Here is a 72,089-nt window from a genome sequence, read left to right on the forward strand (position 1 = left end):
AGGAGAAAGACTGAAGGAGGGGAGGCAGTATAGGCTAAGAAAGTTGAAGGCTTCAGAAAAGGAAAAGAAAAGGAATAAGCATTTATTAAGTGCCTATTGTATACTAGGTACTATACTAAAAATACTATCTCATTTAACCCTTATATCAACTTTCTAAGGTAGGTTTAAAAGACACTATTACTTGTAAGAGTGGATTGGAGGGACAGATGGAGATAGAATAATAAGAATTTGTCAATTTATTGGAAGTTAAGTTAAAGGAAAGAGAAATGTCAGAAATGACTGGAGTTTTGAGCCTGGTTTACTCGGAGAATTGAAGCATGCTCCACCAAAAATAAGAAAATTGGAAAGAGGAAGGATTAGGAAGAAAAATAGGTCAGTTTTGACATGTTGAGTCTAAGATGCCAATGGAATATTTCAACAGACAGTATCATCAGGCAGTGAGAGTTATGAAGATCAGGGGAGAAACTAAGATTATGTGTATCAATTTAGATAGATAGGTAGGTTTCCAGGAGTTTCCTAAAATACATAATAGCCCGGTAAAGTTGCACAGCCAGTGATAACCAATTTGTTGAATTCTTGAAACTCAATTGGTCTGAAGTGGATGCTCCTGAAATAGATTGAGTGAAACATAATGTGGCTGAATGAGAATCTCAGTAACATACTATTCAAGAGTCACAGTCTTACATTACCACCTATGTGACCTTGCACAAACTAAAATATCTCTGGAGTTAAATTTCCTTAGAAGCAAAATGAATGATTTCAAAAGTCCTTTCCAGTTCTAGATGGATGATCTTATAATTGCTCTTATTCCATCATAATATAATAGGTTTTTAACTGTCCAGCTGCTTTTTTTGTTATAAAAACTAGTATATTTGATCTTTTCAATATCAGAGATCTAAGAGTTAATATAATAAGTGATCAAAAAATGGACAGTTTTCAAAAGAACTATGAGGTAAAAGGACTATATGAAAACACTAAGAGTAGGAATTAACAAATCTAATCACTCTGAGGATTGACTTGAGACCATTCAAATTACCATAGATAATAAAAACTGGAAAATTGTTGAGGAGGGAGACACTTCAAAGGAAACATCTAATAAAGGTGCAATTTTACTGGAAGACTGTCTATGCTGGAGAAGCTATTGGAAGAGAAGGACACTGTTAGTGCAGTTCTGAATTGATACAAGGACTATGGGTAACAATTGGAATTACATAACAAAAATTCCTAAGCTCTTCATATGCTTGACCCATGGATCCCACTATTGGGATATATTCCAAGAAGGACAAAGACAAAAATATAAGTTTAGTATATACCAAAATATTAATAGGAGTAATTTTGTGGTGTAAAGAATTGGAAACAAAGTGAGTGAGTGCCCTTGACCTGGGAGTAGTTGAACAAAATGTGGCACATTAACATCAAGGAATATGATTGTATAGGAAGAATTGATGGATGGGAAAAGCAGGGCAAGAGTCACATGAATTGAAAGAGTTAAATAAGTGGAGCCAGATAAATGATGCACATGATGAAAACAATGTACATTAGAAGAGAAGTCAGGCAATGCTGAATTCTGTTGCAGGTAATTTTCAGAAGGAAAAAAATACAAGCTAGAAATATCTCTATTGAAAAGAACTCTAAATCATTTATAATTAGAGAACTGTAAATTAAAATAATTCTAAGGTATCACCTTGCATCCATTATACTGATGATGGTGAAAAAACAAATACAACAAATGTTGGAGTGGTTGTCGGGAGATGATGTCTGTATTTGCTGAAACTGGATGATTCAACAATAATCAGATCAGATAATAACATATCTTATCTCTGCCTCCTAGCTTCTCTAGCTTCTTGTTCTACCTCAATTTCAACTTTCTATTGAAAGTCTTTCCTAAGTCCTCTTTAACGTTGATGTTTTGATAGGGTGGAGCCAAGCTAGAAAGATGGTGGAGGTAGGAATTCCCAGAAACTCTCCCCTAAACCACTCTAAATACCTTAAAATTATGACTTTGAACAAATTCTAGAGTGGTGAAACCTACAGAAAGACTGAGTGAAACAATTTTCTGATGAAGACAACTTGGAAAATATGTAGAAAGGTCTGATCCACTGGGGTTGGAAAAGGCCACAGCACAGCCTGGGCCAGATTGACCAGGGGAACAAATCAGCTCCAGCCATCCAGGAACAACTAGTGGGGTACCTGGGTCCCTAGGAGCACTTGGGTCCATGGCAGTGGGCAGTTTTCAGACCTCTCAGTCAGGGATTGCCAAGGACAACTTGGAAGGTCAATGGGAAAACAGCTGCACCAGAGTGAGCTCAGAGTTCAGCGCCGGGAACCTGTGGGGTTACCCAACAGTTGCTTCCAGGATGCTCAGCTCATGGATGGTAAGGGGGTCAGGGGAGAGTACAGAGGACACTCCACTATTCCTGGGGCAGGTCTCTATTGCTTTGCCCATACTCAGATCAAGGACACAGTCTGGAGTAGGGACTCTCCTCACAGCTCCTGGGCAGAGGGGCATGTTTATAGTCATCCACAGACCAGAACACAGACCAAGAGAGCAGTAGAGCTTCTCATAAGACCTTGAAAGAATTGAAATCCCTTGGGGTGGGGTATCCCCAAAACCCTCAAAAAATTGGGAAAGTATTGTTGATGTTTTTCTTTGATGATTATCTCCAATTTATCCTGTCTATAGCTTTTTCACACATAATCATTTGCATCTTTTCTGTCTCATTAGACAATGAATTCCTCGAGGACTTTCATTGTGTCTCCAGCTCTTAGCCAGGTGCCTAGAATATTCTTATTGTTCAGTTTCTAATTGGGTCCAACTCTTCATGACCTCTTTTGGGATTTTCTTGGTAGAGATTCTGGGGTGGTTTGCTCATTTTAGCCCATTTTCCATGAAGCAAATAGAGTTGAGAGTCATACAGTCAGTATCTGAAACCAGATTTGAACTCCAGAAGAGGAATCTGCATGACTCCAGGCCCAGCACATTATGCACTTTACCTCCTAGATTCCCATCCTAGAATATAGTAAAGTACTTAAGAAATGCTTATTGACTGACTAACTGGTCTTATTTCTTTTAGCAGTACTTAGTTAAGATATTTGATATTGTCTGATCTTGTTTATTGTTTTTCTTAGGTGTTTTCTTTGTTAATTATGACAATAGATAATATTTTAAAGTTGCAAGGTAGCTTTGCCTACATTATCTCAGCTGATCCTAATAATCCTCTAAGAGATAGAGGCTATTTTTATTCCCATCTTTACAGGTGAAGAAAAGGCTGAGTGACTTGATTCAGGTCATGCAGCAAGTAGAATGATCAAGAATCAAATTCAGGTGAGTTGGCTCACAAAAACTTCTTGGAGAAGCTGGAGAATTTCTCTACATATATTAGTACCAATAATTGCTATCGCAGTAGACAGTTTTACAGTGTTCACTTTGTAATTATCCTAGGAGACAGCTGGTGCTAGCATTACTAAGATCCACATCGGAAAAATTGGAGAAACTGAAGTTTCAGAGGGATTAAATATCAGAACTATGACTAATCCCAAACCTCACTACTTTTAGTCTGAATTCCTTTCTACTAAGTGGCATTGACTCCTGTTAGGGTCAAGGTCCTCACTACTCAATATCATTGAACACTCATACTACCCCACCCTAGCTTTGGAGGCCCTACCCAAGGCTAGTTGAGCACAAATGCACTGCTTGAAGAGATTAATGAGACCTGGAATGTAGTATTATCCCTCTCTCTATACAACATATGAGAAGAGAGGATGAAAAAAAAAGTCCTCTCAGGACCCAGAGTAGACATATGAGAAGACAACTTTACTTAGGTGGAGTTTCGGGCATGGAATATCTTATATAATTGTCAGGTCTTTTCAATATGTTGATCAGTTTTAATTATTTTCTCTCTTTTTCTTTTTAAAGAAATCTTCATTATATTGGTTGATACATGAAGTAGGAGAAAGGATTTGTCATTACTTTTGTTTAGTTGCTTTACTCATTTACAACTTTCATAATCCAAATTGGGGTTTTCCTGGCAAAGATACTGAAGTGGTTTCCTGTTTCCTTCTCCAGCTCATTTTACAGATGAGGAAACTAAGGCAAACTGACTTAGGTGACTTGCCCAGGATCACAGTTTCTAAGCATCTGAGGCCATATTTTAAGTCAGGAAGATGGCTTCCTATTTACAAGCCCAGGTCTCTAATCTAACTGCCCAGGAAAAAATGTAAATGACAATAAAACAAGACATTCATTAAAAATATTTTAAGTTGGGGTGGCTAGGTGGTACAGTGGATAGAGCACTGGCCCTGGAATCAGGAGTACCTGAGTTCAAATCCAGCCTCAAACACTTAATAATTACCTAGCTGTGTGGCCTTGGGCAAGCCACCTAACCCCATTGCCTTGCAAATATATATATATATATATATATACATATATATATATATATGTATATATATATATATACATATATATATGTATATATATATGTATATATGTATATCTATGCAGAGGCCCTAAACTCCTTTTGCACACTTTATCTCCTAAAGAAATCGAGGCAGAAATTAATTTCTGGTGCCTAGGGAAAGCAGAAACCAACCTCAAAGGAGGCACCATAGACCAGAGATATTTTAGGAGGAAATGGTGGGATATAGAAAAACTAAGAAGATTTAGAGCTGGCAGGAGACTTAAAACACTGATGACAGAGCTACAAGTATGATTTTTTTTCACATATAGTAAAATGAAGCACTTCAAAGAAGACCTCAAATACAGGTACAATTTTACTGGAAGATTGTTCTTGTAGGAGAAAGCTACTCTATGAAAGGGACATCACGGAATTAAGCCCTTGTGTACCACCACCAGAATTGGAACCCCTATGGAGAAAGAAACATGCTCAAATACTAGTACTTGAGGTAAAGCCCCATTCACATCTCTGATGATTATTAAAGGTTGTGATATAACATTCAAACCAGAAAGACCTTATATATAAGGTCTTTGATATATCAAAGAATCATAGAATAGCCTTGGGTCTGGAGGGCACCTAACAGACTATCTAGTGCTAATCCAACCTCATCAGAAATCCTAGACTCAGAGAAGAATAAAATCTTGCCCAACATTACATGGTAAATAATAGAATCAGGGCATGAACCCCATCACCCATGACTCCATTTCTAGTGTTCTTCTCACCACCTTTTTGTTCCCATTAAAAAGCAATGGATAAGGGCGGCTAGGTGGCACAGTGGAGAAAGCATGGGCCCTGGAGTCAGGAGTACCTGGGTTCAAATCTGGTCTCAGACACTTAATAATGACCTAGCTGTGTGGCCTTGGGCAAGCCACTTAACCCCGTTTGCCTTGCAAAAACCTAAAAAAAAGGAAGGAAGAGAAAAGAAATCACACAAAACTGAAAAAATACATTGAAAAAATCTGATTATATATGAAATGTAGCCTTCCTATTCTGAGAGAAATGAAGGAAGAGAGATGTCATTCTTCTTTTAGACGTGCATGAGTTCTTTTAATCCTTCCCACCCAATATCTCCTTTTTTACTTAAATCTATTATGAAAAAGTGGCCATAATTACACCAACACAAATCCTTCAACATATAACTATGATCTCTCCTCTCTTTTCTAACAGATTTCTCTCATTCTCATTCTCTAATATTCTATCTCTCCCTATCTACTGATTACTCTCATGCTATGTACAAATATCCCTAAGTCTCCTTATCCTTAGATAGAGGGTAAGGATGTGAATTGAATGATGGGATGATATCGAAAAAAAATAAAATTAAGGAGTGAGAAAGAGGAATGTATTAGGAGAAGGGGAAAAGGAGATGTAGAACAGGATAAATCATGTCTCAGAAAATAAGCACAAAAGAGTGTTTACAGTGAAGGGACAGATAGGAGAGGGGACAGTGTATCCGAATTGGCTATAAGAGGGAATAACATACACTCAGTATGGAAATCTATAAGAAAGAGGAATAAGAAAGAAGGGAGACTGATAAAAGGGAGGAGAGATTGGGAGAAATGGTAACCAGAAGCAAAATACTTTGAGGATGGATAGGGTGAAAGGAAAGAGAGAGAGAGAGAGAATAGGATAAAGAAGGGATACAAATAGAATGGAAGGAAATAAATAGTAATCATAACTATGAAAAAATTATAGCATTTCTTTGATAAAAACTTCATTCTCAAATATATTAAGGAATCTGAATCTAATTTGTAAAAATAAATGTCATTCCTTAATTGATAAATGGCCAAATGATTTGAATAGGCAATTTCAGCTGAAGTAATCAAATCTATCTATAGTTATTTGAAAAATATTTAGTAATTATTTATTAGAGAAATATGCATTAAAGCAACTCTGAGCTATCACGCCACATCTATATAAGATTGATTAATATGACAGAAAAGTAAAATAACAAATTTTGAAGGAATATGGGAAAATTATTCATCCACTCTGAACAACTATTTTGAACTATGCCCAAAGGGCTATAAAAGCCCTGTATAACTTTTTACCTAGCAATACCACTACTATCCCAAAGAATCCCAAATAAATAAAAAAAACTAAAGGAAAAAGGGCCTTTCAGTTCACAAATATTTATAGCAATGTTGGCAAAGAATTGGGGAATAGACTGAACAAGTTGTAACATCAGATTGTGAGGTAGCACTATAGTACTATAAGAAATTATGAATGGGATGCTGTCAGAAAAACCTGGACTTACTTGAACTGGTGCAAAGTGAAATGAGCAGAATGAGGAGAACATTTTTCAGAGTATTAGCAATTTTATAAGGATGATCAACTATGAAAGACTTAGCTATTCTCAGCAATACAAAGGATTTATGATGAAAAATGCCATCCATCTTCAGAGAAAAAAAATAGATGGAATCTAAATGCAATCCAAGTATACTTTTTCCTTCATTTTTCTTGGGGGGTTTTTCATAACATGTCTTACATGTAAATATATTTTGCATTATTGCACATATATAACATATCAAATTGCTTGCATTTTCAATGATGAGGTGGGAGGAAGAAGGAGCAACAGAATTGGGAACTAAAAATTATTAAAAACAAATGTCAAAAATTGTTTTTACATGTAATGGGGAAAAATAAAATGTTAAATAAATAATAAAAACTTAGTTATTTTCATTCTTTCTATTGTCCTATATCTCTTATTCCTTTCTCATCTAAACTTGAAAAAGACATCTATACTTTCTCTCTATTCATTCTCTTCTAAACCCTCTGAAATATGGCTTCTGAGCTTATCATTTAACTGAAGCTATTCTCTCTAAAGTTCCTACCAACTTCTTACTTGCCAAATCTTTGTACTCTTCATCTTTCTTAATCTTTCTATAGTATTTGTCAGTCTAGGCTACCTTTTCTTCCTTCTCATGGTTTTTTCATTTCATACCAGTATGAAAATTCTTTCTCATTCTGAATCTTCAATGTGTTACACTAACTAACTATGGTTATCCACCAAGGTCTGTCTTAGGCCTTCACTTATCTCTATATACTCTCTCACATTGGTGATCTCATTAGCTGCCCTGAACTAAATTATAATGTCTATGATTATGATTAACAAATCTATTTATCACTTATCTTTTTTTCCTTGGGCTGAAGATCTGCCTATAAAATACTGTAGACTGGATGTCCATAAGCATTCCAAAGTCAATATGTTCAAATCAAAACTATTTTTTCTGCCAAACACATCCCTCTTCATAAATTTCTGATTGCCACCAAATCTATTGTTTCAACCTCCGCATAATGTGTTAAATCTCTCTCCTTTTCCCTGTTTATATGGCCTACCTTAGTCTAGTCCCCTTCATCGTCTCTTACCTGTTCTGTTTCAATAGCCTGTTGATGAATCTCTCTGACTTGTCTCCCCCTACTTCATCCCATCCTCCATACACCTGCCAAAATGATTTTCCTAAACATAAATCTGCTTATTTCGTTATTCCATTCAATAAATTCCAGGTCCTGCTTATTACCACTAGGATCAAATATAAACCTCCTCTGATTGGCATCCATAATTCTTTATATCCCATTTCTTTTCTATCTTCCTAGTATTTTTATACATTACTCTCCTCTACTTTATGGTCTAGCCATTTGGCTACTCCTCACACAGAAGACTTCATCTTTTGTCTCCATGTCTTTGCACTGATTCTTTTCTCACCCTCTTCCTAATCATATTTGGAATGCTCTCTTTTTTCACTTGTTATCTCTTGGAATTCCTAGATTCTTTTAAATTTCAGTTCAACACCTTACAGAAAAGGCCTTTCTGGGGCTCTTCCCTTACCCCCAGTTGCTACTGTCTTCTCCTTGAAGGTTACCTTAGATCTCCTTAGAGGTATATTTCATGCTTCTCTGGATTCATCACATTAATCACAATAAATTCCAATATGTTCATGTACAATAATTTGTTTAACATTGCTTAGTCAATAGGCATTTACTTTATTTCCTATTCTTGCCAACACCAAGAATGTTCTTATAAATATTTTGTTTTATTTGGGGATTTTTTTTACTAATGTCCTCCTTTGGATGCAGGGTTACTCTGGGTCAAAATGCATGGACATTAAACTCATTTTAATTATACAATTACAAATTACTTTCCAAAATTATTGTACTGATTCATAGCTCCAACAACACACCAATATGACTATCTTCCCTTGATCTCTCCATCATTGACATTTTCATTTGTTTCATTTTCCAATTTGAAGTATGGGGTAAAGTTTCAGGGTTGTTTCAATTTGCTTTCTCATATTGCTAGCAATCTAGAATGTTCTTATATGCAGTTAATAGATTGCAATTTTTTTGGAACTGTTTACTCATATTCTTTGACAACTTTTCTATTAGGGAAACCTTGACTGGCTCTATTAATGAAAGCAAAAAGGAAAGCACAATTAACACTTACAGAATATATTCAATTATCTGGCAAATGACAATAGAATGATATTTGGTTGTTGTCTCATGAGGAATCAAAAGCCTGAGGAGATACTTATGGTCTTCCTTGCTTTGTAATTCTAGATATGAAATGCTAGCTCAGATTCTAGAGGGAGAGAAATAAACTTCCTAAAATACTAAGATAAGAAGATCTTATTTATTTATTTTTGTTTATTAAATATAGCTTTATAAATTGTGTCTAGGTATATATTCCACCACAAGAAATGTATTTGTATTCCTCAGAGTACATATACATATGCATATATAAATACATTCGCATATATATTATTTCATGCAACATACACAAAATAAAACTACAAATATCATCATAAACTATATCTTAAAATCTATAGAGAAAGGATTCTATGAAAGACATTGCACCATTTAAAGATATATTGATCCTATTATAGGTCTAATAAAAGACATGAAAAGCTATCCCCTTTTCTTCTTTGAAGAGGTATAGGAGACCATGTGTGTTTACTATCAGACTTGGATGATGTGCTGGTTAGGCTTTGCTGTCCTGATTTGTTATTTTTTTCTTCATTGTTATGAAGGATGACTCTCCAGGTGTATGATAGTAGAGGAATATATCTGGAAATAAGGGTTATTTAAAATAAAAACATATCAATATTAATTTTAAAATAAAAAATTGGGACACAAAAGCCCCCATTAAAAGTAACCCTAGAAAATGATTCCTCTTAGTTCCTCTTAAAAGAACCTGGCAATTCTCAAGTCTGCTTTATAAAGATGAAGAGAATGTCCTAACAAGCAAGATCCTTAACTCAAGCTTGTGGTATAGACTAGTAAACATGAAGAAGGTAAGGGTTTTGCCTCCCTCTGAGAGAACCTTATATGTTTTAATGGAGCACAAAGAATAATTGGATTAGGCAGTAATACTAACCAGCTTTTCAAAAGGACTAGAGAAGATCCATGTGCAGAGAGAAATGGGCTCTGAATCCTTGAGTCTAGTGCTTACTGTAAAAACCAATCAATTTAAGGATCAGGGCAACCAATGATAGAAGACTGTAAAAACACTAGCAACACTAACCTTTTATTGGAATAGGCCAATTTTCCTTAAATTTATATAAAGACGTCAGGTTACAATACTTTCTCAAGAAGAAGGAAATATTTGCTAGCTCTTTCATCAAATAAGCAATCAGCACCATGGCCAGAAATCATAGGAGTAAAGGAATAGCTTCCTAGTTCAGCACTGGAATATGGACAGCAGCAAAACTTCTTTGATTGTATCTGTAGGGGATGGATCAGTTTTGTCTTAAAGAGTTTTAAGTAGGTTGTCTGCCTTCTGTACCTTTAAATAATTTGAATTGTTCATAGAGAAAGAACATATAACCCTAGAAAAATCTCTGGTTTCTGTGACAGAGATAATTGTATTCTCTCCACTTCCTGAAATCCCCACCCCCCCTTAGTGTTTTTTCTCAGGTATATGTTGACTATTGTAGGTGGAAACTGAAATGGTTATAAAAACTAAGGTTCCAGTTTTTGAACATATTGATTTATTGAGAAATGCATACCAACTGCACAACAAATCAGGTGTACCAGGCCTTCCTCAGTTTGGCACTGAGTCCTGAATACAGGTGAAGACAGTTTTATGCATTGAAAGCAAACAATTAACAGGACACAAACCAAGATACAAGATTAAGTAATTTGATTTCTAATTGGAGGAAGATTAAGGGCATTCTGATTTGGGGGAAGAGGGTAAAAATAGTACAGTTCCCTCCCACCAAGGGTCTGTATTTAATCAAAGGAACAAGGAAACTATAAATGATTGACCAGTATGGGATCAGTTTTCAGATAAGACATATGGATTGCTTGATGTATTATTGTGAGAAAATTCTTTACATCAGTTTTTGAATTTGACTGAATTTCTGGTCAACATAATCTAAATTCTTACTTACGGCTCTCTAAGTAATAGTTAGAAGTGGTCCAGTTTCCCAGCCATGCAGAAATGCAATAAAATTTTCTCACAATCACTCATAATTGAATAATTGATAGAATTTGACAGAAATTAGACTTGACCCATAACTGAATAGAAAGGGAACTGAGCTAGATCCAGAACTGTGTCACAAATTGGAGTCAGTATGGATCACTCACTTTCTACAATTCCCTCGTAACCCAGAGAGAAGCAGATGGTAGTGTGTATGTGTGTATGTGTATGAATACATACAAGCATGAATACATATATACATACATATCCCACTCACTGTTTCTCCTGCTAGCATCTAGTGACTTTTGGCAGTTGGTATTATTCATAGGTCACAAGGCTTATGAGGAGAACTTTCAGAAATATATCTAATTGCTTTTCTAGAATAATTCTTCTTAAAAATGGGTAGGATCTGAAAGAGTGAAGAGAGGGGAAAAGTTAAATATGAGGAAAGTTGTAAACTTAGATGATATATAATAATGATTATAATAATTTTACACATATGTATCTATTATATTCTCTCAACAATCTTGAGAAGTAGAGATTTAGGGAATTTCAAAGAGATTGATCAGATAAGAGCAAAGACTAGGTATTGGTGAAAGTGCAAAGATTTGATGGGTGTGAAGGTAGGAGCTGGGTGAGTAGAGTAAGATTTTCAGCTATAAGGAACTTTCATGATAACTTTGTCCAACCTAATCATTTTACAAATTTTAAAAAAAAACCCATAAGATTGAGAGACCAGTACAGGTTTAAGAGCTCATCATAGTTTTCTCTCCATTTCCTACCAACTATACTGCTTTCGGACTCTTGCATTTTTCCATTATGCCCCTACACTGAGCACTCCCTCACCCCTTCCTTCCACCACCTCCCAATTAGACTGTTAGTTCCTTGAGGTCAGGGACTATCTTTGATTTCATGTCATTTACTTGAAATATGAATTCACCATATTTTAGTAGTGATGACCTGTCTGTTTCCTCTCTCTGATAATCCATCCCACCTTATGGGAGTGCATGCTTGGCCCTTCTCATGAATACTGCCTTTCTTTTTTAGACTAGCATATTTTTATCAGAAGCCTCTGAATCTCAAATCTGTGATGTTTGAGATTCCTTGGCTAAGGACACATAGCTGCCAGAGATTCAGCTGGGTAATTGGTTGATATCTGTGAAGACTTCACCATAAATATTGAGGTCTCTTGAGGAGTAGTTCAAACTGATTGGATTATGTACATCATGCCTAGAATCAATTGATAAGTAGAATTGTTGGAATGAGGTTACAGTTCATACAGAGGAAAGATACCTGAGAAGAGAATCAAGAGACCAGTATTCTAGGAGCAGATAGGTGGTGCAGTGCATAGAGCACTGGCCCTGGGGTCAGGAAGACCTAAGTTCAAATCTGACTTCAGACACTTAATAATTACCTAAGCTGTGTGACCTTGAGCAAGTCACTTTACCCCATTGCCTTGCAAAAAGCGAGTGAGAGAGAGAGAGAGAGAGAGAGAGAGAAAAGAGAAGAGAAGAGAAGAGAAGAGAAGAGAAGAGAAGAGAAGAGAAGAGAAGAGAAGAGAAGAGAAGAGAAGAGAAGAGAAGAGAAGAGAAGAGAAGAGAAGAGAAGAGAGGAGAGAGAGAGAGAGAGAGAGAGAGAGAGAGAGAGAGAGAAGAATTCTATCACTGAACCACAGAATTGGAAGAGATCCCAGGAGGATCCCACCTAAACCTAAACAGGAGTACACTCTCTAAAACCTTTCCAATTAAGCTGTCATTTAAAGATCTCTAATAAAGGGCTACTCTGAATTACTAAACCATTCCATTCCACTCACTCTCTATGTAGCCATAGGGAAATCACTTAAATTCTCTGTAACTCAGTTTCTTCCCTCTTTTAACTTTTAAGCATTGGGTTAGAATGATTCTAAGATCCCTTCTAACACTAACTTGTATTGTCCAATGATCTCTGTGCTGAGTACAAGGGACAATAAATTCTGCTACCAGAGGTAAAGAATGACTGTGGTTGGGGCAGTTAGGTGGCACAGAATCAGGAGTACCTGGGTTCAAATCCGGTCTCAGACACTTAATAATTACCTAGCTGTGTGGCCTTGGGCAAAGCACTTAACCCCATTTGCCTTGCAAAAACCTAAAAAAAAAAAAAGGAATGTCTGTGGTTCTGGAGGATTTGCCAAATGCATTCAGTCAATCCTGAAATAGGGAAGGTCCCCTATAGTATCCTGGAAACCCAGGGTGGTATGAAAAGACAAGTCCCCTACTCCCACCAAAAGCAAATAATGTCATTCAATTCAACAAAATATCTAAAATTCTAGTCACATTTTACAAAGTGTACCAAAAATGCTTTTTCTGTGTGGAAAAGATGAGGATATATGGGCTAAAAAATAATTCTGGATTCATAGATTTCAAATTGGTTGAAAAATACCCATTATTGATTTGCTACTTACTTGAACTTTGTGAAACACCCCAGGGACTGTGCTTGGCTTTGCAATGTTTAACATTTTTATCACTGGTTTAGAATAGGTCATAGTAAGTTTATCAAATTTGCATATGTCCATAAAATAGGAAGGAATAAGCAATACACTGGAGAAGAATGTTAGAAATCAAAAAACATGTTGACAAGATAGAGCACTGGATTAAAATTTTTTTTTTAGGTTTTTGCAAGGCAAATGGGGTTAAGTGGCTTGCCCAAGGCCACACAGCTAGGTAATTATTAAGTGTCTGAGACCGGATTTGCACCCAGGTACTCCTGACTCCAAGGCCGGTGCTTTATCCACTACGCCACCTAGCTGCCCCAGGATTAAAATTTTTAAATGAAGTTCAATAAAGATAAATACTGTGAATTATACTTGGGTTCCAAAACTCATCTTCACAAGTACAAGATGAAAGGGATATAACAAAAAACAGCAATTTGTCTGTGAGAGATCTGGGGTTTTTAGCTGACTCTATGTTCAACATCAGCTCCCAATGATTTGTTATTTCTATGCTGATGAATCTCATATCTATTTGTCCAGTTCTTACCTCTCTTCTGACCTTCATTCTCATATATCTGCCTTTCTAAGATGTCTAGTACACTTCTTAAATCTATTCATTTAGAATGGAATTCATTATCTTTCCTCCTAACTTCCCTTCCCTTTCTAAGCTTCACTAATACTACTGAGGGCACCATATCCTCCCACTGCCCCAGGCTTGCAACATGGATGTGTCAAAGGTGAGACTTGAACCCAGATATTTCTAAATCTGAGACCAGTTCTCTATCCATGATACAACATAACCACTCTGAGTGTGATAGTATATGAATAAGGGCCTACTTCTTGTCCCTAGTTTACATTAGGTTATCTGTTGAGCTAAGGGAAAAGCTGCCACAAGAGTCCAGGTGCCTTCCCTCTGTATGGATGGTTATTCCTACATGGTCTAGTCCAGTCACCTCAGTCTTTTGGCTTTTCTACATGCATGTACTAACAACTACTTCTCTGGATCTTCAGGTGTTAGATATCATATTTTTCTAAATGTTGAAAATTGCACTTCTGGATCTATTCGCATGGCAGGAGAGTGAGATCACGGTGAAGCATGCACACCAGGAAGTGGAATCATTGTTTGAGACTAGATCTGATCATATCAACTTATCAACTTCACTAGTAGAGCCACTGATTCCAACAGTTTGGTTCCACAAGACATGGAAACAGCATGTGATTATCATACAAATAGAGGTCAGAGGCATGTTATATTCATAAAGTTTCCTGGAAGTTACAAAAAGCTAACATGGGGGCGGCTAGGTGGTACAGTGGATAGAACACCGGCCCTGGAGTCAGGAGTACCTGCGTTCAAATCCAGCCTCAGACATTTAATAATTACCTAGCTGTGTGGCCTTGGGCAAGCCACTTAACCCAACTGCCTTGTAAAAACAAAGGAAAAAAAAGCTAACATGACCTTGGGCTATATAATGTCACTTTTTGGGGAAATGGTTTTTTTTTTTGTTTTGTCCTTCATTCTCAAAGAAGACCATGACATCAGGGAGGTGATGCCATGACAAGGAAGTGAATTGGATTTGAGTGAGAGAGTACTGTGCTAAGGCACAATCTTATTTTCTCCTCCAGAGTCATCTGGGTCCAGGAACCAGTTATGAATTAGGGTGACTGGAGATGGCCCTGGATGTGAAGCAATCAGGGATAAGTGACTTGCCCAAATTCACACAGCTAGTAAGTGTCAAGTGTCTGAGGCCAGATTTAAACCCAGGTCCTCCTGACTCCAGAACTGTTGCTCTATTCATTGCAACATCTAGCTGGGAAGTAATAATCCCATTAGCTCTGCCCTTGTCAGATTACATCTACAGTAATGCTCACAGTTCTGGGTAACAGATTTTAGGAAGGATATTGAGAAGGAAAATGTAGAAAAAAGCTCCAAGAAAGGTGAAAGACTTGGAGTTTATGTCATGTGAGGATCAAAGGAAGAATTTTGGGGGTGTTTAACATGGAGAAGGCTTAACAGGAATGTGAAATCTGTTTTCAGATGCCAATTATGTGTTGAAGCCCTTAAACTTCTAGGTGTATTATATTGTCCAATTGGCAGATGTGGAAAGGTGGGTTTAGGCTTGATATAAGGCAAAATTTCTTAATAATCAGAGCCATCCAAAAATGGGCTGAACCAAACTCTTCAAATAAGACTGAGATAACCTCATGAATATGTTATGAGAGGATTCTTTTGAGGGCAAAGTGTGATGTGAGGTCACAGCATGAAAAGTCAGTGTTTAATGGAAACAAGGAAAGAACTCCTGAACAGGTAGCATTTGAGTTGGATGTATAAGACTTCCGTCAGTTCAGAAGGGAAGAGAGGGCATTTTAAGCAAAGGGAAAGTCCTTTCAAAAGAAGAGTGATACTAATAATATAATAATAACTAGCATTCATATAACTATAAAATTTGCCACATACTTTAGAAAATTGTTTTATTTTATCCATTCTAACCTCCTAACAATCCAAAAGATATTTGTTGTTGTTATCGTCACTTTATAGCTGAGGAAACTGAGGCAGCCAGAGGTTAAATCACTTGCCAGGAATCACATATTTAGTGAGTGTCTAAGGCTACATTTGAACTTATGTCTTCCTCCAGGTCCAGTACTCTATGCACTATGCTACTACTACCGGTAAACAAATAAAACAGATAGGGATGTGGTGTGGTTTGGTGAGAAATGGAGCAGAATCATTTAGTATATTAAAAAGGAGGTATCGTCCCAAACTGTAGCAGAACTTCAATGTTAGATAAAAGAATTGAAATAGTATGAGTGATATAATAGGGAACTATAGAAGGACTTTGAAAAAAAACATAGCCAGAATATACACAAAAAGTCTGACAGCACAGAACCCTTCTCCACTCTCAAATATCATAATATGGGGTCTTGCCCCTTTACTCCTTTCTCAAACCTAAGATAGATTCTACCTCATTTTTTTTTTTTTTTTTTGGTAAAGCAATGGGCAAGGTCACACAGTGAGTAAGTATCAAGAGCCCGAAGTCAGGTTTGAATTTATCTGACTCCAGGACTGATGCTCTATTCATTGCACCACCTAGCTGCCTCTACCCCTTTCTTTTCAAATATGGAAGCAAGCTCTTTTCCACCCTCTTTTACAGGAGGATAGGTTTCCATTCTTCCCTACCAATCATATCAGGGAAGACTCAATTGCTTCTACTACTCTCCCATACCCTTTCCTTCTTATGCTTTTCAAAATAACTTTAAAGCAGACATTTTCCTCCCTAACATCCCTTTCACTGTCAATAATTTTTGTGTAATCTTTTCTAGATATTCTTCATGTCAAAAACTTCCATGGAGAACAAAGGGGCAGGGGACATTTTATACAGATTTTATACTCTCTAGTTTGTTGCTCTCGACTAGAAAACTGGGAATCTTTTGATAACACCATGAGGTGCATGGTTACCAGAACCACTTGCAAGACATAGTTCACAAGAGCTAAGAGAGAAAAATGTTTCTTTGTAGGATAAAAACAAACAGAATTCACAGTGAAATTCATGGAAAGTACTGATATCTACCAACAAGCAGCCCTTCTCTTCTCCAGAGACCAGTGAAGCCTCATCATTTACATGTTCTTTTGAATTAGAGTGCTAAGGTCCTGACAGCAGTCTGGGAGACAGCACTATTCCAGGAACTTTTGAATTTACTTTCCTGCCAATGATAGTTGATCAATGCTTGGTATAAATGGTGGTAAGGATGACAGGTCTGTTTTCTACAGAGGTTTCTCTCCTTGATGATGGCTGTGAAAACCTGGGTAAAAGCAAGACTGGTGGTCTGGGAGGGAGTGCTATTCATAGGGTTCTTAGGCACATGATTCTACACCATCTCCACTAAGTTCTGAGTGGAGATGGTTATTGATGTACTCTAGGACCTTGATAAAGCATCCAAATTTATCCTCAAATGTATCCTGGACCCTCAATTATTCTTCTGGGGACATGCAGGTGGTACCTCAATGTATTCTATTATATACCAGAGCTCCAGGCCTAAACAATGGTATCTTTGAGTAATGAGATTAGGTAAGGAATGAGGTATTTTTTAGTCATGTTTATTTTAAAATAATAATAAATTTGATTGTTTTCTTTTTTAATCAAAAGGGGAAGGGAGAAATCTAGTAGCATTCTCTTATTATGCATCATATCTATTGAATTGCTGGAAAAATTAATGTGACATACTAAGCTACTTTCATTTTGTTACTTATTCTTTAAAACTTGACATGAAATGGTTTATTGTTCAAAGATAGCAAGTTTGATTTTTCAAGAAATATGTGTTATTTATAAAGTAAAATTGAATAGAAAGCATATTGTACTCTGGTTCAGAGTAGAGAAGGGAGAAACAAGTAACGTCCCATCAAAAAATGCTTTTGAAATAAACTTTAAAGAGTTTCCTATCCAGATAATAAATAATAATAAAGCAGAATCTTATTTAAAAGATCCTATAATTACCATATAAATTTATCAGATAGGATTGTTGAATATCTTTAAACACATTAGCCTTGGGTTCAATATCCTTTCAACTCATTTCTCAAGATTGTTTCTTCTGGTAAAAAGTTAGGAATATGAGCAGAAAATCATAGTTTAAATATTGGGCCTTCGTAGGGTTAACATATTAAACACTTTTTCTATGGTAAAAAATCCATAGTCATCACTATATAGAAATATCTTGTTTTTGATTTCATTCTTTTTTTTTTTTTTGGCAAGGCAGTGGGGTTAAGTGGCTTACCCAAGGCCACACAGCTAGGTAATTATTAAGTGTCTGAGGCCGGATTTGAACTCAGGTACTCCTGACTCCAGGGCCGGTGCTCTATCTACTGTGCCACCTAGCCACCCTATTGATTTCATTCTTAACTAAATTGAGTGTTCTTATCCCTAAGGTTTGGACTGAGAGCAAAAACTGACATCAACGGGACTTGCTGCTACTGGACCCAAGCTCTGTGTTGTTCATGCTCTTCTTGTGCCTATACATAAAGGGAAGTACTATATCTCTTTAGTCTCAGTTTAGATGAAGCATTTAAAAATTTGTGATACTTCAGGGATCATATAATCCAATCCTTTTAACTTTGAACATGAAAAAGCTGTGGTATAGAGAAAATAATGTCCAAGGTCAGGAAGTGATAAATAAGTGTAATGGCAGACTGACTAAATTAGAACATCTCTTAAGAGAACTCACAGAGATTACTGATACAATGCTTGGGTGGATTTCAGAGCATGAGAAGCATTTTGGAATTGGTTCATGTTTACTAATCATACAGAAATAGCTTTTTGATTAGTTCTACAGCTGGAATTGAGGTACATTCAAACAGTATCAATGATCTTGGGCCTATAATTTTATTTGATTCCTTTCTGCCTGCCTGCTTTCTGGTGAGAGAAGAAAGACAATGTTATACAGGTAGAGCTAAGGAACCTTCCAAATTGTAATTCCAATATAAATCCTGCAAGTTTTTATCTAATTGAAGAGAGCAGAATTTTTCAAATAAGTTCAATCCTTGTTGCTTTTTTAGGTTCTTTATTCAGAAAGACCAAAGGAATGTTGAGCACAGTTGGAGAAATATATAGTTTTATTATGATGATGATGTTTATTCTTCATTCTCAAAGAAGACCATGACATCACAGGAGGTGATGCCATGACAAGCACATGAAATGGATTTGAGTGAGCTGGGTGCTGTGCTAAATCACCAGTCTCCCTTTCTTTTCCAGAGCCATCTGGTTCTAGTGACGAGATATGAATCAGGGTGGCTGGAGATTGCCCTGGATGCAAGGCAGTCAGGGTTAAATGACTTTCCCAAGGTCACAAAGCTAGTAAGTGACAAATGTCTGAAGCTGGATTTGAACTCCCATACTCCTCACTCCAAAGTCCAGAAATCCACCTAGTTGCCCTTATTATACAGCCTTGGTGGCAGAAGAGTATAGGATCAAGTCCACACATAAATCTATTTGCATAGCCCAAGTTTACTTATCAGTTTCCCAAGTTCCTAGTCCACTTCTCCCCTTTGCCCAGCATGCTCCATGTCACTATTGCCTGTACCACACCACCTGTCTGCCCCCTTGCCTGGATAGTTGTAAGGGCCTAAAACAAAGCTGGCATATACCAATCTAAGACATAAATATCATCAACTATAAACAAGGTGTGAAACTGGCAAACTGGATTCCATACCCAAATAAGGACTGAACATCCAACTTAATTATATAATCATAATCTCCTAATATAGACCTTGTCTAGTTAAGTTGGATTACTGTGATTAAGAGAAATTCATATTCCAATTCCAGCCAAATGGTTTACCTTACACATAACTAAGATCAACATATAGACTATATTATAGGTGAGTTTACCACCATTAAGCTGTCTGGATGAAATGAAACACTCAAAAGTCATTGAACAAGTTTTAATAAGGAAGTATACTTTGCACTAATACAGGAAGGATAAGAAATAAAAACATAATTGTACTTAATTTTTCTAGACAAATTCCCATTCATCTTCATATGGAAATGTGTGTCTCTAATATGGTGTATCACAGGGTTTGTGGAATCCATCTAATTAGAAAGGTTTCACCTCCACTTGGGTGGGGTTTTTTATGTTTTTAGGTGACCAGGTTGCTATAAGGGAGGCAGGATTCAGTTGAATTATAAAGACAAGATTTGTTGCCTTTTGGCATATGGTATACCATCCCTATGGTGGAAAGACCCAAGGATCTTATAGAGGACTTTCTACCATTTAGCTCTTTTAGGGCTTTTATTGGATCATTCTCCTGGACCAGTCAATACCAAGAATTATCCAAAAAAAGCGCCAAAATGTGAAGGAGGTTGAAAAATATGAAATTCTTGACTTTTACTTCCCCTCCTTACTTTGAAATGTCTGATTTCCCAATCTCAATAATCTAGTTCTTGTGCTAGATAATATCATATGTGTGCACTCCAAAGTAGGTCTTCTAAATCATTCTTTCTGAGTCATAGAAAATTCTGAGTATCCATCACTTCCAGCTAAGTATATTCTAAGAGTTACAATTCTTCAGAGTTATTAGTCTTAGGATTATAGGCAGTTTCATCCCATGGATAGCAGTCTCATGGATAAGTCATGAGTGTCCATCACTTCTGGCTAGGTATATTCTCTCTGTTAGAGTTATAATTCTCAAGAGTTAAGAGAATCTTTTTCCCATGCCAGTTCCTTTCATCTTGTTTGATAGCAGTGGGTTTTTTTAAAACCCTTTTTTTTGTTTTGTTTTGTTTTTAGGATTTTGCAAGGCAAATGGGGTTAAGTGGCTTGCCCAAGGCCACACAGCTAGGTAATTATTAAGTGTCTGAGGCCGGATTTGAACTCAGGTACTCCTGACTCCAGGGCTGGTATTCTATCCACTGCACCACCTAACCACCCCAATCCCCCCCACTTTTTTTTAACCTTTTTATGTATCTCTTGAACTTCCTGTTTGATGTTCAAATTTTCTACTTAGCTCTGGTCTTTTCATGAGGAATTTTTGGAATTATTCCATTTCATTAAATATCCATCTTTTCCCCTGAAGAAGAAGGCTCAGCTTTGTGGGAAAGTGGATTCTTGGCTGCATTCTAAACTCCCTTGCTCTTTGGAATATCTCATTCCAATCCCTTCAATCCCTTAATGTTGATGCAGCCAGGTCCTGCGTAATCCTTACTATGGCTCCTTAGTATTTAAATTGTTTCTTTCTGGCTGCTTGCAGGATTTTCTCTTTTATCTGATAGTTCTGGAATTTGGCCACAACATTCTTTGGTGTTTTCATTTTAGGATCTCTTTCTGGAGGGGATCCATGTATTCTTTCAATAACTACTTTGCCCTCTGGTTCCATGATATCAGGGCAATTTTCCATCACTAGATCCAGGCTTTTTTTTTTTTCTCTTCAATGTTTTCAGGAAGTCCAATAATTGTAAGGTTGCCCCTTCTTGATCTATTCTCAAGTTTAGTGGTTTTGCTGATGAGGTATTTTACATTTTCTTCTACTTTTTCTATCTTTTGGTTTTGTTTAACAAGCTCTTGCTGTCTCATGAAGTCATTAGTTTCCACAGACTCCATTTTTTTTTTAGAGAGGAGTTTTCTTCATTTACCTTTTGCAACTTCATTTCCAATTGGTCAATTCTATTTTTGAAAGAGCTTTCCGAGGATGGCCATAGGAAAAGATCCTCTCTTAAGTGCTCTCTCTTTCTAATATTTCCCAACTTATAAAATAAGTACTCTAACTATATCTTTGAGAGACAGAGCCAACAGAGGGATCCAGTGAGGCAATTCTCCAGCCCTAGGTAACCTGGAAAAAGAACGGAAAGGCTCCACTCCACAGGGTTAGAGGGGAGGCTGCCAGTGAAGGAATTTCAGCCTCCCGGAGGCAGCCCCAAGGCACTGGAAGCCACGGCTCACAGCAGGGGAAGTTTCCTGACATACACCCCAGGGAGCAGTGGGCACAACTTGGAAGATCAATGGGGGGACCTCTGCCAGAGCGAGCACATGAGATCCAGTCCTCAGGGCACTCAGCAAGCAGCATGGCCATGGCAGCCCAGATCCAGGAACCAGAAGCAGGCGTTGCTGGTAAGCAGCCCCCAGGCAAAGGAGCCTTGAGTGCTCAGCCTGCCAAAGGTGGGGGGGTGGGGTAGAAAGAGACTTCCAAGGTCTGTCCTCTGTATCTGGAACAGGACTCTGGGGCTCTGACCACATTCAGATCCTGATCACAGCCTAGGCCCCCCCCCGATAGAACAGCAGAGCCTCCCCCCACCTCAGCCCCATGGCAGAGGGGTGCACTTGTGGTCATGCACAGATGAGGGAAGACAGAGCCTCACACATGGAGATCCTTGTGGAGGGGTGTCCCAATAATACTCAAAAGTTCAGGAACCACTCAAGACCAGGCACAGGCTGGGAAAATGAGTAAACAGAGAAAAAAGAGGAACACCACTGAAAAATTCTTTGTCTATGATCAAAATACTCAATCTGAAGATGAGGAAGTACAAGCTCCTGCATCTAAAGACTCAAAGAAAAATGGAAATTGGGCTCAGGCTATGACAGAACTCAAAAAAGATTTTGAAAATCAAGTGAGGGAGATAGAAGAAAAATTGGGGAAAGAAATGAGAGAGATACAGGAAAAACATGAAAAAGAAGTCAGCAGCTTAGTCAGGGAGAACCAAAAAAAAAATGCTGAAGAAAATAACATGTTAAAAACCAGCATAAGTCAAATGGATAAAACAGTTCAAAAAGTTATTGAGGAGAAGAATGCTTTAAAAAGCACAATTGGGCAGATGGAAAAAGAAATAAGAAAGCTCTCTGAGGAAAACAAATCCTTCAGATGTAGAATGAAACTGAGGAAAGCTGCTGACTTTATGAGAAATCAAGACACAATACTTCAAAAGCAAAAGAATGAAAAATTAGAAGAAAATGTGAAACATTTCATTGAAAAAACAACTGATATGGAAAAGAGATTCAGGAAAGATAATTTAAAAATTATTGGGATACTTGAAAGTCATGATCAGGAAAAGAGCCTTGACATCATTTTTAAAGAATTCCTACAGGAAAATTGCCCAGATATCCTAGAAGCAGAGGGCAAAATAGAAATGGAGAGAATCCACCAATCTCTCCCCAGAAAGAGATCCAAAAAAACAACCCCCAGGAATATTATAGCCAAGTTCCAGAACTCCCAAGTCAAAGAGAAAATATTACAAGCAGCCAGAAGGACACAATTCAAATATCGTGGAACTGCATTCAGGATCACACAGGACTTAGCAGCAACTACATTAAAAGCTCATAGGGCTTGGAATATAATGGAATATTATGGAAGGCAAAAGAGCTCAGAATGCAACTGAGAATCAACTACCCAGCAAAACTGAATGTCCTCTTCCAGGGAAAAAGATGGACTTTCAATGAACCAAGGGAATTTCAAATGTTCCTGTTGAAATGGCCAGAGCTGAACAGAAAGTTTGATTTTCAAATATAGAACTCAGGTAAAGCACAGAGAATGGAGGAAATATGAATATGAGAGACTTAATGATGATGAACTACATGTATTCCTGCATAGAAAAATGATACTGATAATACTCATATGAATCTTCTCATTTAATAGAGCAGGTAGAAGGAGCTTTTATAGATGAAGCACAGGAGAAAGCTGAATTTGAAGATATATAATATGGTGTAAAAATGGAGTCAATGGCTAAAAGGGAAAAGTAAAGGGAATAAGAGAAAGGAGAGATGGAATAGGCTAAGATATTTCATATGATAAAATTTTTTATTACAATGAGCTATAGCAATGATATGGAAGGGGGAAGGCAAGGGGGAATGAGGGAACCTTCACTGTCATCAGAGGTGGCTAGGAGAGGAAATAGCATATATGCTCAATGGGGTATAGACATCTAGAGTAAGAAGGAGAGAAGGGAGACAGGGGGAAGTGGGGGGTGATGTGAGTGATGGAGGAGAGGATGGACCGTGGGGGGAGAATGGTCAAATATAACACATTTTCTTTTTTACTTCATGCAAGGGGCTAGGATTGGATGGCCTGTCTAGAACCACAGGATGCTGGGCCTAAGGCATGGTATGTGGGCTTGGGGCTTCTTGGCCCCAGGGCTGGAGATCTGTCTGCTGCGCCACTCAGCTACCCTACAGCACCTTTAATAAGAGGGTCAGAGTGAAAGGAGAGAGAAAATATAATATATGGTAGTGGGGAAGTACAAATGAAGGGAGTTGCAATCAGTAATAGCAATGGAGGAAAAATATGGAAGTAGTTTCTGCGATGGACTTATCATAAAGAATTTGATCCACCCACAACAGAGTTGGAGGTGTTGGAACACAGACTGAAGCACATTTATTATTATTATTATTATTATTATTATTATTATTATTATTATTATTATTATTATTATCTTGGGGGGGTGTTGCAGGGCAAATGGGGTTGGGTGGCATGCCTGGGACTGCACAGCTGGGTGATTGTTGGGTTTCTGAGGCTGGATTTGCCCCTGGGTGCTCCTGGCTCCAGGTCTGGTGCTCTGTCCGCTGCACTACCTGGCCACCCCTACTATTATTATTATTATTTTATTTTATTTTGGGTTTTTTTTTGTTTTTGCAGGGCAATAGAGTTGGGGTGACTTGCCCAGGGTCATACAGCTGGGTGATTTTTGGATGTCTGGGGCCAGATTTGGGCTTGGGTGTTCCTGGCTCCAGGGCCAGTGCTCCATCCACTGTGCCACCTGGCTACCCCTATTTATTATTATTATTTTTTAAAATTCAAATTTAAATTTTTTCCCTTTACTTTATTGCTCATATCAGGTCTATATTTTGGGGGGAAGGGGTTATTATGTTTATTCTTAAACAAGAATATTTTAGTAATGTACAAAAAGGCATCATTTGTACAAAAATAAGAATAAAAAAGAATAAGAGAGTTCCAGAAAGATTTATTACTTGCCCAAATTCATAATATTAACTTGGTACTAGAATCTCAAATATATGACAATTGGTACAGAGCTCATTTTACGAACTCTGTTGCCTTTTTCCCTGTAAAATGAGGCTAATATTTGTCTTATGAGCAATAGGATTGTTTTATCAAATGTAATAACATATGAAAGTATGTTGAAGCTATTAGAATACTACATAAATAAATGTAATAATTTCATAATTTTGTGAAACTCAAAAAAAAGAGAGAAAGAAAGAGCTTTCCATTTGACCAAATGAGGTTTTGAGAGAATTACTTTTTTTTTGCATTTGCCCAATTGAGGATCTATTCTCATTTTGTATTTGTCCAATTGAGGATCTGAGAGAGTTATTCTCATTTTGTATTTGTCCAGTTGTATTTTCCAATGATTTGTTTTCTTGTTGCAAGGTGTTAATCTCTTGGTTTCTTTTCCCAAATTTTCCAATTGATTTTTAAACTCCTTCCTTATTTCTTCAAGGAAGTCTTTCTGTGCTAGAGACCAGATCATATTCTCTTGGGAGGTTCTAGGTCTCTCTGAGTTAGGGTCTTTTCCTTCCAAGAATTTTTCTATGGATCTTCCTTTCCGCTGACCTTTCTTCATTTTGCTAAGACCTTGAGTTGGGGAGGGGCTGGATCCCTAGAGGCTTTACTTACTGAGTGCAATATCTCCAGCTGGCCAGTAGGGTGTGCTGATTGCTTTCTCCGGAGTGTCCATGACCTTGATTGAGGCCTTCTCCCTTGTCCTGGAGGGAGTGATTGAAGCTGTTAAATACTTTTGTCTTCAATCAATGGTGGGCTATACCCTGGGGTGAGGTCATCCCTCTCCCTATTGTCAGCTGAGTTGGTTCTTCTGCTCATACACCTGTGTCTGGGGCAGAAGTAGTATATAATTGTGTTTGTTCTGGGGAGAGGCCCCATCCATAATGGAGGCTGACCAGAGAAGCCCAGGGATGATGTCCCCAGCAATCCCGCACCGGAACTCTCCCCCCAACCCTGTCAGCAAGCTCCCAATGGTCAGTGCCAACACCAATGCCTCTGCTCCCTAGTTGGTCCAAGCCCCTGCAGTCTAGCCCCTCCACTGATCAAACAGGTCCAGTTCTTGGGCCCTGAGGCTCCCGGGCTCCAACCCTGCTGCTAATCAGGCTGATTGGGGGCTGATTCGCCCTCTGCATCCAGACTCATTCACAACTGCAGAAGACAAATCCTGAGGTACATGTTCTTTCTCCTGGCTTTTCTTTCTGGGTTTTGATGATCAGATTTCTGTTAAGAGGTTTGTTTCATATCATAGATGGGAAAAGATCAGGAGACTTTAGAACTGTGCCTGTCTCCTCTCTGCCATCTTGGCCGGAAGTCCAAAGTAGGTCTTTTAATACAAGGTAGTGATAATATACCAGAGCAGCACCAGGAATGTCAAGACTACACCATAAATTTTTATAATTCTGTCCTAGTTAACAATTCATCATGCTTCAGATTCATGTGTAGTAAAGGGTCTAAGAGGTCATAAGCTTCTCTTGCCAAGTGGAAATAGAATATTAAAATGATACTTGTTTAGTGTTAGAGCCCTTTACAAATAAATGATAACTATTCCAGAGCATAAGACCTTCATTCTAGATTCTGGAATTCTGCCTCTTATACCGGTTCCCTCAGTTGGCTCCACATACACTGGTAAAGTAGCTCAGGTTCCCCTCAAGTGTCATGTTTCCTTTCTTTTTAGGTTGTTTTTTTGTTTTGTTTTGGTTTTTTTTGCATGGCAAATGGGGTTAAGTGGCTTGCCCAAGGCCACACAGCTAGGTAATTATTAAGTGTCTGAGACCAGATTTGAACCCAGGTACTCCTGACTCCAGGGCCAGTGCTTTATCCACTGTGCCACCTAGCCACCCCACATTTCCTTTCTTATAGTGTAGTTCAAATAATTCATTCCTAGAAAAGATTTGAAGGACTGAAAAGTAACATTTTGATGAGGTATCTTGCTTTCTAACAACATGGAGGAGGTAAAATTGTTACTGTGTAACTATGATAGATAAGTGTTTACTTGAAATACAGAGGATCCCCTAAATTGATGATAATTTGGATTCCCTGGATGAGGGCGAAAATCCTTACTTTGGAGGGTAAAACCCCTCTGAATAAGAAAATGAAGTTTTCTTATAAGTTCTCTCGAGCCTGTATGAGGATGTTCCTTCCTCACAAATTTACCTCCCACCCCCCCCCACCCCCACCCACCCCGCCCCCCAGACATTCCATAGGTGATTTGGCCGCATTCCAAAGACTCCAGGAGCCAGCCACTCCTTGGAATACACAGGTAGTACTGGGGAGAACTGGCTATTCTCATAGTATTGACCTTATTCAAAGTAAAATCTTCTGGCCCCCTATGGCATTTCCTTGAAGTCTTCAAACTGCTCCCATATTACTGTTAAAGGAACTCCCTCCCAACTAAATTAGCATCTAGCCTTCTCTGTTCTCCACTGATAAGTACTCTGAGGCTCCAAGCATTGGCAGGAATCTCACCCATGGTGAATTGATTTTGCCTGGGACTTTTCTTTCTCTCTCTCTCTCTCTCTCTCTCTCTCTCTCTCTCTCTCTCTCTCTCTCTCTCTCTCTCTTTCCTTCTTTCTTCCTTTCTTTCCCAAACCTGGACTTAACAGAAAGGCTGGACAAGAATTTGGGATCCCCCCAGCCACAGACTGTTCAGAGTTGGTGCTCCCCCAATTGGTGATGTTATCTTTATCTTTTTCTTCTACTTTGATTATAGTATTACTAACCCATTGTCTTTAATGTATTAGTTGCTGTATTGGATGTTATTGCAATCAATCTACTCCTTGTGTTATGTAATTAAAATACTTTCATTTTTTGTGAGTGTCAGTGAGACTGTCATTTGCAGGAACAAATCTGAACCTCATTTAAAATCGCAATACACCCTCCTAGGGAGACAAAGATTTAGTCACATTTCCTTAATTTGGCTCTCAGAAAAGAGCGGGTGATCCAGGGAATGATAAGTGGATGGTGTCACTGGGAGAATATCAATATCAACTTAGAAGTTGCATGTGAGAGACTGGATATACAAATATGAAAAAAGAGAGATAGTCTTTGACATCAAGGAGCTTACAATCTAATGAAGGAAAAAAACACCGAGGGGAGCTGAAGGAGAAGGGTCCAAGAAGGAAAAGAAGAAGATAACCTTTGCTAGTGAAGGAACCAATGAAATAAAAAATGAATGTTTCCAGAGAACTCAAAGAGGTCCACAATGACTACAGTTAGATAGGAAATGATATGACTAAATAGCAATTGCTATTCAAAAGTGGAGTCATGAGGCTAGAGTTCCTGATCTGGAGTCAAGAAGACTCCTTTTTCTCAGTTCAAATCAGGTCTCATACACTTACTAGCTACAAGAACCTTAAATCTATTTGCCTCTGTTTCTTCATCTGTAAAATGAACTGGAGAAGGAAATAACAAACCACTTCAATATTTTTCCCAAGAAAATCTCAAATGGGGACACAAAGAAATGGTCACTACTGAACAACAGCAACAAAAATTTAAATGGAGAAATTAAAATTAAAAATTAAAATGGAGAACTTTAGAGAACTTGGAACTCTAGAAGCCTAATGATCTCTTATTGTGGCCAACTTCTGGTGACTGTTAAAAACTCCACTCTGCTTCAATATACAAAGATGTCTAGAAACTCAGACTATTCAGAGTGATAAGGGACCATGGGGAGAGACTACTGGGCAGTCTGCCTTATTTATCTCCTTGTGCTGAAACTTGTTCTGGACCCCACTTGCAAGAGGTAAACTTGTGGATGATGTAGTAAAAAACCTGGGTGGGAAATGGAAATTGTCCAAAATATATGATAAGTCTGATAAGTTCCTAGATTTCTTCCTAGATTATAGGGAAACAAATATTAGTAGTACACTCTAGACTATGAATGGAATTCTCTGGGGTTTCCCTATCCCAGAGGTATTCACAATTTGACTAGTGGATTGAACCTTAGATTTCCTTAGATTTTCCTTAGGTTGATTTTTTTTTTTGCATTTTATTCTTCAAATGAGCCATTATCTAATAGACCTCTTTCAAATATCTGCCCACTATAATGTAGCTTTGGGAGGGAGAGTTCAAAATATTTTGAAGGATAGTGAAAATATATTAGACTCCTCTCAGATGAAAGCAAACTTCTTTTGGGGATAGTATATTTCTTTGCAGAGGTCTGCTGTGTTACAGTTAAGAAAACTTGAGCAGGAAAAAAAGTCTGAGAATCAGAAGATAAGTGGTATTCAAGTTTGGTACTATGTGAAGGAAATCATTCATATAACTACAAAGAGGTTTGAATCTTGAGTAGGATTTTTTCATCTACATCTCTGGAATTTTCCATCAGAATATGTTTTGCCACTTCTAATTCTGTGGATACTACAGCAAGACCACTGATGACTTTCTGGATGCTGACACACTAATTTATTTCTTGAACAGACAATGGTCATATTCTTCCCATTGCTGTATCAACATCAAAATTTGGAGAAAATTTGCCTAAGATGCTACCAACCACACCATTCATTATCTGTACTCAGGTTTTGAAGAGTTTTAAATTTCAGAAAACTTTAAATTTGATCCTAGAGGTTATGAAAGATCCCATTACTTAGGAATTTATAATGGCATAATCTTTCATATTGAATTCTTAAATGCATTTTGGATTTACAGCATATGATCTGAGATAGTATTCTAATCCTAATTTCTGCCAAATTTCTTTCCAGTTTCCTTACAGTTATTGTCAAGAAGGGATATGTTCCCTTTTCTGCTTCCAAAATTTGTATTTTTTAGTTTTTTAAAATTCTTTCTTGATTGTTTCTTCTATTTTCTCTATCATTTTTGTACCAGTACCAAAGAGTTATGTTGAATAATGCTTTAATGTATAGTTTTAACTGTGTTAATGCTATGTCCTCTTCATTCAACTTTTTTCCTCAATGTTTCCCTTTGATATTTTAGGCTTTTGAGAAAATGAGAAATTTCAAGAGGTTCAAGTTCAATTATCTGAAATATTGGAGAAAATGTTTCTTTGAGATATGGGTTGAACTAAAAGTCCTACAATGTCTCTCCTGATCTGTGAGTCAGTACATTGAACTGACAACCTTCCACACCTAAGATTTTCAGTGTGTCCAAGCAGCCTCACCCATCACCAGATGATTTCATTTGACAAGGTCAGGACAACCCAGCCTAGCCTAACCCATCTCATTCTAGTAAAACCAAGTATAAATCAGTTCACTCCAACCTTGGACTGGTGTAATTTCCAAGAATCCTTGTTAAAAACACTGGATTTTGTAAATTTTAATTTTAAGCATTTATAATCTCAATTCTGACTTCCTAGAACTATTTCCTGTATTTCTTATCTGAAGTCCTATTTTCCTAGAATTTGATCATAAGAGTAAATGGATATTCCTATTTGAAAACTATGTATGTTTTATGAAATTCCTCTTGTAATGGGATTTGCAAGGCTCCCCTAAATAAGGGGTCCAGTTTGATTCTGAAGAGGCCAGAGAGTTTCAGAATGATTATATAAGTAGTTTAATAATCAAAGTGGGGCACTTCTAGATAACATATTAGAATTCCTCTGTAGACCCCCCAAACCCCCATGACAAATTATAGAAATTATAAAGTATGTTAGTGCAGATTAAATGATATTTGGGGGTTCACTTTGCTCATCACTGAACTTGGGTCCCAAACACCTGATACCTTATAGTGCTATTTTGACTGTTGCTCCAGGAATGCAAGATCTTGTGCTGGTCACTGCTGTTATTCCCAGTCAGTATATTTTTTTGTTTATGTTCATCTTGGTTTATGTTATTCATCGCTTTCATTGATAGGGACTCCATATTATTATTATTATGACTTTGACTGATAGAAACTTTTGCTACATTATTCATGATTTTTAGTGCTAGAGACTTTTGCTTGGAAACCCACATCATGGCTTTCACTGCTTATGGGGTTCACATTATTATGGTTTTCACCAATAGGGACTCTACAGGGTGTATGTATGTCCTATCTCCATATTACACTATGAAACCCCAAGAGACTGGAACTGGGTCTTACTGATATTTGTTGCTCCTCCATCCTCTAGCCCCTGCAACCTACATACAATATATGGCAGTAAATATAATTTCCCATCTCTTTTTTTTAATTTAAATATTTTATTTGTTTTCCAAATGCAACAATAGTTTTTACCAATCATTCTTTCCCAAAGTTTTGAATTTTATATTTTTCTCCCTTCTCCTTTTCTTCCCCCCTGACAGAAAGCAATCTAATATAGGTTCTACATTTACAGCCATTCCAAACAGAGATCCATATTGATCATGTTGTAAAAGAAGGATCAGATCCAAATGGAAGAAAAAAATGAGAAAAATGACATAATACAAAGACAACTTTTAAAAATTGAAAATAATAAGCATTGGTCTTCATTTAAGTGCCTTCTCTGGATATGGATAGTATTTTCCATCACAAGTTTTTTTACAATTGTCTTTGAAAATTGTCCTGCTGAAATGAACAAGTCCATCATAGATGATCATCACCCCATGTTGTTCTTAGTTTTCACTTAGTGTTCTGGTTCTGCTCATTTCACTCAGCATCAATTCATGCAGTAACTTCTCGTTTCTTTAAGCTTTCTACTTTATGGGAAATGGATGTAAAAGAACTGGAAAAATATGCCAATCAATTGGGAAATGGTTGAACAAGTTATAGTATAAGAATATGGTGGGATACTATTGCACCATAAGAAAAGGTGAAAGAGATGGTTTCAGAGAAACCTGGGGAGATTTTTATGAACTGATAGAGTAGAATGAACAAGTCTAGGAGAATAATTTATGCAATAATGATAACATTATAAAGACAAACAATTTTAAAAGACTTAAGAATGCTGAGCAATGGAATGGTCAACCATGATTCCAAAGGACAGATGAGAAAGTACATTACTACTCCCAATTGAGGGGTAATGAAGTTGAAATGTAGAGTGAAGCATAGATTTTTGCTAGGATCAATACAGTAATTTGTTTTGTTTGACTATCCAGACCTGTTTACAAGTGTTTTGGTCCCCCCTCCCCCCAGGGAGGAAAGAGGGAGGTAAAGGGGAGGTAAAGAGAGAAAATAAATTTTAGTTAATTGAGAAAAAAAGAAATTTCTTTAAAAAATAAAATGATAATGAAGGAACTATTATTTCCACTCTACAAAGACAAGAACAGGATTGGTCAAATTAGTGACTTGCCTAGGGACATAGCAAATACAAGGCTCTTAATATTCAGTGATTCTCTAATTCAATATTAGTAAGCATCTGTTAGTTGCATAGGTATCTGTTTGATTCTGGTTATACATAGATATGACAAAGTCCCTACTATCAAGGATTACACAATCTAATCAGGAGAGAAATGAAGGAGATGCAGCACAATAACAATAATATAAAAGCCAAAAAATTAAGTGGGGGAGAGTCAGGAAAAGGGTGCAGTGGAGGAATTCAGGGGTAGGGAAATCTGAGAAGACTTCTGGGAAGAAGTGACATTCAAATTGAGCCTTGATAGGAGAAAGTGATTCCAGAAGATGGATAGAAGTTGGACATATATTTTAGGTACTGGGAGTAAAAGTATAAAGAGGAGGGAGGGAGGGAGGGAGGGAGAGAGAGAGAGGGAGGGAGAGAGAGAGAGAGAGAGAACAAGATAAGCATAGGAAGGAATTGGGGGATAAAAAAGGGAATTTTGGTTGGAATAAAGAGTACATGAAGGTGTGGCTAGGTGGCACAGTGGATAAAGCACAGGCCTTGAAGTCAGGAGTACCTGGGTTCAAATCCAGTCTTAGACACTTAATAATTACCTAGCTGTGTGGCCTTGGGCAAGCCATTTAACCCCATTTGCCTTGCAAAAACCTAAAAAAAAAAAAAAGAGTACATGAAGGAGGGAAGAGTTAGTTTGGACTGAAAAGAGAGGTTAGAGTCAGATTGTGTGGAGTGTTTTACACTAGAACCAGAAATGTTTTCCTTTTTGATATCAGTAGGTTATGGACAGACCCTGAAGTTTTTGATATGCTAGTTAGTTTTGCTGAATTGATTTTCTCCTCTATTTTGTTCTTTGTTTTAAGGGATAGTCCTTTCTAAAAGGGGGGGGATGCAGAAATAAATTGGGAGATGTAAATATTTTTAAAAGCTTATTAATGAGGGGAAGCTAGGTGGTGTAGTAGATAAAGCACTGGCCCTGGAGTCAGGAGTACCTGGGTTCCAATCCAGTCTCAGACATTTAATAATTACCTAGCTGTGTGGCCTTGGGCAAGCCACTTAGCCCCATTTGCCTTGCAAAAACCTAAAAAAAAAATTTATTAATGAAAATTTATTTTATAAAAATTAGGTCATTATTTCAACTTCCCCACAACAATTATAAAAATCATCTGTAGATGACATGTTCATAAAACATCTAATACTTGATAAATCAATAATAGTATGTGGGAACAAATACAAAACATATTCAACTTTTCTTGGTAGAGAAACTATAGTCTTCTTAAGCAGAATGTTTCTTATTTTGCCAGATATAGTTGCTGTCGGTTGTTCTTAACCATTTTCATTTTTTTGTCTCAAGGTTTTCAGTTCCAGGCGGGGGGACCTATGTAACTCTAAAGATAGTTTTTATTGGTCAACTTTCAAAAGAACAGGTGAGAAATTATTGTAAGTGATAGTTAATTTCTCAGAAGCAAAAGAAATAGGTGATATGGACTATTTGGATCCAAACTGTGGTAGAGCCTTCTGAGCTAAAATTGGTCTGACCAGTCACAGTCAAGCACACTGTTTCTTAATTCTAACATAGTGATGTCATCTTGGACCTCTTCAAAAACAAAAGACAGTAACCAAACCAAGGAGACACTTTTCTGGACAGAGGTAGAATGGCAAGAATCAATGTCTTCAGAATAACACAAAGTTAATGAGAATTTAGTCTTTTTTTATTTTCTCGCAGAATAGAGAAGGAATGTTTCTACTTGAAAAATCTTCCTGGGCAATGAAATGGTAGGAGGGTAAGGAGCAGAAAAAGAATGATTAAGCAGCATTGATCAACACATCATTTCCTTCACATAGTTCAATTATTTTAGTCATATCTGACTCCTTGTGGGCTCATTTGGGGTTTTCTTGGCAAAGACACTGGTTTGCTATATCTTTCTCCAGTTCATTTTTACAAATTAGGAAATTGAGGCAATTGGGATTAATTTGTCCAGGTCACACAACCAGTGAATGTCTGAGTCCAAGTCTGAACTCAGGAAGATGACTCTTCCTAATACTAGTCCCAGTGCTCTATTCACTATACCACCTTGCTGACACTTAATATTGTTATACTGAAATTTCTGGTTGCCTTATTGAATTATTCAGAATCCACACTGAGAATCTCAGTAGAATTCGCTTTATTGTTCCATAAACAGTACATTAATGTTTCTGCTTTCCCCAAACATTTGTCAATTTCCCTATTTGTTTTGCCAGTTTAGGTATGAGGTAGAATCTAAAGGCTGCTTTAATTTGTATTGTGGTATTTATTAGTGATTTGGATCATTTTTTATATGGCTGCTCTTTAATTCAGTGACAATGATGTCCTTGCTGTTTGACAAACAAGACACTCCATCTCTTAGCTGGAGGCATTTTCTCCAGCTTTTCTCCCAAGCCTGAAGTGATCCCCCTCCTGATCTCTGCCTCCTGGCATCCCTTCAAGTCCTAACTAAAAATCTTATCTTTTCCAAAATGTCTTTCTCAATTACTTTTCTTTTCTGTGGGGCAATGGGGTTAAGTGACTTGCCTAAGGTCATACAGCTAGTGAGTGTCAAGTGTCTGAGGTCGGATTTGAATTCAGCTCCTCCTGACTTGAGGGCCAGTGCTGTATCCAATGTACCACCTAACTGCCCATCTCAATCACTCTTTTTTTTAGGGTGTTTTTTTTTGCAGGGCAAATGGGGTTAAGTGGCTTGCCCAAGGCCACACAACTAGGTAATCTTTAAGTGTCTGAGACCAGATTTGAACCCAGGTACTCCTGACTCCAGGGCCGGTGCTTTATCCACTGTGCCACCTAGTCGCCCCTCAATCACTCTTAATTCTAGCTCCTTCTCTCTACTTATTATTTCCTGTTTATCTTATAGCTTATTTACATGCATTTGCTTGTCTTATTAGCTTGTGAGTTCTTTGAGGGCAGGAAGTCATTTTTGCCTCTTTTTGTATTCTCAGAGCTTAGCACAGTGTCTGGCATTTAATAGGCATTTAATAAAAGCATACTAATTAACTGATTGGCTGATTATTAATAGATTTTTTTCTAACTGCCTATTCATATGATTTGACCATTTATCAGTTGGAGATTGGGGGTTTTTTTGGTTTGCTTTTGCAAGGCAATGGGGTTAAGTGACTTGCCCAGGGTCACATAGCAAGGTAATTTTTAAGTGTCTAAGGTCAGATTTGAACTCAGGTCTTCCTGACTCCAGGACCCTTGCTTTATTCACTGTGCCATCTAGCTGCCCCCTGGAGACTGGTTCTTAATAATAGCTAGTATCTATGTAGCACTTAAAAGTATTTTATATTTTTTTCAAATAAACTCTGGTAATAGGTGCCATGATTATATTTTTTATCATATTGCTGTTATTGTACATATTGTCTTATTGGTTCTTTTCAGTTTACTCTGTATCAGTTTAAGTCTTCTCAGCTTTCTCTGATATTATCTTCTTCATCATTTCTTTCTTTTCTTTTTTTTAGGTTTTTTTGCAAGGCAAATGGGGCTAAGTGGCTTGCCCAAGGCCACACAGCTAGGTAATTATTAAGTGTCTGAGACTGGATTTGAGTCTACATCATTTCTTACAGACCAATAGAATTATATCATATTTATATACCATAATTTGTTCAGCCATTCCCCAATTGATGATTTCATTTTAAAAATATTTCAACTCTTTAATTCTTGCTTTATCTCTTTCAGGAATCCTAGTTGAATTTGTGCCTTGCCTGTGGCTCTCTTTTTCATCCCTTTTTTAATGTTTTATTTTCCCTAATTACATTTAAAAACAATTTTAACATTTTTTTTCAAATTTTGAGCTTCAAATTCTCTACCTCACTCCCTTCTCCCCCATTGAGAAGGCAAGCAATTTGACATAGGTTATACATGTGTAATTGTGCAAAACACATTTTCACATAAGTCTTTCTGTACGACAAAAAATCCCCAATAAAAATAAAGAAAATAACGAAAAAGTATCTTTGATCTACATTTGGGCTCTACCAGTTCTTTCTCTGGAGATGGACAACATTTCTCATTCTAAGTCCTACAGAATTGTCTGGGATCATTGAATTGCTGCTGAGAATAGCTAAGTTATTCATCATACAATATTGAATCATCATACAATATTGAATAATTACTATATTGTGTACAATGTTCTCCTGGTTCTGCTCATTTTACTTTCCATCAGTTCATGTTTTACTGAGAGCATTCTGCTTATCAATCTTTAAAGCACAACAGTGTTCCATCACAATCATATTCAACAATTTGTTCAGTCATTTCCCAATTGATGGACATTCCCCCAACTTCCAATTCTTTGCTACCACTAAAATAGCTACTATAAATATTTTGAACACATATTTTCTTTTCCTTTTTGTTTTTTTATCTCTTTAGAATATAGACCTAATAGTGATATTGCTTGATCAAAGAGTATGCATGATTTTATAACACTTCGGGAATATTTTCAAATTGCTCTCCAAAATGGTTGAATCAGTATACAACTTCACCAATAGTATGTTAGTATTTTAATTTGCCCACATCCCCTCCAACATTTTTCATTTTCCTTTTCTGATATATTCTGACATATGTGTGAGTTGTTAACTCAGAATTGTTTTAATTTATATTTCTCTCATCAATGGTGATTTGGAACATTTTTTTCTATGACTTTGGATAACTGATTATTCTGTCTGAAAACGGCCATTAATATCATTTGACCATTCATCACTTGAAGAATGGCTCTCATTTCTATTAATTTGACTCAGTTTTCTAGATGTTTGAGAAGCTAAATCTTTATCAGAGAAATTCACTGTAAAAAGGTCTGGACTGGTCCTGATTCTACTTTCTTGAGGTCGGATCATTGTACTATTCTAGGATTCCACAATCTCAGGACAGTTTAGGTTATTAATGGTGACAGAAGATTTTCATTTGGTGCAGAATTCTTACCCTGGTTCTTCCTCTGCAAATTTCAGATAGGGCTAAAAATTGAAAGGAAGATGATTTTTTTTTTCAAAGAAACTAGCTTAAGTATTTTCCCCAGGTAACTTCTTCCCTTCTCATTTTAACTGCATTGATTTTGTTTAAGCAAAACTATTAAAATTTCATATAACCAAAATTGTACATTTTACTGCAGGGGTCCAGCCTCCGCGGGGTCCTTGGAACCTGACAGGAGGGATAGAGTCGGTGAAATGAGTTGAGTCAACAAGTGGGTAAAGGCAGGAGCAGGTTGACTGACTGTCAGCTGCTTGGATTTATTTTTATAGTTTCAGAAACATGTATGTTTCAAGGAAGCAAGCAAGCTGAGATCATTTCCTTGGTTACAAGAGTGTACAATTTTCATCAACAATCATATAGTTCATATGGTTACAAGTTTTTATCATATGATTACAAGTTTAAGTAATAATCATATAGTTAATTGATTTCTTATCCCTACTCAGAACATGATGACCTTAACCTGTCTGTTACCATATTTATTACTACATTGTATAATTGTTAATTCATTTAAAGTTATTAATTAAGCAATTCTTTTAATGGAAAGTTTTTTATATTTTTTTGTGTAGGTAATGTTTTTAGATACACTTCCTTAACAATCTATAGTGAGGGTCTTTATGCTTGTCCACCCATCCATTAACTCTTACAATAACCAATTTTTCTTTCAGGCCTTGTTGGTAGAAGCCACAGTTTCTGTGATTTTTTTTTTCTTTCCCATGAAACTAAGGCTGCTGGAGTTCACATATCCATCGCCTGTACTATTTTTTCACCATCTTTTTCATATATTCCTGTGTATGGTAAGGGGGGGGAAAAATTATTAATTTCCCTGGAATTCTATCTGACCCATCTTGTATCTGTTTTCCCTGGCATCTCCTTGGAATTCCCAGTGCTGGGTTTTCCAGAGATTTCATAATGTTGAAGCCTTTTGTATGCCTCAGAGAGAGGCAGTCCTGTTAAATTTAGACAGAGTTTACAGTCTGTTTTATTCAAGGAATTTTTCTGAAATCCTTCCTTTATAGTCATTCCAGTATTAGGGTGAGTAAATATTGTAAACAATAATAAACCTATAAATATTGGTGTGCATGAAATCCCTATATATATTAAAGAAGAAAATGTTGTTCCATCAGGCAGTGTGACTGCCTTGAGTCTTCTTGCTGCGACTGTGTCAAACAGCTTAGAAACCCTGGCTCCCAACATTTTACTTTCTGTGATCCTCTTTATTCCTTGTCATAAATTCTTCCTCATCCATAGATGGGAAAGGTAATTTCTTCATTGCTCCTTTTCATTTTCTTGTTGTCACCCTCTAGGTTTACATGTTGTACCCACTTGGACTTTTATCTTTGTACCTTACTGAAAGTTGATCTGTAACTAGTTTCTTTCTAACCTACTTTTCAGTTTTCCTGGCAATTTTGTCAGATGGGGAGTTTTTATGTTTAAATATGGGATCTTAGGATTTATGAAAAACTAGGTTACTCTTCTTATTGACTTCTTCCATCCCTTTTTATGATAATGTTCTAAGCTTTCAAGGGCCTCTCCTTTACATGTATGTGAATATATATGTGTGTATGTATGTGTGTGTGTGTGTATGTATGTATAAATGTAGAATTTGTCTCCCAAAGACTGAAACTTTCTTGACGACAGGAACAGTTTCATTTTGGCTTTTATATCACCATCACAAACCTTGCACAGTGCCTAGTATGTAGTACCCATTTAATAAAAGCTTGGTGAATAACTTTTAATAGATTTAAGTAGCAAAGGATAAAATGGATGAGAAAACTGGGATCCTACAGGTGATATAATCATTTAGGAAGTCAGTGAAATAATGCTCATACTCAGATAAAAATATCAAACCGAAAAGTCTTTTTAAAAATTATTAATGGGGCAGCTAGGTGGCACAGTGGATAGAGCGCTGGCCCTGGAGTCAGGAGTACCTGAGTTCAAATCCAGTCTCAGACACTTTAACAATTACCTAGCTATGTGGTCTTGGGCAAACCACTTAACCTCATTGCCTTGCAAAAAACTTAAAAAAAATTATTAATGAAGAAAAGGTAACTGAAATGATAAAAGATTTACTGTAATTATTCCTCCAAGAAAGTTAATATAAAACTTGTTACTAAAATGAATCTAGGAAGAGGAGTAGTCAAATAATGTGATAGATGTGTCATTATGGCTACTTTAGACTGCTAGTTGATGCTTAATTTACTTCAATTCAGATATACTATAGAGCAATTTTTTGTTGATGTGTTATGTGATAACATTAGCAATTATTTTATCTTCGGGAAATTTTTCATGATGATCTTTCATAAGGACCTTTTGATTACCTTTAATGTCATTTTTAAATGAGAGTTTTGATTTAAATGGTTTCAAAAGTACTTTCTAACTCTAAGTCTAAAACCTCATGGGTCCCAAGCTAATTCTTGAAACAAGGGCTCTTCTTATTAAGACCAAAAATTCTCTTAAAATTATGATTTGACTGTGACTCATGGATTGCAATTGTTTTAAAAGAACTCAAGAAGAGGGTCATGCAGAGTACAATGGAGAGGAAGCAGGATAGAAATGATATGTAAAAAAGTTGAGTCATGTTACTTATGAGAAATTTCACGGAGTATTGACCATGAGCTCTATTGCTGTCTACATAATGTCAAGAGAAGTAAAAGAGGTCCCTGCTCTTGCTGGGTGAGAGAAAAAACAGGACTTATGGAAGCTGAATGTCTCAGAAGTTGAAAAGATGTAGATGAAACTGTAATCTGACTGGGGGCAAATCACTTAAATTTTACCTGTATATGGAAATAATAACAATAATACATTCTTCCCATGGTTGTAAGGATCAAATAAGATAATATTTATAAAATACTTGGCATAAGACTGCAAACAGTAGGTCCTATATAAATATTAGCTATTATTATTATTGTGTCTATGGCTCATTTTGCCCAAACCAAGTGTTTCCTCTAGGAACCTTAACATGTAGTTTGAATCTAGAACTCCAAATATGGGAGTAAAAGAGTTCCCCAGTTCCTGTGAAAGTACTCAAGGTAACTGTATATCAGTTAGAGAGCAAGCTTTATATGTTCCATTCCCTCTCCCTGCTCCTCTAAAAATGAGAAAAACAAAATATATTCACAATATTCAATAAATGGTTAATATAATTAATGTAATTCTCCTCCCCTTTCTGATGAGATTCACTTTCACCCTAGGTATTTATACAATATCATGATCTTATAGGACTATCTTAAGGATTTGGTCACCCTCTGGAAGGAAACATACTTAAAGACGAGTCTTATCTGTTTCTCAGACTTACAGCTTTTTGGTACTGCCATAAGGAATTATACTCTATTATACTATACTATACCATACTATATTATACCCTGCTATACTATACCATGCTATGCTATGCCATGCTCTGCTATGCTATGTTATACTGTACTATACCATACCATACTATGCCATGCCATACCATACCCTACTATATTATTCTATACTACACTATACTAAATATACTATACTATATTTTACTATATTATATTGTTATAGAGATAGCATTCAATTTCCATCAGACCTACATGATGCAAATTTTCATATTAGTCCATTGAATAGGAAGTCCAAGGTTTTGCTCCTTCCCTTGTAACTCCTTCAGTCTGAGGTCATGAACATGAATGATCCTTTAGATTCATCCATAAGACTAATACTCAGAGATTTCCAATATTCCTTTAACTATTTCTATCACTCCATCATGAGGTTGACATCTCAAAACTAATGACTCTTGGACTAAGAGGTTTTGTTGCTGCTGCCTGATCCAGGAATTCCTCTACAGAAGATCATTACAATCTCTTAAAGTTATGTGGCACTGGGGAATGTCTTTGTCCCATAGTGATCATTAACTTGCCTTGGGACAAGGCTCCCAGTGAGTGATCCAGGCTAAGCTTTTTCTGGATCAGTGTGGCAAGGTTTGCACTACTCTATTAGTTTGTGGGGGATTCCTTTGACCCCCAATAGCTTTTGACCAATTCATCCCCAATCAATCATCTTGGGGAAAAAAAGGATGAGGTGACAAATACCTAGGAAAAGGGGATGAGTTGATGTCCAATTGGCATATCCACACCCTTCATCAGAAGCTATAATCAGTATCCCAAACAAAGGTTTATCTCCCACTATAGGAATATCTCATTTTTTTTCATTTTGCTTTAAAGAGTTTCAAAATTACTATGTTTTATACAAATTAAAAGTTTGTGGCAACCGTGCATTGAGCAAGTCTACTGGAGCCAATTTTCCAACAATGCTGACATTATATCTCTGCATCATATTTTGGTAATACTCACAATATTTCAAGTTTTTTCATCATTATTATATAGGTGATCATTATTATTATAGGGTGATCATTGATCTTTAATATTACTATTACAGTTTGCAGGGGCACCATGAACCTCACATATAAGACAAGTATATAAGAATTTAATCAAATACTTAGAGAACTGAGCAAAATTTATAAGAAACAGAGAACTGAGTTAAATTTGTAAGAATACATTTATTTATTCCTCAACTGATAAATGGACAAATGATATAAACAAGCAGTTTTCAGGAAGAAATTAAAGCTATCTTTAGTTATGTGAAAAAATGATAAAGATCATTATTTATTAGAGAAATGCAAATTAAAACAACTCTGAGGTACTACTACCTCACACCTATCAAATTGGCTAAAATGACCAAAAAGGAAAATGATCAGTGTTGTAGGGAATATGGAAAAACTGAGATACTAATGCATTCTTGGTGGAGTTGTGAACTGATCCAATCTTTCTGGAGAGCAAGTTGTAACTATGCTCAAAGGGCAATAGAACTGTGCATACCTTTTGATCTAACAATACCACTACTATGTCTATATTCCAAAGATCATAAAAAAGGGGGAAAGAACCACACATGTACAAAAATATTTATAGCAGCTCTTTTGTAGTGGGGGGGATGGCTGGACAAATTATGGTATATGAATGTGATGAGTACTATTCTGTAAGAAATCATGCAAACATATACATTAACAGAGATATTATATGATAATCAACTATTATAGACTTATCTCCTCTCAGCAGTTCAGACATCAAGGACAATTGTAAAGGACTTGTGATGGAAAATGCCAACTACATCCAGAAAAAAAAAACTGTAGAGTCTGAATGCTGAGCAAAGTTTACTATTTTCACTTTTTAAAACTTATTTTGTGGTTTTTTTATTTCTCATTCTTTCTTTCTCTTTTTTCCCTTTAGTTCTGATTCTTCTTTCACCTCATGATTAATATGGAAATATATTAAACATGACTGTACATGTATAACCTACATTAGATTATTTGCTATCATAGGGAAAAGGAGGAAAGTGAAGGAAATAGAAAAATGTGGAATTCAAAAATTTACAAAAATATTAATATTGAAAACTATCTTTACATGTAATTTAAAAATAAAATAATCTAACCTGAAAAGGTAAAAAAGCATGTGGAAAAAAGAAAACATATAATGGATTTGGAAATTTAAAAAAGAACTTGGGGGCAACTAGATGGTACAGTACATAGAACACCAACCCTGGAGTCAGGAGGACCTGAGATCAAATCCAACCTCAGATACTCAACTTACTTAACTGTGTGACCCTGGGCAAGTCACTTAACCCTATTACCTTGGAAAAAAAAAAAACTTAATCAATAAATATTGTATGTGTTTAAACTGTTCCACCAATCAGATGTATGCCATTTCTCCTTCTCCCTTGGGTCTCTCTCTATTCCCTGAGAGACAACAATATTGAAATTGTCAATTAAAATCCTACAAAGACTTCTAAATGTTCAAGAGAAAGGAAGAATCAATTGATACAACAAATTTCCGTTTTGTCTTAGTTTAAGAAATTATCACAATCACCCCAGCCTTCAACAACCATCACCTTAATTAATCAGCAGCCATTAACATCAAGGCAAGACCCTTCATCAGAAAAAAGATAATGATTTACTGAAGACTTAGATGATGGTTAACAATTTTTAACAAGAAAATATTTTATTAAGGTATGTAAATATTTAGACATAATGCTACTATAAACAACTTATTTTTGCACTTGAAAACCAAAAAATTCATATAAATCACTTTATTGCAATATGTACTTTATTGCAGTGGTCTGGAACTGAACCAGAAATATCTCCAAGGTTTGCCTGTACACTCAGCAAAGAGATCATGTGTCCTTCATTAACGCCACTGAATGTGCAAATGTCACAAGGCAAATGCTATTAGAGAAAGGAGTAGAGAAAAACCAAGATGCTCCTTGGCCAGGGTTCAGACATAAAAGAAAAACCTACTGTGGATTGGGAAAGCATTAAAAAAGACCGAACAACCACACCTGGAACATTCCTAAAAGATGAAATCTTGGATTTCTCATTTCATATCTTCCCTTGAGCACAGTATGCAAATATTTTAAATGAAAAGTCCAGATAGGGATTATACCACACAATATGAGACTAATTTCAATAGGCAATGGAAAAATGAAACTAAATAAATTGGTATGGAACAGTGAAGATTCATCCTACCTTTTCATGCTTTTACAAATTCCTTGGAGGCAGGAATTATCTGGTTTTATATTTGAATCTGTGATTCCCAAGACATTGTTTGGTTCATAGTAGGCACATTAATGGAGGTTGTTGTCTTTCATGCTCAAAGAGGACCAAAATGAAATCACTATGTCAGAGAAAAGTTATGGTCTGTCTGACTGGTTGATCAGATCAATATGAGCTCAGAATGCTGTTCCACAGGTAGGGTACAAATAGTCTATATGAACATTTGGGATGGATTTTCTAAATTTTGCATCTCTTATTTCTTTTGAACTTCTTCAGTTCTGATAAAGTCACACCTCACTGAGTGATCCTGTGCCAGTATCTTCCATGTCAAGCAATCATTTCCAGAGTTCTTAAGAAAGACCTTGAGAGAGTCCTTGTATATATAACTTTTTCTGAGCACTTCCTCTTTGTAAGTTCTCAAGTTTGCTCTATTTGGAAAAGTATTCCTTAATTAGAGATTCTGAACACCTGGGCAAAAAAAGTGAGAAAGAAGACTGAAGTCTCCCAGCTCTCATGAGGGAAGACTCCTTGAATCAGTCAGCTATTAGGAACATTATTCCATCTAATGGAGAAGAAAAATATGGGCATTCTGCTGATGAGATTTTAAAGGGAAACTGGTATTTCTTGCTTTAGGAAAACACATACAGACATAATCTCTCTGTCTCTGTCTCTTATAGATACATATAAATATACACACATACATATATACATATATATATATATATGTTTATGTAAAAAGAACACTGTATTTGGAGGCAAAGGACCTGCATTTGAAATCTGATTTCACCACTTATTACTTGTATGATCTTGAACAAATTAATTAACCTCTCTAGGTCTCAATTTCCCCAGTCAAAAAAATGGGGAAGAAAAGTCAAGTTCCAGTCATCAATTTACTATGTGCTGTTGGACAAGTTTCTTGAATTCTAGGAACCTCAGGTGACTGAAATGAACTCTTAACTTCCTTTCTGAAGTCTATCTTGCCATTGTCTGTCATTCTCCTGGGACTTATTTGTGTGCAAAAAAAAAATGAATGAAGGTGCCGCCTCTTTGGCCTCACCCTTGATGGAGCAAAATAAATCTTTACATGGTGACTCTCCTGTCAGGAATCTAGGAAGGTGTGTGATTGTTGTTGTTGGAGGAGGAAGGGAAGGAAGGGTGCTGAGATGTAAAGGGCAAGAGAATAAGACATAGGATTCTGATAGACTAAGGGTGGGTGGGGCAGATTTGAAGCATGATTCCTTATATAGTCTCCTCTCACTTGTCATTCACTGCTTGGAACCACTAGCTGTACCTAGCTGATTTCCATTCTTTTGTTCCCCAAAACTTTGCTTCCACCTGAAGCAACAATTTTGTCGCTTCTTATTCCAAGAGGATAAGTGCTGTGATAGAGAGATGTTGGCCAAAAGGTGAGGGAAGCATTGTATATCAATGCTTGCTTGTGTATGGGGCAACTTTCATACCAAAGGTTAATGGGGTAAACATAGTCCTTCTAAAAGATGAAGGCCTAAGGGTTCTTCTGGATCAGTGGTAGGAAATTAAAAGTCTTCAGGGTTGAAGGAGAGGATATTAAAACTCCTAGGACTGAAGGATGCTGATAGCTGAACTCCTAGAGGCTAAAAGGGGTCCTCAGGCTGTCCAGGTTTGAAGAGAACCTTTTAACTCAAAAGAGACAAAGGAGTTAAAAGGAGACGTCAGGTGACTCAGAAGGTATAGTTGCAGGACGTTCTATTTTACTTTCATGTATGTGAAAGTGCTTCAGGATATGAACAGACTGTCCCATTTTCAGGGACAGTTCCATCAGATAAAACTAACAAAGAATCAAAAACTTTAGCTCTCTATGACTTGGTTCTTCACTAGCAAAATGAGATCAGATGAGATGATTAGAAGTTTTCGTCATCTCTAAATCCTATAATACATCGGAGAAGATTGATTCAGAAAAAGAGAGAAGGGAAGTCGAGTGCTTGAAGATGAGGGAAGGATTGGGATGGGGTGCTAGAATGAGTCAAAGAATACACATTTCACAGCCATCTCTTTCCAGAACCTGTCTGCAAATCCTCTCTGAGGGACCCAAGGAGGTTGAAAGCTCTGGGGAACGACAAAAGCAGGTGATCTGCCTAGAGCCGGGAACCTCTGCCTGGATGATTATCCAGGAAAAAATACAGGAACTATTGGACTCGGTAAGAGAAGTTGATGCATTGGTTCTGGGGATGTTGGAAAATTAGAAAAGGAGGGACTCAGTTCTTGAAGAGTTTAATCAATTTGCTATTTAACTATGGAGAATGAGATAAGAGCCAGACTCCCTGGGCTGATCCCAACTCTCCCAATAATGCTATGAACCTTGGACAAAATACTTCCCCACTCAGAGGCTTAGTTTCCAAGTGAGGAAATGAAAGTCTTGATGGAATTCTTCAAATCCTTTCCTTAGAACACCTTGTTCTAAGATCCTTCTTGGTTCTAATAGTCTTAAGTTTTAAGTTCCCTCTCATCTCTAATGTTCTGTGTGCTTGAATTCCTTCCAACTTTGACAGTCTATGTTCCAATGGCTTTTTTTCATTAAGACCCTTATATTCTACTTTCTAGTCTCCCTCCAAGTCCAGACATACTATGTTTTATATTCTAAAATTCCTGAAGTTCTCTTATTCTGTCTTCTAAGGACCTTTTCAGCTCTAACACGGTTTGTCTTTCCCAACTCTAACATTCTGTTTTAAGATCCCTTCCAGCTAAGAAATTCTATTTTCTTTTATTTTCAAATGAAAATCCAGCTTTTCTCCCTCCCCTCTCCCCTATCCCTCACAATAAGAAAAAGAAAACTCCCATTACAAACGTGTAGCTAAATTCCCATATTTAGTTATGTCCCCATGTCCTCAACAGGCTCCCCACTTCCTATTCTAAAGGGATCAGTACTGTCACAGAGGAATATTGGCCAAAGGCAGCAATAGATAAAGACACTTATATGGATATTAGAAAATGAAGACACAAGGGTTCTCAAGAGCTGATTTGAAAGTTCTCAGGGGCTGAGTAGAATACACTAAAATTCCTAAAAACTGATAGATAAAGGTCCCTGGACTCCTGGAAGTAAAGGAAATCCCAATTTCTCCAGGATTGAAGAAAACTTTCTGGCCCTTCAGGGTCAAGGGCATATATGACTATATTCTCAGGGAACTCATCAACTAAAACAGATTTTAAAAATAAAAACCCAAGATATTATTAATAATAAAAAAATTTATATAACACTTTAACATTTTCAAAGCACTTTACAAATACTATCTCATTTGATCTTCACAACAACTCTATTAGGTACATGCTATCATTAATCATATTTTATAAGATAAAGAAATTAAAGCAGACAAAGACTAAATAATTCCCCCAAGATCACACAGCTAGCAAGTTTCTGAGACTGGATTTGAGCTCAGGTCATTCTGAACCTGGTCCAGAACTATACCAACTAACTGGGGAAAAAAAAGGCAGTAAATAGCAGATGAACACAAAGGTATGACTTGCTTCTTTAAGAATGTGTCAGGGTGGGGCAGCTAGGTGATATAGTGGATAAAGCACCGGCCCTGGAGTCAGGAGTACCTGAGTTCAAATCCAGCCTCAAACACTTAATAATTGCCTAGCTGTGTGGCCTTGGGCAAGCCACTTAATCCCATTGCCTTAAATAAATAAAATTTTTTAAAAAAAAGAATGTGTCGAGAAATTTAATAAAATTCAGAATGAGCTGAGACTAGTCAGGAAAGAATAAAAGTTATTTTGAGATGTATTTAAAGTTATTTTTTAAAGTTATTATTATTATTATGAAAGAGGTATAGGATTATTTTCCAGGTAGATGGAATGATGATGATTATATATGAAGGTTTGAACTCTGCATTCTCCATGGAAGAGAATGATCTTGGCTTTACCATACTAACTTCATTTCCTTTTTTAGCAGTTAATAGATTAGCAAGTCAGGGGCATTATGAAATATAGTTTACCTAGATTTTAGTAAAATTTTGATAAAAATCTCATGCTATTTTTATCTGGTAAAAATTGGGAAATGCAACATAGATGATTGCATGATTAGCTGAATTAAAAAATTGGTTGAGTGATTAGACCTAAAGAATAGTCACTAACAGGGTCAAAGAGATGTTTACTTGGCAGGTCTTCATTTCAGTGCTCTACTTGTTCCTATGCTGTTTAACATTTTTATCAATGATTGGATAAGGACATAATAAATTTGCAGATGCCAGAAGAATAAGAGAAATAGTTAAAACCACTGGAAGACAGATTCAGAATTCAACAGGATATTTATTAGAGCACCACCCTGGAGTCAGGAGTACCTGGGTTCAAATTCTGTCTCAGACACTTGATAATTACCTAGCTGTGTGGCCTTGGGCAAGCCACTTAACCCCATTGCCTTGCAAAATCCTGAGAGAGAGAGAGAGAGAGAGAGAGAGAGAGAGAGAGAGAGAGATTTATTAGGCTATTGATAAACTAATAGTAAAGATATGTAGATTCTAGATGAATCAAATAGTATGAAATTTAATGGGAATAAATGTAAAGTCTTCTACTTAAGTAGTACAAATTGAACTATATTCAATTTAAAAATAAGGAAAGTGAGGTTCTGAGAAACTGAGTCATTTAACAAAAGTCATATAGTTAGAAAGTTATCAGAATCTCACTTTGAATTGAACCCTCCTGATTCCCAGTCTTTGTCAACCACAGCATGTTTGATTGCCAATGTTTCCTACTCCACAACTTTAAGTACTTCTTTAAGTTGTTGAGATTTGGAGTAACGTAGAAGTTGGCAGGATAATCAGGGTCAGGAAAATTCTTACTTATTCCACAAGAGATGACTCTACCCTACCTTTTGACCTACAGGATGAGCGAGATGCCTTCATAGTGGCTGACCTTGGGGTTCTGGCTGAGCAGCACCAGCATTTCCTTCAACTCCTTCCCCGTGTGACCCCCTTCTATGCTGTGAAGTGCAACAATAGCCTCAGTGTGTTGCAGGTGCTAGCCAACCTGGGCACTGGTTTTGACTGTGCAAGTCGGGTGAGCTCCAAGGGTGCTTGATATTTGCTTAGGGTTGGGGTGCATGATAGGAAAGTAGGAGATTCATGAGGGCCAGAAGGAAAAGGTTCTTTAAAACACTGAGCCTCTCTGGATTGAACAGAGTAGTTAGGAACAAAGGAGCTCCTAAAAGAATTCAGGCTGTGGATCCATGGGGTTGAAAGGAAATCAGAACACGGACAACATGCTTACAGATCAAGGAGGACCACATCTTTTCTTTCCATTTTCCATGGGCAACTCCAGTAGAATTCTGGGTAAAGGAGATTAAAAAAATGAACAGGAAGTTACCAGGGAAAGGAACATATATTTGTATATGAGCTTGGACAGGTAGGAACCGAGAACATTTTGGACATTTCTCCTTTCCTCCCTATCTCCCCATCCTCACTCCTGCCCAAGAATTTCTTTGGCACTCTCATCCAGAGAACATTAAATCCATCCTTCCCCATCCAGTAAGGCTCCAAGTTTCTCCAAAAGACTAGTGCTTTCAGAATGAAGTGGAAAGGAATGGGGAGTATGGAGTAGGATATAAGTATCCAAAAGTTTATGACTGTATGACTTTTCCTCTGGACTTTGCAAGTCCTTGGGAACATGCACTAAGGATGAGAATGCTCTATGGGCTTCTATTGAGTTCCCCAGGTTGAGGATGTGAGAAGGGCATAACCCCTCTACTTTGCTGACATTAGGGGGAGTTGGAACAGGTTCTGAAGATGGGAGTCGCCCCCACCCGCATCATCTACGCTAACACTTGTAAACAGATATCTTACATCCAATATGCTGCCAGTCAGGGAGTCCAGCTGATGACTTTTGACTGTGAGGAGGAGGTTATCAAGGTTGCCAAGTTTCACCCCACTGCCAGGTAAGGATAGCAGAAGAAACCTGGAAGACACTACTGTAAGATCAGGTGCTGGTCAATGAGGTCATAGGATGGATAGAGATGGTCTGAGCCCAGAATCCAGACAGATCTGAAGAGAAGGAGGCAGAACTCAAAGGAGAAAGTTTCTTCATCATTTTCAGCTTCCTCATTTGTAATATGAAGAAAATGATAGCATTTATCTTATGAGGGTTGTTGAGAGGATCAAATGGCAAAGCATATTACAAGTGCTTTGTAAACCTTAAAGTTTTATATAGAAATGATAGCTATTGTTGTTGTAATAATAAATGAGTGAATGAATGAATGAATGAATGAGATAGATAAGTAGATATGGATTGAATAGGCTAGTTTATAGACAGAGAGTGGGAGAAAGAGATGGGGAGGGATGATGGGAGAGAGAGAGAGAAGAGGGAGGGGGTGAGGAGAGAGAGAGAGAGAGAAAGTATCTGATCATTGGACACTAAGGAGATGCAGGGGTAAGTGATGGATGGATCTGCCAAGACATTCATAGAGCCACAGCATCAGGGAAGACTAGACAAAGGTAACAGGCAGAAAGGTCTGCTATAAATCATATTACCAGAACATGGAGTTCCAAGTAATAGCAGGTGATATGAGGAGGTATCTCCTCCTGTCCATGGTATATTGTATGTTGGAAAATAGCAGGCAAAAGTCTAAGAGTAATGAGGCAGAGAATCAAGACAGGATGCAGATAAGGCAATGACCTAGATATTGGGGTATACAGTAGGGGCTATGTACCAAGGAAGGAAATCAGTAGTTCTTAGAAGATGGAAATCAGGTCTGATCTAGGCAGAATCATCAGCTAGGCTGACACAAGGGTGTCTGGGAAATGAGAAAGTGAAGCTGGTTGGGGGGGGTGGGGAGGTGAAGAATAGCGGTTTCTAGGAGAGATTCTTGGAGCCATAGGTCTGCCTCTATCTATGATGTCCCATTCTGTAGAAGTAGTATGAGGCATTAGAAAGAACTGTCCCTGACATTAGGTATATGGCTTTGGATAAGTTTGTTTCACCCCTATGAGCCATTGAAAAGGGTAGACGATAGTATTTGTGCTATGTACTTTAGTAAACCTTATTAAGAGAAATTTGGTCTGCTATTCCTTGGCAGATTGGTCCTCAGACTCTATACTGATGACAGTCAAAGCATGTTTCCCTTGAGTGCCAAGTTTGGGGCTACCCTGGACCAGTGTCACCATCTGCTAAGCATTGCCAAAGACTTGAGAGTGACTGTAGTTGGAACCTGGTGAGTCTTCCTTTAGGGACTTTTACTTCTCCTTGGGCACTGGAAAGGGAATAAGTCTAGACTAGGAACCAGAAGTCCTAGGCTCAAGTCCAAGTCCAAGTCCTATTTGTTGACCTATTGGATCAATGACCTTTACCTTTGAGGTTGGGCAAATCTCTTCCTAATCTGTCAACCAAAGGCAATGATCTATGCTATGTCCTCCTCACAGAGATTTTGAAAGAATTTGCAAACTATAAAGGGCATTGCAAAAAAAAAAAAAAAAGCATTTCTAAAGCATCTCTTTATGCTCTGTGTATGTCTCCATATATATGTATTTGTGTTTGTGAGGGAATCTTTCTGTGTTTATGTGTGAATAAGCATATATGTACCTATGTGTCTTTATGCATGCACCTGTGCATTTCTTCAATGCTAACAGTATATTTGGGTCCACTCAGTTTTCATGTGGGTTCTGGCTGCCAGACACCAGAGAGTTTCAACAAGGCCATTGCAGATGCCCGGCAAGTATTTGACCTGGGTCTCCAGATAGGGCACCCAATGAACCTCCTGGACATTGGAGGGGGCTTCCCAGGCATGAAGGACTCTGTATCTTCATTTGAAGAGGTGGGTATCCAAGAATTAAGACTAGAGGGAGAAGGCAGGAAAAGATAGCATGAGGCAAATGAATGAACTCAACCAATGTGGATGGAATAGATGTTCCCAGATCCAGTCCTACCACTTCAATAAGAAAAGGTTTATTGATGATCTTTCAAAAATCTCTTTTTTTAAATCATGCATATCTATTTTTTCAATATTTAGCACCCTGAAATCTCACTTATAACAGACCTTATATATAGTTAAGCAAAAGACATTGATCATATTTAATAACATATGCTTCATTCTGCATCTATAATTTCCCCCTTGTCCCCCCTTTATCTCAAGAAGTAGGAGTATTATTTTTCAGTCCTTTGAAATCCTTTGTAATCACTGCCTCTATGGGAGTTCTGACATCTTTCAGGACTGTTTTCCTTTACCTTGTAGTATTCAATTTCTGCCCCTTTCAACAATTAAAATTCTTGAATTACAAAAAGGACTGATAATGGGAGTTTCTGAACATAATCAGGCTGGTTTGGGGGCAACAAATGTATGGTTTAACCTTGGTCCCATACCTGAGTAGAGCCAGCAGTACTGTCAGAGCCTTTCAGAACTCAAAGTTATTTTCACAATTTATGGCATTGGAGAAGCTTTCTGGTTTATAATGAATGGAATAGGTCATTAGCTCCCAAATGGAATCACTCTGAAGAATTTGCTCACATTCTATCACCTATAAAATGATCCTGGGTATTATGTGCTCAGCTGATGCTTGAGATGGGAGTGATAAAAATATGAAGAGAACTTCTCCCTAATCTCAGAGAGTCCAAAGTCTAGAGAAGGAAAAGGAAAAACAGACCTAGATCTTAACCTGCATGGGGGTGAGGGGGGTGAGATATCAGAGCAGGTCCTATCTTTACTATTTGGAAACCTACAACTGAGCTGGAGAGACAAAATAAAAGGATAGATCCAATTGATTTCAAAGAAGTAGTAGAATCAGACCCTGCTCTTCTTCATGGACTTGGTAGAATAACCAGCCTCCCATGCACAGGTTGGACTGTGTTGTTCTGATCTAAGGAAAGATGCCTGTGAGAGGCACCATGTAAGCTGGACCTTGGAGACAGAGGGGATGGAGGGAAACCTTTCATGTGTTTAGGAGAGAGGGACAGAGGAAGGACAAAGCATAAGCAAAGTCTTGGAGGCAGATAAAAGCTTGGTGTATGCTCCTGGGTTGGTGGGGTGCCTGGTGGTAAACTGAAGGGGAGGAATACTGGCCCTGAGGGTTGATCTGCATGGAAAAGTTGTAATATCTAAGGGGAAAGAGGACAAATCCTGAGAGATGTAAGATACCTAATTGGTATGCCATGGGGTGGAGCCCCCAGTAGTATCTTCATGAGGCAAGTGAGAACTAGGCATGAGACATAAACAGATATATGCTGAGGGTCATTGTTTAAGTGGGTCCATAATAACTGACTTGACTGAAAAGGAACAGAAGCTTGGAGACCAGGTTAGGATTGTCTATTCTGATGGAGACCATTCTCTTTCCTACAGATGGCAACTGTGATCAACAGAGCCTTAGACCATTATTTCCCAGAAGGTAGTGGAGTAGAGATCATAGCTGAACCTGGCCGCTTCTATGCCACTAAAGTTTGCACTGCTGTCCTTAACATCATTGGCAAGAAGGATGTGATAAAACAAGGTTTGCCAGGCTACTGTGTAGGTCATGTTGGATTGGGACAACCAGATCATAATCTTTGGACTTGGTCCACAGGGTGGCTGATAGCCAAACTGACACTCCAGTCAGAGCAGCATACAATTTATCTCAGAGGAAGCTAGTCATATGTGTCCTCCTTTTCCTTCTCACATTCTTTTTTGTGTCTAGAACCACCATTCTTATAAAACCCAGAATCATTGCCTTAGGGTTGTGCTTGACTTTTCTCTGATCTTCTCCCTTCTCTCCTATCTCTTAGTGAATAAATCCTGCCAGTTCCACCTTTGAATATTTATTTCTTGTGACCACCATCTTGATGTAGTCTTTTACTACCATCTGCCCAATTACTTCAGTAGACATCTAAAAAGTCTGTCCGCATTTACTCTTTTCTATTTGAGCACATCAGCATATAGATATAACTGGAATGGAACTCAGAGGTCATCTATTTCAACCCCTTCATTTTACAGATGAGGAAGTTGAGACCCAGGGAGACTTTGTTCAAGATTACACTGCTAGAGGGACAGTTAGGTGGTTCAGTGGATAGGGCACTGGCCCTGGAGCCAGGAGGACTTGATTTCAAATCCGGCCTCAGACATTTAATAATTACCTAGTTGTGTGACCTTGGGTAAGTCACTTAACCCCATTGTCTTGCTAAAACAACAACAACAAAAAAAGATTACACAGCTAAAATTAGGATTTGAGTCTAGTTCTTCTGACTCCACAACCAACGCTCTTCCCACTCAATCTAAGCTGTTCCCACTCAACCTATGTTGTGCCTCCTCTGATTTGTCCTCTGCAATTTGCCAGGATCACCTTTATTAAGCACAGATCTTAACATATCACTATGCTCCAGAATTTTCAGTGATCCCCACCATCTTCCAAATAAGGCCCTCACAAGCAAATTCCATCTTACCTTTCCAGCTCTACTCCTTCCCAAATAATCTATTCTGTTTTCCAAATTGTGCCTTCTGTGATACAAAGACAAAAACAAAATAGTCCCTTATACTCAAGGAGCTGATGGTCAACTGGGGTTGGGGTAAGGTGGGGAAGGAACTTGGTATAGGTAATTAAATACAAGATATATAAAAGGTTATATAAAATAATTGCAAGAGGGAAAAACTATTAACAACTTCGATCATGGAAGACCTCCTGTAGTAAGTAGGATCTGAATTGTACTTTGAAGAAAGTGAGTGATTCTAAGAATTAGGCGTGCATTGTAGACATGGGAAAGGGAATTGATGCAAAGACAAGAAAGAAGGATTGAATCATCATCTACAATGCATGTGTCACTCCTTTGCTTAAGAATCTTCTGCGGTTCCTCTTTATCTTTAAGATAAAATATAAACTCTTATGTGCAGATTTAAAACCCTTTACAATTTTGATCTAGTTATGTTTTTATACTGATTACTATCATAGGAGGGATTATCCTATGCAAATTTTATATTTCCCCAGTGCTTAGCACCAAGTTATATAAAAGAAGGCTCTCTGTAAATGTTTGTTTACAAACATTTCTCCAACTTCTGTTTGTAGAACTCCAGTGTTGGAGAACTCACAGCCTAACTGGAGAATGGAAAGCCTAAAAGGGAAGAGAGCCTTGAAACAATCAGACAGGGAAGCATAAACCTCACTAGACCTAAACATCTGACTGAGTTGTTTTCTTTTTCCTGAAGGTGACCGAAAACTGATGTACTATGTCAACGATGGTTTTTATACCTCTTTTGCAATTATTCGGAGGGAGAAAGAAACAAGGATGCCAATTGTGGTGAAGGCAAGAGGGGCAAGGGGGAAAGAATTAATTTGGACAGCTGTGGAGGTGGGACAGGAGAAAGCTGTATGGAACTACCTGGAATAGAACAAGTCAGCTGGTCAGGGCTATATTTCCTAAAGAATTCAGTTGTTAAAGGGCAAGTTCCCTAAGATTTCCAGGTCAGAAATTATCTTGACTGTCCTTCCCTGCCTCTACTCACACTCACCCTAATAGTCTCTACTTGGAGCTTGGGGATGGGAAAGAGAGTAGTAACTACTTAATGGCTTCCAAGGTGACCAGAATATAGTTGGTACCTGTGCATCCTTGCTGCCAGTCTATCTCAGACACAGAAAATTAGGGTTGCTTAGGAAAGGCCATAGAATAATTTGAGAAAAAGGGAATCAATCAAATTCACCTGCCTCTATTTTTCCCACATTTAACAGCAATTGCCATCTAAATGGCAATTTCTAGTAAATTAGCTGAGACACCTAAGGAGAGAAAAGTCTATGCACAGAACTGACATATGAGTAGTAAGATTTATTGAATGAGGGTGGCTAGGTAGCACAGTGGATAAAGCACCGGCCCTAGAGTCAGGACTACCTGGGTTCAAATATGGTCTCAGACACTTAATAATTACCTAGTTATGTGGCCTTGGGCAAGCCACTTAATCCCATTTGCCTTGCAAAAAAACCCCAAAACCTAAAAAAAAAAAAAGTATATCTTTGGAAACTACAGATCTTAGCAGTTTAGAAACATAGAACAAAAAATTTATGAATTTTATAGTTATGAAAGTCCTAAATAGAGAGCATATATGTAATATAAATTATGAGAAGTTGCATAGCAAATATAAACCATATTTATGGAGTGTATTGTGGCATTTACAATGTATCTGGCTATAATACACCCAGCTATGGTCTCTCTGAACTTGTATTCCCCTCATTGACTTGTTTATTCATTCATTTATTCATTCATTCATTTAACGGACATTAAGTAAGAATGGCCTGTTCAGGATTCTATGCTTAGTGTATTGTAGGAGATATAAAATTTCAGAAGGACAAAGACTTTGACCTCATGAAGTTCAAAGTTATGGAGAAAAGCTTTAAAAAATAACTGTACTGTGTAATTAAATTCATGAGGTGAGGAGGATGGGATGGAAATTAACAGGAAAAACCTGATGGGGGTGATCTTTGAGTTTAATTTTAAAGTAAGACTCCAACAGGGAAAGTGAGTAGGAATTCACCAGGGAAAGAAGAGAGAAGACATTTTAGATATAGAGATCAATATGATCTAAAACAAAAAGAATGGTAGGGGAATTTGGAGATAATGAGGATTTGAGCCTGGAGACATTTTATTGAGCTTAATACATCTTCTACTTCTCATCTGACATAGAAGTTCAATTACAAGCCACATCGTTACCTCACCACACTGTGGGGTCCCACATGTGATGCCTTTGACCGTCTAGGACCAACAGATATCTTGTTACCAGAGCTTCATGTAGGTGACTGGCTTGTTTTTGAAGACATGGGGGCCTACACTCATACCCTAAGCTCTAATTTCAATGGTTTTGCCCGACCTGAGATGATTTTCACCATTCCTTCTGAGTTACAGTGAGTAGAAAAGCAGAACTGGGAATGGGGATCTGAACAGATGGCCCTCCAACTATCCTTTTCCTGGGTCCTGAACCCTTTCAAGAGAGAAAGTTAGGTCTGGTCAAACTCCCTCAAACCAGTAAGTTGTAGTAGAGGTGGGAAGGGGATATCCCTGAAGCTCTGGTCAAAAGATATTGATCGGGGCGGCTAGGTGTCGTAGTGGATAAAGCACCAGCCTTGGAGTCAGGAGTACCTGGGTTCAAATCCGGTCTCAGACATTTAATAATTGCCTAGCTGTGTGGCCTTGGACAAGCCACTTAACCCCATTGCCTTGCAAAATCGTAAAGAAAAAAGATATTGATTTTTGACCTCGTATTCTGACTTCTATACATGAGGGTCAGAAGGAGTTTCTGTAATAACAGCTTGACTCCTAGACTTTCATGAAACCTTTCCATCACTTGCCCCCCAAATAATCTTCATGATCTTCCCATGAACTTCTCCTAGTCCCATTTCCTTGCCCCTTAGAGCCTCTGCCTCTGGGTAATAGCAATTTAATTTAAAATCCAAATCTTATGTAAATATCTTGAGGGTGGTTGGGTGAATGTCTCTACTCCCATATAAGAAAGATTTATTTTCACAGAAATCTTCTGGAACCAATGTCTAAAACTCCAGAAAGAGATGTTCACAGTGGATCTTTCAGGCAACCTGACAAGCCAGAGAAGAAACCATGTATGAAGAAGGAGAAATGCTGAGAACTTTTGCTGCTTGCTAAGTCACCTCAAGAGGACTGCCTAATCATGTACCATGACCGAAAAATTAATGTCTGATAGTTGAAAAAAAAGTCTTAACTGAAATTGGGATTAAAGTGGAACAGAGAAGGAGGAGGAGGGACCAGGCTAGAGTAAATGCAATTCATTTGCAATCTCTGCACAGAACGCTGAATTCATAATCAGAAAATTGTGTTTTGTTCCAGCACTATGACTTGTTAGCTATGCGATTGGACTAGTCATTTACCTTCTCTGGGCTTCAGTCTCAACTGGAAAATTAGAGGACTGGATGAGATGACTCATAGGTGTCTTTTAGCTCTCATTTTCTTAGCTACTTCAGGTCAATAAGAAAAGTAAAAGTTATATGTATGTGTGTATATATATATATACACACATACATATGCATATATAGATTCATACACACACACATTCATTTCCCCAAATTTCTGCCTTCTCCAATGAAAGATACTCTAAACCTCAAAATTTCTTTTCTCCCATCATCTCATGTCTTGCATATAACTTAATAAATATGCATTAAATTATCTACTTTTGTTTGTTGACTCATTTCATGTTGCCTCCTTTATATATACAAGGTGACAGTTGTTACATAGGTTAAAGGTATTTGGAAGAACTCAGTGTAGTTTGCTGTTTACTCATTTTTCAGTTATATTAACTCTTGATGGCCCCATTTGCAGTTTTCTTTGCAAAGTTGCTGGAATGATTTGTTATTTCTGAAGTTCATTTTACAGATGAGGAAACCGAGGCAAAGAGAGTTAAGGAAATTGCCTAAGTCACCCAGCTAGTAAGACTGTAGTCAAATTTAAATTCAGGTCTTCTTGACTCCAGACCCAGCACTCTATCCCTAGTGGCCTACAATGTGCAGGACCTAGGAAATGTATTCCAACTGTTCCCTATCTGTACAGATTGAGCAGCACACCCAAACCTTTCAGTAGCCTGCAATCTTCTAATCTGGCCACTAGAGGCATTCAAAATTCTAGCTGTCCAACCTCAAAATATACACATAATCTACCCACCTCATCTCTCCCTTCTCCCAACCCTGGTCCCTGCCTCTGAAATTCATTCCACCACTACCTATGGCGACTAGCCACTTTTTCGCTTTTCACTTTTCCACAGGAAATCAAATTTGCCTTTGTGAAGTCTATGGTTTCCTGAGACCAAGATAAAAATGAATAAACAACACTTATATCAGTAATTATTAGAATTACTACTCCCATCCCTCAGATTAATTTTCTCTTTTAATCCCTCTCTCTTTCATTCTCCCCAAATGATTGAGATAAATAATATATACTATGACATTACTATATTTGAGCTTTAAGTGTCAGTAATCAGATATGCTCTCTCCTACACCCACATGGCTGTGACCCAAGTTGAGAGAAACATCTCTACTTCTTTCATTCCTTTTCTTGTTTCTACCCAATTATCTGTGCAAGGAAACTCTTATCACCCTCACAATTGATAGAGTATTGAGGCAGGGAGGAACTTTTATAGAATTCATCAATGACAAAGAGAGATAAAAAAGCACACTTTTACAAGCTCTCTTAACAGGCTTCACTGCAACTTGGAGTCCTCAGCAGACTCTGGTGACAACTAGCTTCAGTGTCTCTTTCCTGTGCCATCTTTAAATCAGCATTTTGTTGTCAGTTTCTGAGATGACTTTTCTGGGATATGTCTGTAAAATAAGAGCATTCAATTAGATGATAATTAAGGACCTTCTTAGCTTTAAATTCTGTGAGAAGAATGGGACCTCTCTACTAACTGGCCTCCATTGAAACAACCAGCTTTTTGAATCAATGTACAAGAGGGGCTGATCATTATAGTGCTGCCATTTTGAAAACTTGGAAGTACAGGGGACCCTGTTTACAAAGATGAAAAGACATTCCCAAAAGACAACATGATAAATAATTCATTTGGACCTCAGCTCTATTCCAATCAGTCTGATATATTACATAAATCATACAGGGAGAGATAGGTTCTTATAGTAGGCCTCAAACTTTAATGTGCTGCTCATTACTTGTTTACCAAGTTATAAGGCTCACTTGTACAACCACAAGAATGCTGACAAAGATATCACCATCCTATTTTACTCAAATTCCATGTCCAAATCCAGTATTCATGAGGTGTTTTGATGTTTTGTACTTCTGAATCATTCTCTTGTCCAATATGATCAAGTGACCATCTTATGATCACTTAGTCTGTGGAGATGCCCCATTCTTCACCCAACTTGTGACCCTGCTGACATCAATTTTGCTCATTTTTAGCTTATGTGTCATATTTTGGCAACCAAAGGGATTCTGTATTTTAAATACCCACTTTAGAATGTCTGGAATAATAAATGCTATCAATTCCTATTTAGATAGATTCCTATAAGGGCCATCTCAGATCATGAAAAAGATCTGAGGTTCACTTCATTAGAGAGGATCATGGACCCTTTAATAAAATGCCCTTGGCTCAGAGCTCTACCTTAGTTTGTTTTATTGTCAGTTGGCAATTTTCATTCCCACAGCAAGAAACTTAATCTAAGCCTGTGTCATAGAGTGATAAGTAGCAAAGCAGATTCTCTCATGGATCTCTCTCTTCCTTAGCTTCTGCTAGCAGTACTAAAATCTTTTTTGTCCCTAAATTTTCTCCAGGGTCAAAATCATTTTTTTACTTGAATTCTTTCAAGAATTCTGAACCTCTAGCCAGCTATACTTTCCTCTGAACTAATCAATTTTTCAAAAGAAAAGAAAGAAGTCATGGTAAATTAAGTGATAGGCTCTAATTCAATGGACTATGTCATTGGGGTCCATAGTTGTGTGAAATAGCAAAGGATAAAGGAGGAGGATGACCAATAATCAGAGTTTCTACACACACTGCCAAACATAATTGAGTTAATTATTTATTAATAAAAGAACATTTACACCCTTGCTGGTGAAGTCAGTTTCCCTCAGGTTCATGTGAGGAGAGGATGTGTGGCTAACTTACATAGTAGAATCCTATGCCATACCATAGCATAAAGGAATGTAAAATTGAAAATTGATTTTAATTCTATTTTTGACACTTAGGCCAGATTTAATTATCTCTTTTACAGTTCCTTCCCTGTGTAAACTTCACCTTCCACCCACATACCAGAGGAATTTGCCTAAAGATCAAGCTTTTGTCTTGTAATTATCTCCACCTCTATCTATCTTTCTAAAGAAACTTGGTTAACCTAAAGGACAAATCTCATCAATTTAAAGTATTGTAGCAACTCCCCATCACAGAAGACTCTTCCTCTTGTCTGGAAACCTTTGTTGTGATTTGAATCATTTGTTTCAATTTAAGGCAGTTTCAGAAGGAGAGATCCGAATGATTTAATCCCAATTCTGACTATGCCATTGATAGACAGACAATAGATACTTATGTTGATTGAGATTTTGCTCTGTCATCTTTCCAATTGTAATAAAAGACCCCTGTCAGTTTTCCCTTAATGTTTCTGGCTTATCTTAGATAGCCACTGACTATCTATTAATAAATTCACACTTTTTTAACTAACTAATAAAGCTCAGAACTTTGTGCTTCATCTTACCTTGATTTCAATTACAACAGGAAGCAATGAGGCAGCTGATAGTACAGTGGATAGAATGCTGGGCCTGAATTCAGGAGAATCTGAGGTCAGATCCTTAGACAATGAGGTGGAGATGGCCTGGCTGGGGATGCAGAGAATCTGGGTTAAGTGATTTACCAGAGGCCAGACAGCTAGTAAGTGGCTAGTGTCTGAAGCTGGATTCAAACTCCCATCCTCCTGACTCTGAGGTCATTGCTTTATCTACTATGCCACCTAGCTGCCCTTTGCCTCAGACATTAGCTATGTGACTCTGAGTAAGTATGTTAGCCACTCTGCCTCAGTTTCTACAACTGTAAATTGAGTATCATAATAGCATTTCCCTTCAGGGTTGTTGTGAAGATCAAAGGAGATAACATTTGTAAAATGCTCTTATCCCAGTGCTTAGCACATAGTAGGAAATAGAAAAATACTTCTTCCTCATATTGGTTAATCTTAGATTTAGATCTACCTAAATTCTATTTTGGCAAATACAGTTGACTAAGAACTGACAGAAGCTTCCCTGACCTTCATTTCTAGACCAGTGGATTGCCTGGGACTAACCAGACATCTTCCAGTCTCTTATTTTGTAGATCTCACAAACTCTCCCCTCCAGAGATCCCCAGATATTCTTTTTGGACATTTTACTTGCTATGTTAAACAACTTACCTTGTGAAACAGTGAGGTGCCTAAAGCTTTCCACTTGTAGCTAGGTCATTCCAACTACCTGTTCCCTCCTTGGGTACTTCAGCATTTGCTGTGTGGCAGCCTGAACTGCAGCTCACTTGCTTTGATTTAAAAAAAAAACCCTCCATTTCATTGTATTGAATGCTTTCCTTTAAAATTCACAATGACATAACCCTAACTAAAAATCTAGACCAAGTAAGAAGACCAAATCTCCCCTAGGAGAAAGAAGGAAAGGAAGAGGAGAAAAGAAAAGGGAAGGGGGGGAGGAGGAGGAGGAGGAGGAGGAGGAGGAGGAGGAGGAAGAGAGAGAGAGAGAGAGAGAGAGAGAGAAGTAAAATTAGTGATTGTTTTTAAGGAATTATCAGCACCATGGTCAACACTACAGATGAACCTTGCAACTTACCTTAGAAACTTGTTTTAAGTGATTCAATTTTGTCCTCCAGGCATATAAAGACAAGGAAGTGAAGTTATTAGACCAATATACTTAATTCGATTGACTGACTTTTGTGCATTAGGTGTTTTGGATTGTTCATAAAACCAAAAAAAATTATTTGGAAGAGATTTAGGAATATGAGAAGGATACTGTGGCATTCTTAGGATTTCACAAATAGTCAATCAGTTAATCAATCAACAAACATGTAATAGGAGTATCAAGTCTTCTCTTCTCTACTAACCCAGGCATAGAGAAGAGCTTGTGTGTGCTTGTGTGTGCTCGTGTGTCTGTTCTGCTAGGATCTAGGATCTTGTGGAAGGATTTGGTTCCATTCTCGGATGTAAAGGTGTCATTATATTAGGTAAAGACAGTGATAGGAAGGTTTATCAGTGATTGCTTAAGCTGTTCTTCTGTTACTTCTTAGATTCTGAGACTCCATCTCAGAGTGCTAAGGGTGAATTTGAAAATTCCAAAGTGCAGTGGATAGGCTTTGACAATATACCAGATGGTGAGCAATTTCTGCTTCTCCACATAATTTTTTCAAATGTAATAGATCAGAATTCAGTCATCACATCCACTAGTAGTGATGATGATGATGATGATGATGATGATGATGATGATGATGACAGAAGCACCTAGGTGGCACAGTGAATAGAGCACTGAACTGAGAGTCAGGATAGATCTTAGTTTAAATCCTCCTCCAGTCACTTGCTGTGTTGTTTAATGTCTGTCAGTCTCATTTTCCTCAGCTGTAAAATGGGAATCATAATAACACTGACTTTTGAGGGATATGTGTAGATCATAATGCTTGTCATATAGCAGGGAGTTAATAAATGCTTGTTCCCTCCCCCTGAATAATAAAAGGATTTATAGTGTCCCTCAAAAGTTTGCAAAGCACATTACAAATATAGTATATGATCCTCACAACATCTCCTGACCCCCACTTGATAGCAGAAAAAAAATTAAGGTAGAGGGATTAAAGTGCCATGTACCTATTGACTGCCTGAGACTAGATTTGAATTCAGATATTTTTTTTTTAGGTTTTTGCAAGGCAAATGGGGTTAAGTGGCTTGCCCAAGGCCACACAGCTAGCTAATTATTAAGTGTCTGAGACCAGATTTGAACCCAGGTACTCCTGACTCCAGGGCTGGTGCTTTATCCACTGTGCCACCTAGCTGCCCAAAATTCAGATCTTTCTTTCTGAATCCAGGTCCAGTGTGCCACTCAGCCTAAGATAAACTAATCAGAAGCAACCAGGGCCTTTCCTATCTTTTTAACTATCTTGAATTTCAACTCCTTAATTAGCCATTTTATCTTCTCTTCAGTTTAAGGATCATACTCCTAGAAAAGAAAAAATACAGAAACAAAACAGAAACTAGATAGGTTCTGTCTATTCTCATTCAACCACTAATTACTATACCATTCACCAAGAACTGTGGTCCTATCCTTTCCTTAAACTTCCTCCTCCCTATTAAGACTTTTTAAACTCCACCTTTTGTTGTCTTTATCTTTCCTATCAGTCTCAAAGCATTTAAAAATTTTTACCTTTTTAGGACTGTCACATGCTTCTGTATTCATCTTCTATTACCTGACCTTGCTTCCATGTCTTTCCTAAATTTAAATTGATTAATGACTTCCCTCTACATTTATATCTGTCTCTTTGGTCACCTGTCCATTCTCTTCTTTCAGATGGATCTGTTTATGTCTTCAGAATTTCATTATGAAGAACTTTTTATTCCTTCTGGGAAGACTTGCTTTATTAAAACTTCTACCTTGGGATCATATCTATCCCCTTTGAGAACTATTTGAAAGCTACCAGGTCAAATAATGCCCAGCTTTCCTTTCCTCTTCTGTGACTTTTTAAATGGATTAGTTACTTTCTGCCAAGCTTGCCATCATTTCTACTTCAGTAGTCAAGTATTCCTTATAGAATCAAGGTCAAGTTTTCCTTATAGAATCAAGTCCAGAATAAGTTTGCCTTCCTGCTTCCTCCTTTTGAAGAATGCAATTACAATGAAGGCAAATCGAGAATCTATTGGCTGATTGGTATGAAGATATCTGGGGACTTGAGTTTTATCACTGGCTTCTTTCTTTGATTTTATTTCATATATATTATTGTATTGTATCTGTATGAATGGTATCTGTGCTTCTTCTTACTTTGCAGTTATTTTAAATGAAATCTGATTTTGTACACATGTATATATATATATATATATATATATATATATATATATATATATATATACCAATCCATTTTAAAACTATATATATATGTATACACATAGGAACATATATTCTATTCATTAAAATATACTTGATCAAACTTCAGGAATTTAAATACAGGCATGATACTTACGTATGCATACACACACACACACACACACACACACACACACATATATATATATATATATATATATATGTTTGTACACATCCATATGTATATATCACTCTCTCATTAGATATACTACATCACTGGCCAAGAATTTAGAATTTCTATTTTTAAAGGATAGTTTCAAGATTTAATGATCATTTTGTTTTTCAAAACATAAGAAATTAACAAGAGGAAATTCTCTTCTGAAGTTGTTTCTCACTAGAAGACAAGAACAACCTGCTGGTGCAGAAATGATGACCCCATTGTGGGAAGGGCAGGAACTGTCTTCTATAGACCCTAGATTTCAAGAAAGCTGAATTCAAAAAGTCCATATAGAGAGAATCATATGGACTAAAATTCTAATAGAAAAGTCAGTCCAGAAAAGGTGGAAAGTTCTCAAGGATGAAATTAGCATTCATTAATGCTTACTATGTTCCAGGCTTAGGGTTGAGTAACTAAAGATAATAAAGAAAAATAAAAAATAGCCTCTTCCCTACAGGAGCTTAGGTTCTAATTGAATGGACTCAAAATGCATAATGTAGCATACATTTTGATCAATGCCAACCATGTTTTTTTGCTCAATCATGCATTTTTGCTGTTCTTATATTTTTTCTTTTTTTTAAGGAAGGAGTTGGGAGGGAGAGGGAAAAAAAGCAGTATCAGAAGTACAAGACAGTACTGACAAGGCTCATCTATAGTGTTCATGAACAAAGATCTGAGGACCTTAGAAAAAAACAAGTTGTCCAGTCTCAGACACACACTTAAAAAAAAACTTACTTAGCTGTGTGACCTTGGGGTTACTTAATCCCATTGCCTTGCAAAAAAATAAATAAATAAAAACCATAAACTCAGCATGAATGTGATGTGGGTGCTAAAAAAAACTGGAGCAATCTTAGACTGGATTAAAAGGGGGTACTATCTAACAACAAGAAAGTAAAAGACCTGAGATGGTCTGTCTTGCTCTGGACACATCTGAAATATTTTGCCCTGCTCTGGGCAGTACATTTTAGGAAGGATAATGTTAACAAGAGAGTATTCAGAGGAAGGTAATTAGGATGGTTTATAGCTTAACCATGGCAAATAAGGATCAATCAAAGGAGCTAGAGGAGGACACTGGGAAATAGCTTGGAAAGATCTTCAGGGGAATATTGAAATGTCTATATTTGAATGGTACTCTTGTTGAGGAAGGAAGGAGGGAAGGGAGGGAGGGAGAGAGAAAAGAATCACTCATTAAGTGTCTACCGCCTATCAGTCTGAAGCTCTTAGAGTTGTTTTGCTGATGTCATTGTTGTATGCTTGTGAAAACTGGGCAGGATCCTAGGATCATGCCAGGAAACTGAGTCACTTCCATTTGAATTGTCTTAGGAAGATTCTGAAGATCACCTGGCAGGAAAAGATACTTGACTCTTAGGTCCTTTCTAAAACTGAACTGCCAAGCATTCTACTTTGCCACAGAAAGCTGATGGACTGGCTATATTGTTCAAATGGCAAAATTATATTTGCCCAAAAGACTATTTTATGTCAAACTCACATAAGGTAAGTGCTCACACGTTGATCTGAAGAAGTGTTACAAAGACATTCTCAAGAACTCTCTGTAGAACTTTGGAATCAATTGTAAAACATAGGAGACATGAGTACCACCCAGCATGGTGTATTCACATCAAAGAAGGCACTATAGACTCTTTGAGAAAAGCAAAGTTGCAGTAGCTCCAAAGAAGAGATGTGCAAGTTTGTAGACATCTCCACTCCTAATGTTTCTATGAACTATTTGTGTCTGAGATGTGGTAGAATCTTCTGAGCTCAAATTGATCTGAACAGGCATAGTCAGTCACATATACTTTGATTCCAACATAGTGATGTCATTTTGGTCCTCTTTTAGTAGTTAGAAAACCAACCAACCAATCAACCAACTATGGTCCCATGTATGGACCCATATATAAAGTGCTATGCACTTTACAAATATCATTTCATTTGATCCTCACAACAGCGGGGGGATATAGGTGCTATTATGACCCTCATTTTATAGTTGGGGAAACTGAGACAGACAGAGATTAAGTGACTTGGTTAGAATGGCACAGTTAGGGGCCGCTAGGTGGTGTAGTGGATAAAGCACCAGCCTTGGAGTCAGGAGGACCTGGGTTCAAATCCGCTCTCAGACACTTAATAATTACCTAGCTGTGTGGCCTTGGGCAAGCCACTTAACACTTAATAATTACCTAGCTGTGTGACCTTGGGCAAGCCACTTAACCCCCCCATTTGCCTTGCAAAAACCTAAAAAAAAAAAGACAGTTAAAATTTTTGCAGCTAGTATTTCTGACAAAGGACTCATTTCTAAAAATATATAGAGAGAACTGAGTCAAATTTTCTTTTATTTTTCTTTTTTTAAGGTTTTTTTTGCAAGGCAATGGGGTTAAGTGGCTTGTCCAAGGCCACAGAGTCAAATTTTCAAAAAACAAGCCATTCCCCAATTGACAAATGGTCAGAGGATGTGCAAAGGCAATTTACAGCTGAGGAAATCAAAGCAATCCAAAGTTATATGAAAAATTGCTCCAGGGGTGGCTAGGTGGCGTAGTGGATAAAGCACCAGCCCTGGAGTCAGGAGTACCTGGGTTCAAATCCGATGTCAGACACTTAATAATTACCTAGCTGTGTGGCCTTGGGCAAGCCACTTAACCCTGTTTGCCTTGCAAAAACCTAAAAAAAAAAATTGCTCCAAATCATTACTTACTAGAGAAATGCAAATGAAAGCATCTCTGAGATACCACTTCACACCTCTCAGACTGGCCAATATGATCAGAAAGGACAATGATCAATTGGAAGGGATATGGGAAATCTGGGACACTAAATGAACTCATTCAACCTTTCTGAAGAGCAATTTGGAATTATGCCCAAAGGGCAACAAAAATGTTCATACCCTTTGACAGCAATACCACTACTGGGTCTATACCCTGAAGAGATGATGAAAAAGGGTAAAAATATCACTTGTACAAAAATATTCATAGCAGCCCTTGTTTGTGGTGACTAAGAATTGGAAATTAAGTGAATGCCCTTCAATTGGGGAATGGTTTAACAAATTGTGATATATGTATGTCATGGAACACTATTGTTCTATTAGAAACCAGGAGGAATGGGAATTCAGGGAAGCCTGGAAATATTTGCACGAACTGATGCTGAGTGAGATGAGCAGAACCAGAAAAATATTGTACACCTTAACAGCAACATGATCAATCTTCATGATCATCAGTGATGATCAACCTTAATGGACTTGCTCATTCCATCAGTGCAAAAACCAAGGACAATTCTGGGCTATCTGCAATGGAGAATACCATCTATATCCAGAGAAAGAATTATGGACTTTGAACAAAAACCAAAGATTATTACCTTCAAATTAGAAAAAAAAATTATCTTTTTTATGTAATTTTACTATCTCATACTTTATTTTTCTTCCTTAAGGCTATGATTTCTCTGTCATCGCATTCAACTGAGATCAATATATACCATGGAAACAATATAAAGACTAACAGAATACCTTCTGTGGGTGGTGGGGGGAGGGTAGCAAGAATGGGGGTAAAATTATAAAACTCAAAATAAATAAAATCTTTCTTAAAAAAAAAAGAATGACACAGATAATAAGTCTTTAAAGTCAGTTTTGAACTTAGGGATTCTTCACTATATTCACTGTGTCACCTAACTACAGGGCATGGTTTTGGAGGAAAAATGAGTTTGGTTTGGGGCATATTGGTTTTTAAGTGTCTACAGGACATCCAATTTGAGATGTCCAATAGTCAGTTGGTAAAATGAGACTGGTTAGAATTGGGTTAGAAATAGGTGAATAGGTTTTAGAATCATTTACATAGAAATGATTACCTATGAGAACTATTTAAACCACTAAGTGAATTAGTATAGAAGGAGAACAGAAGAGGAGCAAGGACAAAGCCTGATACAAGAAAAAAAAAACTTTATAACAATTAGTACCTCCCCAAATTGAGGTGAGCTGCCTCAGTAGGAAGGGGTTTCACCTCTCACTCAAATACTGCCCACCAAAGGCTTTTTGGGTCTATGGAACCATATTGAATTTGGGAGTTGAAAGGAGTCTTCCAACTGAGATTTTATGGTCCTGTTTGCTACATGCAGATGACTGTGAAGGGCACTGGGGAAAAAATAAGCTTAGAGAAAATAATCCCTGCCTTTAAGTATCCTCCAGTCTAGGATGGGGTTACCAAGACAAATCAAACTATACATTACATGAGAACATTAGGTGTAAATAAAATGCTAAGTGAAATTAGAAAAGAAAGCCATTACCAGTGGGGTATCAGAAAAGACTTCCTTACAAAGGTAGGTTTAATTAAATTGGGCTTTCAAAGATGTGGACCAATTTATTCAGACAAGAAGGAGAGGGAAGGCATTACAGCCATAGAGAATAATGTGAGCAGAGGAACAAAGGGGAGAAAGCACAGGAAGACTCATCTTTCTGAGTTCAAATCTGACCTAAGACACTAGCTGTGTAGCAAGTCATATAATCCTTTTTGTCTCAGTTTCCTCATCTGTAAAATAGCTAGAAAAGGAAATGGCAAATGATTTCAGTTGCTCTGCCCCCAAAAACGCAAATGATTCATGAAGAGTTAGACATGGGGGCCAGCTAGGTGTCACAATGAATAGGGCACCAGCCCTAGAGTCAGGAGGATCTGAATTCAAATATGACCTCAGATACTTAATAATTACCTAGCTGTGTGACCTTGGGCAAGTTACTTAAGCCCATTGACTTGTCAAAAAGAATTTTAAAAAAGAGTCAAACTGCGGGGGTCCAGCCTCCACGGGGTTCTTGGAACTTGACAGGAGGGGTAGAGTCAGCAAAATGAGTTGAGTCAACAAGTGGGTAAAGGCAAGAGCAGGTTGACTGACTGTCAGCTGCTTGGATTTATTTTTATAGTTTCAGAATCATGTATGTTTCAAGCAAGCAAGCTGAGATCATTTCCTTGGTTACAAGAGTGCCCAATTTTCATCAACAATCATATAGTTCATATGGTTACAAGTTTTAATCATGTGATTATGAGTTTAAGTAATAATCATAGAGTTAATTAATTTCTTATCCCTACTCGGACCACGATGACCTTAACCTGTTACCATATTTATTACTACATTGTATAATTGTTAATTCATTTAAAGTTACTAATTAAGCAATTCTTTTAATGGAAAGTTTTTTATATTTTTTGTGTAGGTAATGTTTTTAGATACACTTCCTTAACAGTCTGTAGTGAGGGTCTTTATGCTTGTCCACCCATCCGTTAACTCTTACAATAACCAATTTTTCTTTCTAGCCTAGTTGGTAGAAGCCACAGTTTCTGTGACTTTTTTTATTCTTTCCCATGAAACTAAGGCTGCTGAAGTTCACATATCAGTCACATGTACTAACTATTTTCTCACCATCTTTTTCATATATTCCTGTGTATGGTAAGGGGGGCAAAACTATTAATTTCCCTGGAATTCTATCTGACCCATCTCATATCTGTTTTCCCTGTATATATTCTGGTATTTCCTTGGAATTCCCAGTGCTGGGTTTTCCAGAGATTTCACAATGTTGAAGCCTTCTGTATGCCTCAGGGAGAGGCAGTCCTGTTAAATTTAGACCGAGTTTACAATCTGTTTTATTTAAGGAATTTTTCTGAAATCCTTCCTTTATAGTCATTCCAGTATTAGGGTGAGTAAATATTGTAATCAATAATAAACCTATAAATATTGGTATGCATGAAATCCCTATATATATATTGAAGAAGGAAATGTTGTTGCATCAGGCAGTGTGACTGCCTTGAGTCTTCTTGTTGCGACTGTGTCAAACAGCTTAGAGACCCTGGCTCCCAACATTTTCCCCTTTTATTTTTAGTTTGATAGCAGAAAGTTCAACTTGAGCCGTTCGAATTGATCTTATTATAATCTTGAAGAGGACTGGAAGACAAAAAAGGAGGATTAACAGAGATAATATAACACCCAAAGATGCTATAATATACATAATTAAATTGTGAGAATTAAAAAAAGACTTAAAGTTTGTTAAAAACTTGGAAGTCACATCAGCAGGAGTCAAAAGAGCTGATGGAGCAGAAGACAAGGCAGATATCTGGCAATGTAATTTTGATAAATCTAATGACAAATCAGAATGATTCCAGATACCAAGGACATGGTTCTTAACATTGTCCCAGGGAATAGCCGAAGCATTCCACGGCAGAGGGGTAACACAGATAGATTTCAGGGGAAAATGACACCTAGTGGATTGACGAACTTTCAAATCTTGTTACTGATCCCCTAAATATAGAACTGTCTCCTCTAAAGCATTGACTTTAGCTTCTAGCTTCCTATCAATAATTTCTTGTGACATTAGGGCTTGGGAAACATTCTTTGTAATCTGATCCACCGTGTGTGCTGCATGCACTTCTTGAAAAAGAGCAGTAGATGCTAAGGCAACAGAAGTTATAATAGCAATTAAGGCAGAAATTCCAAGTATCAGGGAAACTATAAATCTTTTTTGCTGGGAGAGAGCATTACTAATAACATCTAAAGCAAATAACCCAGAATCATCAGACCATGTCTCATTGAGGGTAGTAGGGAGTAGGATAAAAGAGGGTTGATGGATTACAATGACAGCATTTACATTAGATTTAGAATCAATGCAATTAGAAATTATACAGGCGGTACAGTTAACAAATAAATCTGGAGACATTTCTTTTTATAATAAAATCAGCATCAGATGGAACTAACAAGAGAGCAAAAGGCGCTGAAACACATGATCTAACAGAAGGGGGAGTCTTCTTCTGGAGACAGGTGGAGAAATAAATGCGTCTTCAAGAGAGCTTCTGAACTGCATTCACCAAGGAAGAAATAGGGAAAAGTTGTGAGTCATCATTCCTCTGGGGGTTTTGTGGATTTGGTCTTTTCCTCATAATGACGGGTGAATCGATCGGGGATCCAGATAGGTGAGTCCGGTCCTGTGGGAATATACAAGCAAACTCTCCTCCGGAGTTAAAAGAAAGTCCAGACCTTTCCAGGAGCCAGAAAGCAACCAGTCTGCAGGGATAACACCCAAAGGTGGTATCTCCATTTTTTAGAGCTTCTTTAATAGCCCCATAAAATGCCACATCTGATAAAGGAGGTGGGTATTTTTTTGCTTTTCTTACCCTCTTTTTTCTTTTCTACTGTAAATGCACCCCAATCATTATTATATCTAGCTGCTTCATCTTCCAAATCCTCCTCTTCCTCAGGAGTTAATTCATCCGGAGGAGGATCTTCCTCAGGCTCATCTCTAAGAGATGCCCTTAAGTTATTTCTAGATTTTATTAATAAAGGAGTTTCCTCAGTTGCAGCACAAACTGCAGATGATAACTTAGTACTTATTTTTGTAATTTCATGGTCAGGATCGAGAGTGTCCTTGACCAGGCTCCATAAACTGAACACATCTGTAGGAACTTTCTCTGGTCCTTGTTCTATATAATATTTTCTGATATCTTCTCCTACTTTTTGCCAAATTTCAAGATCTATAGACCCACTTTCAGGAAACCAAGGACAGCAATTATAAACGAATGAGATGAATCGAGTGACTCGGACCTTAGAAACCTTGATTCCTCTTTTATGTAATACATGAGTCAGAATTTCAATAAAAAGAACGCTCCGCCTACTTTTATTACCCATGATGTTCTTAAGATTACTGCCCTTTCTCTGATAAAACTCTCATCGGGGGCCTGCAGATTCCCCGAGCAGAAACCTATCTATCCCGCTAAGAAAATAAAAAAGGGGGGGGTATATTACCTGTCAAGTCCCCATTAGTGGCGCCAGTCTGCGGGGGTCCAGCCTCCACGGGGTTCTTGGAACTTGACAGGAGGGATAGAGTCAGC

General features: G+C 37.4%; 1 protein-coding gene across 1 annotated transcript; it reads left to right on the plus strand.

Annotated features, from left to right (window-relative positions):
• Positions 1 to 44,966: 44,966 nt before the first annotated feature.
• On the plus strand, positions 44,967 to 56,387 carry LOC141508163 (ornithine decarboxylase-like). The gene is made up of 9 exons (XM_074216538.1): positions 44,967 to 44,980; positions 45,613 to 45,751; positions 48,432 to 48,605; positions 49,307 to 49,479; positions 50,617 to 50,751; positions 51,186 to 51,351; positions 52,870 to 53,017; positions 54,700 to 54,797; positions 56,166 to 56,387. Exons 1-9 carry the CDS (start codon positions 44,967 to 44,969, stop codon positions 56,385 to 56,387), a joined length of 1,269 nt encoding a protein of 422 aa, XP_074072639.1.
• Positions 56,388 to 72,089: the final 15,702 nt, after the last annotated feature.

Source organism: Macrotis lagotis, chromosome 1, assembly GCF_037893015.1.
Source record: "Macrotis lagotis isolate mMagLag1 chromosome 1, bilby.v1.9.chrom.fasta, whole genome shotgun sequence".
Lineage (NCBI taxonomy): Eukaryota > Metazoa > Chordata > Mammalia > Peramelemorphia > Peramelidae > Macrotis > Macrotis lagotis.

Coding starts and splice junctions, on each gene's coding strand:
- LOC141508163 (XM_074216538.1), top strand. Junction 51,352..52,869: donor CTGTATCTTCATTTGAAGAG/GTGGGTATCCAA, acceptor TCTTTCCTACAG/ATGGCAACTGTGATCAACAG. Junction 54,798..56,165: donor GGATGCCAATTGTGGTGAAG/GCAAGAGGGGCA, acceptor CATCTGACATAG/AAGTTCAATTACAAGCCACA.